Raw genomic sequence first — 72,089 nt, forward strand, 5'->3', positions numbered from 1 at the left:
ACATTTTAATGTTAGATACATTATACATATACTAAACCTAGCCACGTTTGGTTTACCTCCTTTTTTTGACTTTTTGTTATCAGTGAAAAACCTAGCCAATGGGGACATGACACGTTAATTACTGGGGGGGCATGACGGGGTAGGCTTCTGGATGCGTTTGGCGATTTTCCTACCGACCGCTTCATCGCTTTTATTTTTTGTTTTATCTCGCGTGCGTACAGTCAAGCGGTCGTGCTCTTTGGTCCACGTTTCTCTTCTTGATTCTCTAAGTCTCCAGGTCAATCCCAAGCCGCTGTTGCGCCGCCCTTCCACCGCCGAACGTTTCTATAAAAGGGAAGGGCTCGCTTCGACACTTCGGGCCGGCCCGTACCGCCCCATCCTAACACCGCGCCGCCGGAGCCCCCGTCCTGGAACCCTGCCGCCATGGCCATCTTCACGGCGCTGTCCCTGCAACTCTGCGCGTCGAGGTGCTATACGTCGACGATGACCTCTCCTTGGCGCTTGATGTCGGCCGGTCGACGGCTGTGGCGTGTTGCTGCCAATGCCTAGGTTTCCGGTGCGCGCCGGCCGCACCCCTCGCGTCTCTGCCTCTCTGCACCTCATGCGCACTTCTGGTTCAGGGTGTCATGTTGCTGCCATCCACCGTGCCCATCCCGCGGCAGCAACGCCATGGATGGTGACGGTAGACAAGCCAGTCCCGCCACGTGCCTGGGCGCATCCAGGCGATTGGCGGTGCGGAAGGAAACCAGTGGTGGCCGGCCTCATTCGGGGTCGTGGAAAAAAGAGAGAAGGGGATGGGGAAGAGCAAAGCGAGTCCCTGCGGTGCCGATGGCTGTTTCTCAAACAAAATCTGTGGTGTGTCTCGCGATCTGGCTCTACTCCCCTTCTTGCTTCCTCTCAATTTGTTTTGCGATCTTTCTCTCTCGAGCGGGCGAGAGGCCCTGCAGGCTTGCAGTGTCCGTGGTCACCAGCGAACAGTCGTTCCTCTTGCACGCAGAGGTACTAATCTATTGCTATCTTTCTCTCCCTGGCATATGTACTAAAAAGTGGAGCTCCCGCTGCTAATTTATCTCTCTTGCAATTCCCGGCCCTCTCTCCCCCTGACCATGCGTTGGCTGCTGCTTCTTCTCCCATGGCGCACCGGCTTCTCCCTATCACTGCGGTGGCTGCTGATGGCCCCTATCTCATGAGCTTCTCTCTCTCAGTATATGGTATAATGACTGACATGTATATTGGCCAATTTTCACGGATGGCTTGAATCAAAGAAGGCAGACTTCCGTACATCTACCCCTTCTAATTTGCTTCCTTTTTGTAATTCAGTTTTGAGAAGTTACAATGTGTGCTTGAGTGTGGCTTAGTGATACGCATACTTATAAATTCATGTCCTAATTACCTCTTTGATGTTTTAGTGCAATGGTAAAAGGTAAAGTGGGAGTGGGAGTGGCATTCAAATCTTTCCTTTTGTCTGTGAGATCAGGTTAGTACAAGGATGTAACAATGTTTACTATTATCATGCCCTCCATGTTCTTTTATGATTGTTCTGAGCATCAGTTTACCTGAAGCAACTTTGCCATATGCTACATTAAGAGGTGTTCAGCTTCTTGTAGAAATATTTTCTGTGTTATCATGGCGATTGCACCATGATTTACATATACTAGTGGCTGGGGCGCCACCTGGTGGCACCTCTTGAGGCGGAAATGTGCGCACTAATCAAGAGCGATAGCTTCATGTTGGTATTAGTTAACGTCCCTGTATGACATCTTTTTTCAGCGAGAAGACAAGCAATTGAAAAGAGCGATAGCTTCATGTTGGTATTAGTTAACGTCCCTGTATGACATCTTTTTTCAGCGAGAAGACAAGCAATTGAAAAGAGCGATAGCTTCATGTTGGTATTAGTTAACGTCCCTGTATGACATCTTTTTTCAGCGAGAAGACAAGCAATTGAAAAGAGCGATAGCTTCATGTTGGTATTAGTTAACGTCCCTGTATGACATCTTTTTTCAGCGAGAAGACAAGCAATTGAAAAGAGCGATAGCTTCATGTTGGTTGTAAAGAGCAAGAGTGTGCATTGATAAGCACGCGTAGCAGTAGTAGATTCAGCTGAGAACCGGAAAGAAATCAAAGAAAAAAGACAGAATCAGACGACTCAGCCCTGGAGCTTGCTTGTAGTGTTCTAGCATTTCCATTCTTGAGCATGGCCTCCAGGGAAGGAAACAGATCTATGCCACCAAAGGGGCAAAGGGTGGCAGCTCTTCATGCCTGAACATACTCTGAGGCATTAGCATCATGTAGAGGTGATACATCATAAGAATTACATAGGCATATATACAAGCTGACCAACCTGTCCAGCAGATCGACACAATTCACATGCCTCTTCTAATCTTCCAGCTCTTAAAGAGAGTCCAGATATCTTCTAAAAGCAATTCATCTTGCTTCTTCTTACACATAAAGGAAAGGTGAGTTCTGATTTTACTAAATGAAAATTCTAGTTAATTCACCAAAGATGATTAATGAGAAGAGATCTTTAACAGCTGAAAGAGATTTGTCTTCTTTATAATGTTGTTAGTCCAATAATTATTGCTTCAACATAAAGGATTAAATTTGAAGGTTAGGTACTGCATGCACAGTTGTCCAAGGCATCCTCTGTTAAAGTGAGATTATGAGGTGAAAGATGGTGTGTTATCACATAAAGAGTATGAAAAATAATTCTGGAAAGGCCAAGTGGAACCAATTATAATGCATACTTGTAGCATTTAGATATCATAATAAATTGTTAGCAGTTTTATGAAAGGATCTTTACACTGTATTTGAGATAGATACCAAATAGCCTACCTTGTATTCCCTCCGTCCCATAATGTAAGACGTTTTTTGACACTAATGAGGAAGAAGTTGGGCTACTTTAGAGTTGGAGCATCAACATCCACATGCTTCACTATATTAGAATCATTATTCCTTCTCTTTCGGTACCTTTGTGTACGATGCCAAACACCAAAACATGGTAGATATGAACCAACATGAGATCCTCTCACCTACAGAATAGAAATATAGCACCACAAAAAATGTGTGTACCTGTACCATCAATTTGATCATGAATAGTAAGTTAAAGCATCACCTACTTCTTAAATACTCAGTTACTCTAGAGCTCATTGTGTGGTTAAAATACAAAAGCAAGGTCACTCAAGGAAGAAAAATAACTACTGAAATTTAGACGATCAGGACAAATCTTCCACTTCATAGAATGGAATTGTCCTTCACCCTCACGCAGAACCTATAAGATCTCTCTTCATCAGACCAATTGAGCAGCTAAAGACGAACAATTGAAATAATGGCCGGTCAGTATGTCATATGTCAAATTGCATTAGCATGGCATATTAACAAGCCCTTTACCTGTACTAATGGAGTCCTAGCAGAATTTTGAATCACTTTCCCATCTACACAGGAAGGTTTTGTCTGAAACAGGTCAACTCCGATAGAAGAGGAATTTTCCCAGTGAGGGTTCACATACCTGAAATAAACAACATGGTCATGTGTTTGCTGACAATGAAATCCGACATGTTATTCGTTCGTATGTTTCTAACAGGTTTTCAAAGGTGCCAAATGTTTGTTAGGTTAAGAGAGGTGCAAACACAAGTAAAAAAAGGAAAATGGATTTAACAAAAAACTATATAGGACCTCTGCTGCTCCTGAAGCGTGCGTCCATCTCAACATCAATATTCTTCATGCCGTCGAAGACGAGGAGGAGAGTGGCGTCCGCTTGTCCAGCGAGCCAGCCGCCACAATTCAACCCTGCTAGATCCCATCAAAGTAACAAGAACATTGTAGCCACCCTCAACACCAAACCACTTGACATTTGAAATCCCAGGTGCACAATAAAAAAATGTAGGCCATCATCATAACAGCAAAAAATATCTTAAATTTATTGTCCAAGGAAAGCAAATGGACGGGTATTACTTCTGCCCTGCAGTACCATGTACAACTTTGACTCATATAGAAACTGAGGATGCTTCGCCTTCACATTTTCCTGGACAGAGCAAAAGCACAAGGCCTTATCAGTTCTTCTGCCTTATTGACTTCTCCTATCCTCTCTTTTATGTACTCTCTCTGACGTTTAATTCTTGGGAACTAAAATGAACTAATGCAAGATTGCAAATGCAGGAGACCTTACAAAGCTCAGTGCATATAAAAGCTACCATTAATCCTTGGCAGAAAATATTTTTCAGCAGATTGAAGTGATCAGTAAAGAAGTTTGGGAAACATAAGCCTGAAGAATATACTTTCGTTATTGTACTTCCCACAAGAGTGATATATAAAGATTGCCAGACTAATCTTTGGCCCATTTTTTTCTTCAGAAATCGGCAATTATCAAGTTAAATACCAAATAGAAATACTTGCACCCATATCAAAGAGGAAAATACTGGCAGTAAAAGCAATACTGCCACTGATTATAAACTCACAAGCTTAATCGCGACCTCCTCGTTGGTATGCACTTTAGTACCTGCACCGGCAACCCTGAGCAAGGAAAACACACTTAATCAGTAATGCCGTAGACACAGCACAAAGGCAAGAGCTTTAGCTGCTTCCTAAATTTATTAACAAATTATTTCAAGCAACAGACAATGAATGCATAATACCTTGCTCGAAACAAAAAAAACTTGCAACAGAGTTGCTGCAGATTCATTCACTTGGCGCCTTACAAGGGGGTCACCTTGAATCATGAACTGTTGTTGACTAATAAATCAGTAAATCACTAGAGAGGCAACTCAGTGTTCGGATCAGACTGGGCATTGAGGTGGTGTACATAGAACAGCCTTGCATGGTTAACGGCTGCAAAGTAGAGACATATGTGCTCCTCGAGGTCAGCGAGCTGGCATAGCAGGCTAGGATGGTTCTTCCGGAGCTGCCGCACCACCTCTTCGATGGAGTGGTGCTGCCCCCTCCCGCGCTCAAGCCCTAGCCTTACCAAGATCTTGTCACCCTTGACAGTGGCGTGGAGCCCCAGCCGTTCAATGGTGTCCACGTCATTGTTGAGCACATAGGCGCCCCTGGCCGCGGTGTCAAGCCGGTCCACGTGTTGCCGCAGGCGTTTCATCCAAGTGGGGGTTGAGCAGCAAGAACCACGCGACGCTGCACAGGCAGGAGCCGCTGCCAACAATGCGGTCATGGCATGGGTGGCGATGACGAGACCAGCGATCGCAGCTCCCGTCGTGCAGGCGATGAAGCGGATGCCAGACCCGCGCGTCACGCACCGCAACAGCCGGTTCTTCCGTTGGGCCTTGAGGAGGCGGAGGTCGAGATGGGTTTTGAGGCAAGCAAAGCTCCGATGCATGCCCTGGAAGCTGGCTTCGGGGGGCAGGAACGGGTTGGGTATTTTGTCGAACAGGAGGAAGGCGTCAAACGCGCAGTTACAGTGCGGCATGGCGAGAGGGATCAGCGCGAGAACATCCGTGATGCACCCTAGAGCACCCGTGCACGACGCGGCGCCCGACCGAGGAAGAGGCAGTGCAGCGACGCGTTGTGTGTGCTGCGGAGGTAGTCCGCGGCGAGGCGGGTGAGCTCCGTGTAGGGCGCGTCCCCGAGCGCGCGCTCCACCACTGCGTCCTCCGGACGGAGCATGCCGGCGAGGGTGCTCCTATCATCATCCTCCTCGTCTTGGTCGCGCCGTCAACCCGTTGGCCGTCTCCACCTCGAGCACGGTCACGCGAGCTCCGGGAGCCCTATGTCGCGGCCAGCTCAGAGCCGTGCTTCTGGACGACGAGCACGTGCCCATCGGCCGCGACGACGAGCTAGAGCCATCACGGCGCGGACCTGGGAGCGCCGCCGCCTGCTCTGCTCGATCTTGATGTGCCGGCCTCGTGGACAAGAGAAAAGGGCGGCGGCAGCGCTGAGCGCCGGATCTGATCGGGGATGCTGCTGCTGCTGCCGCGGTTGTGGTCTCTCATGCTCGTGGTTCTTCTCCGATGGCTCCCCCAGATCTGGCAACGCTGAGAGAAACGAGCACAGGAGGCGGCGGCTGTGTTGGCGTGCGTGGGGAGGCGACGAGGCTGATCTTTTTGTCTCGCTCTTTTCTGCCCACCCAATAGCTAACTTGTTTTTTATTTTTGTCTTCTTGTGATGACGTGGATGCAGCGAGGGGTCGCCCTTACCGCGACTGTTAATGGGTTCAATGGAGTGAAGCGATAACATAGACAACCGGAGGGCAAACAAGAATTTAGTCTACTGGAGTAACCGAGTAAGTGTTGCATATTATGACCGAAAATGCTACACCTAGGTAAAGCTACGTAACCAACCTACGTAACCTTCCTATTTAAACTCTCCACCCCCCCTGATTTCAACTGGATGGGGCCCCCTCCTCTAATCTGTCCAATAAATAAATGCCACCTAGTGATTACGTTAATCACGTAGAATTCAGTATGTAGATGTAGCATTGCTCTATTATGACAGTGCTAGATACATCTGTATCTTGACACTTCTGCAGAAAACTAAAGCTTGGAGACCATTGTTAGATAATAATGAGAATAAATGAGACACGAGAGGCACGGATTTTTACGTGGAAAACCTTGCGGGAGAAAACCACGGACGCACAAAGGCGCAATCACTATGAGGAGGAGTATTGCAAGCACGAGACGACAGGCCGTCTGAGGTGCGACTACATGGGATATATATGAGGGGCAACACATAGGAGTCCTTGTAGGACAAGTAAACGAGTTGTACTCGTACGCGTCGGTACCAACGCAAAAGGCCCACACCGTATGTACTACGTCTAGTCCAATACGGTACTAGAATTTGGATCACAATTTAACAATCTCCACCTTGAGCCAAATTCCCTCCAGTAGTCGAAGAAAGTGAATAACTCCATCCAAATCAGCTTAAACACTTTGTGCGTCAAAGTCCATAGGACTAGTGAGAAATACCAACTAAGCCTGAGCAAAGCTCAAACTTATTGGTCGGAACTGGCTTTGTCATCATATCAGCAGGATTATCATGAGTATTTATTTTGCATACCTTCAAATCACCTTCAGCAACAACATCTCGAATATAGTGATATCTGACATCAATGTGCTTTGTTCTCTCATGATACATTGGATTCTTTGTAAGATATATAGCACTTTGACTATCACTAAATACGGTAGGGCAAGATGAGTCTCCACAAAGCTCAGTGTACAAACCTCTCAACCAGATAGCTTCTTTGCATGCCTCAGAAATAGCCATATATTCGGCATCAGTAGTGGAACAAGCCACAATAGACTGCAAAGTTGCTCTCCAACTCACAGCACAACCACCAATGGTGAAAATATAACCTGTGAGTGATCTTCTCTTATCCAAATCACCAGCAAAATCAGAATCAACAAAACCAACAAGTCCATCTCTAGATTTCCCAAACTGTAAATAAGCATTAGAAGTACCACGCAGGTATCTGAAAATCCACTGAACTGCTCTCCAATGCTCTTTTCCAGGATTAGCCATGTATCTACTGACAACACTCAATGCATATGATAAATCCAGACGAGAACAAACCATGGCATACATAAGTGAACCAACTGCACTCGAATAGGGAACTCTAGACATGTACTCAATATCGGCATCTGACTTAGGACATAAAGCTGATGATAATTTGAAGTGTGCAGCTAACGGAGTACTCACCGGCTTGGCATTATGCATATTAAAACGACGAAGAACTTTATCAATATATCCCTTCTGACTGAGATACACTTTTCCAGATGGTCTATCTCTGGATATTTCCATGCCAAGTATTTTCTTTGCTGCACCCAAATCCTTCATCTCAAATTCATTACTCAATTGCTTCTTTAGTTCATCAATATCTGACATTCTCTTTGCAGCAATTAGCATATCATCAACATAAAGGAGCAAATAAATAGTTGAACCTTTGACAGTTTTCAAATAAACACAACTATCATAATTAGACCTTTTGAAACCTTGAGAGAGCATAAAGGTGTCAAATCTCTTGTACCACTGTCTAGGGGATTGCTTTAATCCATAAAGAGATTTCTTTAACTTACAGACAAGCTTTTCTTTTCCAGGAATAACAAAACCTTCAGGTTGTACCATATAAATATCCTCTTCTAATTCTCCATGTAAGAATGCAGTTTTAACATCCAATTGTTCAAGCTCAAGATCATGCATGGCAACAATACTGAGTAAAGTGCGAATAGAGCTATGCTTCACAACCGGAGAAAAGACTTCGTTATAGTCAATACCTGGAATCTGACTGTAACCTTTAGCAACTAACCTTGCTTTATATCTTGTCTCATCATTAGGAGAAACACCTTCTTTCCTCTTGAAAACCCACTTGCAACGAATAGGTTTCTTCTCTCTAGGTAATCTTACTAAATCCCAAGTGCCATTCTTTTCAAGTGATTCCATCTCATCATGCATAGCGGTCATCCACTTATTACTATCACTAGAAATAATAGCCTCGGAATATGAAGAAGGCTCAGCATTACCTTCAATTTCTTCTGCAATAGATAAAGCAAAAGAAACAATATTGTACTCTTCAATTAACCTGTCAGGTTTATTACTACCCCGCCTAACTCTGTCACGTGCAAGATTGCAACTGGGTGGAACAATAGGCTGATTTTGAGTGGGAGTGACATGATCATCATTAACGACGGGTTCATCATGTGCATCAACAATTTCATTACGAGATGTATCACCTGAATCAATAACATGCTCCACCTGAACAGTAGGCTGCTGAATAGGAGGCTGCTGTTCACTCTCAACAGGAACATTAGTAGATGAAACATCATGTAACATAGCAGATTCATTAAAGATAACATTTCTGCTAATAACAACCTTCTGGGTTTCAGGTTTGCATAATTTAAAACCTTTAACACCAGACATATAACCAAGAAAGATGCACTTAACAGCCCTAGGCTCCAATTTTCCATTATCAACATGAGCATAAGCAGTGCAACCAAAAACTCTCAACTGTGAATAATCAGCAGGTGAACCAGACCATACCTCAATTGGAGTTTTCTTATTAAGAGCAATAGATGGTGAACAATTAATGAGATAACAAGCAGTGGAAGCGGCCTCAGCCCAAAAACGCCTATGCAAACCTGCATTGGACAACATACAACGGGCTCTGGAAATAATGGTCCTGTTCATATGCTCAGCAACACGTTTTGTTGAGGAGTATAAGGAACGGTATAGTGTCTGACAATGCCTTCAGACTTGCAATAATTCTTAAATTGCTTAGAACAGAATTCCATACTATTATCAGTGCGAAGTATTTTAACCTTCCTTTCAGTTTGTCTTTCAATCATAATCTTCCACTCCTTAAATGCTGAGAATGCTTCATATTTATGCTTTAAGAAATAAGGCCAAACTTTTCTTGAATAATCATCAATAATAGTCAGCATGTAACTAGCACCACCTAATGACTTTCTGCGAGATGGTCCCCATAAATCAGAATGCACATAATCAAGAATACCTTCGGTTGTATGAGTCGAAGTGTTGAACTTCACCCTCTTGTGCTTGCCGAAGATACAATGCTCACAAAATTTTAATTTATCAGGTTCATATCCATCAAGAAGACCTCTCTTATTTAACTCTGCCAAACCAAGTTCACTCATATGTCCAAGACGCATATGCCAAAGGTTAGCAGCATCACAATCAGAATTCTTTGAAACAATTGGAGTAGCGTTACCTGAAACGGTAGAACCTCGAAGGTAATAAAGACCATTGGTCGAACTTAAGTCACCTTTCATCACAACAAGGGAGCCTTTGGTGACCTTCAAAACACTATCTCCACCTGAATACTTGTACCCCTTTGCATCAAGGGCACTAACAGAGATAAGATTTCTCTTCATCTTCGGAATATACCGAACATCTTTCATAGTTCTGATTATGCCATCAAACATCTTGATTCGAATAGGACCTATGCCTTCAATCTTGCATGGTGAATTATCAAAACCCAAAACGGAACCAACAGAAGTAATGGAATCAAAAGTAATAAACCAATCTCTATGCGGGCACATATGAAAAGTACATGCAGTATCAAGTACCCACTCATCATTGGTCTCAGCACATCCAGCAATAACGACAAGAGCATCATCGGAACTATCATCACGAGCAACGTTAGCAGAATTTTCACCTTGTTTGTTACCTTTCCTCTTTTCTTTATTCTGCAACTTGAAACACTCTGAGATGTCATGCCCATCTCTCTTACAATATCTGCAATATTTCTTGTCTTTGGATTGTGACCGGCCCCTGTAGCCGTTCTTACTTTTGCCTCTGTTTCCATTATTGGAGTTCTTCTCCTTTGTCCTGCCACGAACAGATAATCCCTCTGCTTGGGATGAACTTGAACCATCATGAGGTACCATTAATTTCATCTTCTCCTTAGAGTTCAAAGCTTCATAAACTTCATTAAGCGTGAGAGTATCACGACTGTATAATATTGTGTCTCTAAAATTGGTATAAGACTTGGCAGTGAACAAAGTAACATTAAAGCAGTATCTTCCTCTTCATACTTAACCTCCATTGCAGCTAGATTGGATATAATCTCCTTAAATTCTGAAATATGATTCAAAATATTACCTCCCTCGGGTAACCTGTGCAGGAATAATTTTTGCTTCAGATGCATCTTGCTGGTGAGATATTTAGTCATGCAAATCCCTTCCAGCTTTAACCATAGAGCGGCGGCAGTTTTCTCGCTCAAAACTTCCTGCAAAATATTATTATGCAAATGGAGTTGAATTTGTGACAAAGCCTTACAATCAATTCTTTTCTCCTCATCAGTCCAGTCCTAAATTCTGTTCTTTTCAAAACTATCCAGTGCTTCATCATAGTCGGACTGTGCCAACAACGCCCGCATCTTGACTTGCCCTAGGGTAAACCTTGTGTCACGGCCCAGCAGCGGAAGATCGTACTTCATGAATGCCATGAGTCGATAAAACTGTATACACAAAGTAGTACAAGCCGAACGAAAATTCTCGATAGAATTAATTTGTGGAGCGAATAAAAAATAATGATTAAATAGCACCTGATAGCCTCCGATGTACACGTAGAAAGTACTAATGACTAGTACTAGTTTCACGTAGCAACAGTAGCACTAGCAAATCAACAGGTACTGTGGCCACGTAATCTCACGTGAGTAAGTAGCAGCAGCAGCTTGGGTTCAAATTCCCGTGGACTTACAGCTGTCTTCACGTCAGTAGCAGCAAATGGCTTCCTCGGGACTTGGACGAAACCCACGCACTTCGGCTGCGAAAGTTGTAGCAGCGGCAGATTACGCACATGGGACGAGCGCACGATAGGCGAGGGCGGCGGGTAGCAGATCGCAAATCGCAGAAGTGGAAATTGATTTTGTGTCGGATTCGACGGATCGCCGTGACGCTGGCGACGGACATGCAACCCTAATCTCTCCGGTCTCAAATCTCGTATCTGAACCTATACCACTTGTTAGATAATAACGAGAATAAACGAGACACGGGAGACACGGATTTTTACGTGGAAACCCTTGCGGGAGAAAATCACGGACGCACAAAGGCGCAATCACTATTAGAAGGAGTATTACAAGCACGAGACGACAGGTCGTCTGAGGTGCGACTACATGGGATATATATGAGGGGCAACACATAGGAGTCCTTGTAGGACAAGTAAACGAGTTGTACTCGTACGCATCGGTATCAACGCAAAAGGCCCACACCGTATGTACTATGTCTAGTCCAATACGGTACTAGAATTTAGATCATAATTTAACAATCTACATTTTTACATATGTGATCACACAAATATATAGATGCTGGAGTGCTGATACGTACCAGAAATGTATGTCCACAGATATAGTTATACATGGGATTGTATTCTAATGTAAATTTAGCTTTCATATTCAGTTTTGGTCTCTCGAAGCAACGCGGCGCCGCTTCTCCGTCCAGTCCCGTGTCTTCGTCTTTGATCAGTTAGTACCGCTGAGCAAAATTTTCTCTTCTCTTCTTCATATTTTTCCTTGCGACTACTGTGGTTCCAAATCCCATGATCATTCTATGTTCTTTTCATCTTATTGACATGAATTTTGCCTTGGAAAAATCGTTCTGATGTACATGTTCTACTATCGAAGTTTTCTCAATATTGTGAATGAGAAGCACTGGTGCAGCAGCCCACTTGTGCTCATGCTTTAAAAGGTATGCAACTATCAAAGTTTCTTATTTTCAGAAATTGGCTTCTACTTGAAGTGAAGAACTTATGTGGACAGTCTGGCAGATTCAGTGGCAAGATTTTTTTGCACGCTCTCAGTGGAAGATTTCAGAAAATTGTTGATTTTTCTGCCAGAAAATTGCCCATTTGAACTGCTCTTATCTGGTTAGTTTAGTGATTTTGTTCTTTTCTGTTGAATGCACACCTCACTGCTTGACCACAACAACAATGAGAATAATAACATCATGGTGCTCCCCATAGTTGGTATGGGGGGAACTGGTAAGACTACTCTTGCCCAACTTGTGCACAATGATGAGACGGTGAAGCATCACTTTGAGTTGGTCATATGGGTTTGCGTCTCTGACAAGTTTGTCTTCGAAGAAATTATTCGATCTATAATCCAAGTGGTCACATTGAACAAGTGTGAATTGACTGAGATGGAAGCACTGCAGAAGAAACTTGGTGAAGTGTTGGGAAAGAAAATGTGCCTCCTAGTGCTGGATGATGTTTGGAATGAAGATAGACAAAAATGGGATGATATGAGATCTCTGCTATGCTCACATGTTGTCTCAAGCAGTGCTATAATTGTTACAAGCCGCAGCGATCAAGTTGCTTCTATCATGGGTACACATCCTCCACATCAGATATCACTTTTAAATGAGGATCAGTCGTGGGAGCTTTTCAACAGAAACGCATTTGGAAGGGGAGTAGAGAAGCAAGAGGAATTCATATCAATGGCCAAGAGTATTGTCCACAAGTGTAAGGGATTGCCTCTTGCCATCAAGACTATATCAGCTTTACTTCGTTCCAAGAATCACAGTCATTGGTTTTCTATTGTTGATAGTGATGTATGGAAGAGTGACATCCTCGCTACTGGGATTGCACCTGCACTACACCTGAGCTATGATCACTTGTCATCAGAAGAGAAAATATGTTTTTCATTATGTGCTATTTTCCCCAAGGATAGGCTGATGGATAAAGACATGTTAATCCAGCTATGGATGGCAAATGACTTAATTGCATCAGAAACAAGAGGCCAACAAATTTTCGATGTGCTAGTTTGGAGATGTTTCCTCCAAGATGTCGAGATTTAAAAGAACCGGCTCTTAATGATTGGAGACGAGTTCATCCACCAACCAACTACTTGCAAGATGCATGATCTTATGCATGATCTTGCTGGCTTTGTAAGCGAAAATGATTGCTCCATTCTGCAAGAATCTTCATCAAGTCAAGAAAGTCTGCAAGGATCCACATATGCCAGTTCATTAGAGCATGGGGTTCGATATTTGTCACTTGATCATGTCAGCAATGATACTATTGCAACCATGAAGGAAATGCTAGCTCCCCGACCCCGCACGATATTAGTCCACCCGAACTGGAATGATTTTGGGATGGACTATGGGACTCGGCTGAGTACGGCCAAGTCAAAATTCATGTCCTTGCGAGCATTGAGGACATGCTCAATCGAGACACATATGACAAGTATGAAGCATCTTCGCTATCTAGAGTGTTCTGATTCTGATATATCTGCATTGCCGAAGCCATTACCATGTTGTATAGCCTGCAAACATTGAAGCTCATTTGTTGTGACAAACTTAAGAAATTACCAGAAGGCATGAGATATATGCTCAGTCTTCGACACCCCTTCCTCATTGTGTGTTTCCATTCGGAGTGCATGCCACAAGGTATTGGTAAGCTGAATTCTCTGCAGACATTGACGACTTATGTCATTGATAGTGAAGAAGGCCGTGGAATTGATCAACTGAAAGATTTGAATCTAGGTGGGGGTCTTTCTTTGACAGAGCTGAGAAAAGTGCATAGTGCAGAAAGTGCTAAACAAGGCAATATATTCGCCAAGCATAATTTGAAAAGATTGGCACTCGATTGGGGTGGGCCTTTTATAAGAAGAGATGGAGATGAAGTGGGTACTGATGCAGAAGGAATATTAGAGGCCCTTCGTCCTCACAAAACGCTTGAAGGTTTACTGTTACGTAATTATAACGGTGCCAAATTCTCATCATGGATGCATGACTCTACACTGTTAGAACATCTCAGTGCACTTTGTCTAAGTCAGTGCAGGAACTGCAAGGATCTTCCACCATTGTGGCAGCTGCCCTCTCTCGTGTACTTGCATTTGTTTGGTTTGGATAGATTGACAAGTATATGCATCGGTAATTATGATTATGATACAAACAACGTGGAGTCATGTATTTCTCCACCACCCTTCTTTCCTAAATTGGAAACCTTGAAAGTTTTCTACTAGAGAGATGGCACCAGGAGGTGGCAGGACAAGTAGCGATTGCATCATTCCCTCGGCTCAAGACGCTATGGATTGTTGGATGCCCAAGGTTATGTCAGCGTGCCTCAACTATGTTGGATATGTCAGCGTGGTTCTGTCTGTCAACATGGAAAAATGCACGCTGTAGGAGCACTAATTAGTGACACATACACATAACTGATACCTGTATTGTAATGATTCTGTTGGAACTTCGCCACATGATCAATCACATCAATTCACGATGAACACGCGCACACAAAATTTTTGGCCAAGGGCACGTGTCGTGCCCCTTCTTTTTATTTCTTTTTTTGTTTTCTCTACACGGTTGATACAAAATCCACGACCTGACCTGAGTATATATGTTACCTAACCTACACCTAATGCGTCAACACGGACAACCTAGTGTTGCACGGATACAACACTAGCCTAGTTTATGACTCAGACTTTGACACGACTTGGACTAGTACCCGTACATGTACTAGCTACTAGGTAACGGCTAGCAGCCGGACTCATGCACGTAGCACTAATTGCATGTAGACTAGCTTTGCATCTAACTCAAACTCAAGATTATATCTAACAGATTCAAGCCAGAAGCTCACATTGAAAAACTGGTTAATACCTGTGGATGTGTGCCATCTCCTCGACGAAGACATCAAAGATGATCTTTGATTTTGTCATCCAGCTCGGTCTCTTGTGCATAGCACAGACATACCACCAGGGTATCTCGCTTGTATGGCTGCTTCCGTGTAGGGCTGCCAGATGACCCCAGTGTACGCATCGAACTGCTCGTTCAATGCTGTGTATGCCTTCCTGGTCTGATCACTAGCAAAGCGTCTCTGCAGAAAACAAAAGTTATCGAACTATCTCTTGTGCAGAAAAAAGTTGCATTAAACTACAAAACGGTGCATACCTCGCGACGTGTCCAACACAGACCGAAAGTAGGCATGTCGATGATGTCAACATCAAACATGGCGTCTATAGGCTCACGAACACGTATATCTGGTCGCCCTATAGAGAACCTCTCCCACGACCACAGCTGTAGGAATAGAGGGCATCCAAGAAGGGCTGGCTTTTTCGATGTAAGCTGGCAACCGTTGCACATACCTCGGTATGTAGCCGCCAAGACCGCCGAACCCCAACTCCTCTGTCTGATATGATCCGCCGTCTGAGCGCTCGCTATCTCGAGTGCCATAGGGATATAGAGCGTGCTAATAGTGGTGACATGGTTCTCTGTGAACATCACCTTGCCGAAAAGCCACATTAAGTAGGCCTCCATGCTCCGAGTGATCTGTTCCGTAGCCAACGGCGCCCGGAAGTTCTGGATCTGCATTAAGCAAAGAGAAAGTTTTAGTAAGCCGCAGTTATTTTCTGTAAAACCATATGCATGATAACTTGAAGATAAGAGGTAGGGGAAATTACCCGGAAATTGAGCAACCACTCATACTTAGGTCCGTGATGCTCCTATACCGGATCCGGAGCATCCGGAAAAACACCATGAAAACATTGCGTAAGAGCTCGCTCCTAATCAGCCGGTGCGTCCAACGGTCCTATGGCATGAACTGCCAACGGTAGTCCGAGCAAAAGTGACAAATCCTCCAGAGTAGGAGCCATCTCTCCCCATCGGAAGTGAAACATGTGGGTCTCTGGCCTCCAACGGTCCACTAAGCAGCTCAGCAAGGACGCGTCGATGGCGAGGAGTTTCTCACCCGGTATAGACTCAACCAGACACGCGAAAGGTAAAAGGCCGGCCCATTTCAACCTTCATCAGAGAACATTTCAATTAGTGTCTCCCATTAATATGCATGTCAGTGTGCAAGTTAATAAAGCACGTACTGCTGAAGCCATCCTGGGTGTATCATCCAGTTTTCCTTAGGAGTGCGAGTGACCAGAGGCTCAAGCTTGCGCTCATACCCTATCACAGCACGATGACCCCTATCAATGTCCCCATTCAGCAACCACATTCCCGATATTCCTGCACATAAAAAATTCAGAACATAGCACAAACTTAATACAAATTCATAACATAGTGTCACACTTAATAAAAATTCAGAACATAGCGCCACACTTAATACAAATTCATAACATAGTGTCACACTTAATAAAAATTCAGAACATAGTGTCACACTTAATACAAATTCAGAACATAGTGCCACACTCAATACAAATTCAGAACATAGTGCCACACTTAATACAAATTCAGAACATACTACTGCTAGCTTAGCTTCTTCCTCTCGCCCTTACTCCTCTACTGCCTCATCCACGCCCAGTGACGAAAATGCACTAGTAGAAAAAGGGTCAAATTTGAAGCACATTAGTGCCGGTTTGTAAAAAAACGGCACTAATGTGATCAATAGTACCGGTTTGTGGCGGCGATCAATAGTACCGGTTCGTGGCGAACCTTTAGTACTGGTTCATGCCACGAACCGGTACTAAAGAGGCTGTGGCAGCCTGCGATCAGGCTATGGCCCCACCATCACCATTTAGTGCCGGTTCGTACCACGAACCGGTACTAATGAGGTTATGGCAAGTTGTTTTTAGTCCCACCTCGCTCCCCTAACAAGGCTTTTACCACCTTAAATATGTTACTTCTCAAACTATCACAAGCACTTGGTCTTCATTGAACTCTATGTGTAGAATTTGTGGCCGCAATATGAGTCTTCACCGGTTTATAAATCGTTGAGGACTCATATTGACAATTCAGATTGTACACAAAAAGATCATTGATGATCAAAGTATTTTTGATGTATAAGATCATATTGAAAATTCAGACTGTAAAGAAATATAAGATCATGATCTAAATGCTCTTATATTTTTTGCATTCAGTATGCACCATTCAAAGCGACGCCATCAACTTTCAACTATTTCTGCCTTCATTTGCTATTTTTCATGCATTTAATGATTTGTTTTGAGAACTAAATGACCTGGAAATTGAAAAGCACTACAAATGAACTCTGAAAAAGTTGAAACTTGGCATGGTATCATCATTTCACCCACATAGCATGTTCAAAAAAGTAGAGAGGGTTACGGCAAAAACTGGATGCACTTCATTTACAAACTGGACAATCTCTTTCGAAGTATTCGGGTTTCTGACGAAATTAAACTCATCTGTTACAAAGGCATTTCATTTTTTTAAACTTATTACAACTCCAGACTTTTTGTGCGTTCAGTATGCACCATTCAAAGCGACGTCATCAACTTTCAACTATTTCTGCCTTCATTTGCTATTTTTCATGCATTTAATGATTTGTTTTGAGAACTAAATGACCTGGAAATTGAAAATCACTACAAATGAACTCTGAAAAAGTTGAAACTTGGCATGGTATCATCATTTCACCCACATAGCATGTTCGAAAAAGTAGAGAGGGTTACGGCAAAAACTGGATGCACTTCGTTCACAAATTGGACAATCTCTTTCGAAGTATTCGGGTTTCTGACGAAATTAAACTCATCTGTTACAAAGGCATTTCATTTTTTAAAACTTATTACAACTCCAGACTTTTTGTGCATTGAGTATGCACCATTCAAAGCAACGCCATCAACTTTCAACCATTTCTGCCTTCATTTGCTATTTTTCATGCATTTAATGATTTGTTTTGAGCTAAATGACCCTGAAATTGAAAAGCACTACAAAATGAGATACATTAGTCCCGGTTTGAATTTGAGCCAGCACTAATGTGTCCATCAGTGCCGGTTCCAACTGCTAGGCGGGAGGAGCTCTTTAGTACCGGTTTGTGGCGAACCTTTAGCACCAGTTCGTGCCACGAACTGGTACTAATGAGGTTGTGTCAGGTAAGGCTGGGGCCCCACCACGAGCACCTTTAGTACCGGTTCATGGCATGAACCAGTACTACTGTTTCTTAGTAAGCTGTTTTTTAGTCCCACCTTGCGAAGAGAGAGGGAGTAGGAGCGGTTTATAAGCCCTGAGTGCAGAGACGATGAAGAAGAGGCTCAATGCTCACGTTGCTTAGCTTCAAGCCTTGAGGAACATGGTAGACTGCACAGAGCTATGTGCAGTGCAGTTTACACTATTCCAAAAGGCTTGAAGCTAATTAACGAGCATTGCACCTCTTTTTTATTTTTAATAACTTATTACAACTCCGGACTTCTTCTGTTATGGCAAAAACTAGATGCACTTCGTGTACAAACTGGACAATCTCTTTCAAAGTATCAGGGCCGGTTTCAAACGAAAACTCATCTGTTACACCGGCATTTCTTTTTTTAAAACTTATTATAACTCCAGACTTTGAACCATCAAGTTTTAACCATCAACTTGGCATGGTATATAAAAATAAATGAATAGAAGAAAATAAATAAAGCAGAAAAGAAGAAATAGCAGAAAAGAAAAAAAACTATAGCAGGAAAGAAAAAAACTACTCAGAAATAAATAGAAGAAAAAATAAAGCAGGAAAGAAAAAAACTATATCAAAAAATTTGGGGCGCTGCCCTGTGGGCCTGCTAGACCACGGGCATGCAATTTCAGGCCCACAAGGCCCAGCACACTCACAGGGCAGCGCGCCGTAGTTAGGCCCAGAAGCCTGCTTTATAGAGGAGTTCGAAAGGGCAGCCGCGGCTGGGTTTATAAACCAGTGCGGCTGCCCTTCCCCCAGCGAGGTGGGAGTAAACTTTGTGCAGGCAGCGCACCACCTTTAGTACCGGTTGGTGGCTCCAACCGGTACTAAAGGGTGACCTTTAGTACCGGTTGGAGCCATCAACCGGTACTAAAGGAGCAGGCCTTTAGTACCGGTTGATGGCTCCAACCGGTACTAAAGGCCTCTCCTATATATACAACACTTACGAAAAATTTCAGTTAGTTCCTCTGTTCCGTCTTCGTCGCCGCGCGCCCCGTCCCCGTCGCCGTCGTTGCGCCCCGTCCCTGCCCCCGTCGTCGCGCGCGCCGCCCCGGCCGTCCCCGCCCCCGTTGCGCCGTCCCCGTCGTCGACCCGTCGCGCCGTCCCCGTCGTTGCCGTCTCGCGCCGCCGGCCGCTCGTACGCCGCCGTCCCCGCTCGTACGTACACACACACATACACACACACACACACACAATTTTTTACTTATTTTCCGTTTTCTGTTTTTTAGATTAATGCATGTCAAATTGTTAATTAGATGAATGTCAAATGTTAGATATGAATTAGATAGAAAAGTTAAATATTAATTAGGTATATGAGATTCGAACTAGCTAGTTGAATTAATATAACTAGTTTATTTTTAGTAAATGCTTAGTTGAATTAATTAATAGAACTTGTTGAATTAATAGAACTAGTTGGATTAGTTGAAATAATAGAACTAGTAATGTTTCACCTATATATATATAACTTAACTAGTTTATTTTTTCTGTTTTTTATTTTTTATATATATTTTTAGTTTATATAAATGTTAGATTAATGTCAAATGTTAGATGAATTAGATAGAAATATATGTTAGATATTAATGTCAAATGTTAGATGAATATTAGAATTAGTTAGATATTAATTAATATTAGATAGTAAGTGTTAGTACTCAAAAAGTGCGACCAATAGTGATCGTATTGAACTACGGTCACATCTATAATGGAAAGATGGTAAGATTTTTACTATTTGTCCTTAGTGCATCTTTCGCATACATTATTTTTGAAGCTAATCTTTCATTGCTAAGTATATTAATTATTATACGATGTTCTTCAATAGGGACTCCCGATGACAGTTGTGCCACAGTGGATCGAGACAAAAGGTCGCATGTCAATGGTTAGCTTACGACCAAGATATCATACATTGCACATGAGTGCATTCAGGATTTCTGAAAGCGATGAATGCTTAATAGTGAAAGATTGGAGCAAAATTGTTAACGATCGCAGAGAAGTACTAGGGGGCAGCAAGGAGAAGCGCAACCCATGATTAGGAGACAGATTCATCTGCATGCTCCAGTATGATGAATCAGGAGAGCTATACATGTTCTATGCTATTTTACCCGAGAGAGAGCAGCAGGAGTGATTTAGCTAGTTCATGCTCTTAGTACTTGTCCTCTCATGTCCGTATTCTCGTCCTGAACTTAATTAATCTCAAATAGTGATTTGCTTGTGAACGCTTATAATATCATGACCATGTTGAACTCGATGATATCTTTGCTTCTGTTACAAGTGAATGTTTCTTCTTTAAGCTAGTGTTGGTGGTGATTAGATAGCGGTAATGACTATGATGATTAAATAGTGGTAATGATGACTACGATGATTTTTAGCTAGCTAGTATATATATATATACTGTTGTTGGTGATGATATGATGCAAGAGTTTATTTATATATTAATATGTGATGATGATGATGAGTTATTATATATATCATTTATGAAAGAAACCGCAGATTAGTTTGAACTGGATGGATCCTAGCTAAGTGATCAAGTATATATATATGCCATATCCATATCCATATCAAGTATAACAACTCATTATAACGTAAAACAATCCTAAATTAAATTTATAACACAAATTTGAAGGAAAAATAAAAAATAAAACCAAAACCCACAAACATTTAGTACCGGTTGGTGTTACCAACCGGTACTAATGATCTACCGCACCCGTGGCCTGGCTCGTGCCACGTGGTGGCACTTTAGCGCCGGTTCGTGCCGAACCGGTACTAAAGGGGGGGGGGCTCTAGTGCCCACCCTTTAGTGCCGGTTATGGAACCGACACTAAAGGCCTTTACGAACCAGGACTAAAGCCCGGTTCTGCACTAGTGGTGGGACAATTAGTGTCCCGATGGCCAAATTCATTGCATAGAATGCATTACCTAGTCGGACCTCCTGCTTCAGATTCATCCATATCATTTCGGATGCGCTGACACTGCCGTCTGCCTCTACTTGTACGCATATGCTCTGGGTTTGGAATGTAATGCCTTCCAGCGGAGTTGACGGTGTTGAAATTACCCATTGATCGAAAACCCATCAGCTCACCGGTCCAGGTATTGAGGATAGACTCTTTCAGAAAAAATGGAGACACAAACGATATTGCGTCCATTCCAAGCTGCCCGCAAGCAGCAAGCACATGTGAGCAAGGTAGGTGAAGCAATTTCGGTTTGTTGCATGTGCACTCACATGTTGGCCAGGCTTCATTACCAATTTTCACCTCATGCATCCTCAACTCATTTGCACATCCAAATTTGTTGTTGGCTAAGCGGACCTCAAACCTTCTTTCTTGATTACCGATGGCGACTACAGTGTGTGACCTAGCTTTTTGCATCTTATTGTCCATGTACTTCGTGACTCTTTCACACTACCGTGTATTCGGGTTGTTGAAGATATGTTGCTCTGCTTTTTGACGTCTATCTCTGAAATACTTGACGGTGCCATAGAAAATACCCTCAATGATGGCTGTAAGTGGCAATGCCTGGTTTCCTCTGAGGACAAAGTTGTATGTTTCCGTGAGGTTCGTTGTCATGACACCGTACCTTGCTCCATGTGTGTCATGTAGCAAAGACCACCTCTCCAGAGGCTCATGCTCTATCCACTGCTCGAAGGTTTTAATCGACCTTCCAAGCCTTCTCCTAGTACCAGGTAGGTCAAAGTCTGGCAGGTCACATAGCCCAACAGGCTACTCCTCCACGGCCGTTGTTCCTGTTGCCAACTGTGCAGCTACTGCTTCAACATGTGCCCTCAGCGCTGCATCTCTTGCAGCTTTCCTGTCCCTCACGTGTCTCTGCGTGCACACATTAAGTCTGTCGCATATCAAATTGTACTTCCATAACTTGTTCTGCTTGCAGAGTTTTTTGAACAGATTCATCAGGTTCTTATTTCTAAACTGTGAGAAGAAATTAGCCCCCAGATGGCGCATGCACCAACGGCTCTGCAAGTCCTGCCATGGAACTTGTTCCTCAGGGCCTGGGTTTGTCAGTGTCCTTATCACACTAAGTATACCTGCATGCCTGTCATAAAGGATGCACACATTGGGCTTCTCCTTCACAACCGATATTTTCTACTGCCTGAAGAACCATGTCCAACTTTCAATGTTCTCACTCTCCACAAAAGCAAATGCGAGTGGGACGACTTGAATTTGGCCGTCTTGACCTATGGCTGTCAGGATATGACCCTTGTACTTGCCTGTGTGAAAAGTAGCGTCAACTCATATCACCGGTCGGCAATGCCTAAAAGCTTCGATGCATACATCGAAAGAGAAGAAGAGACGATGCAGTACCCTCATAGTTGGGAACTCTGGCATGAACATGTCTTGGATATCGATATAGGTGCCTGGATTCCGCTGCTGTAGGGTGTGGAGGAGCTGGACAATAGAGTCATATGCATCGAAATAAGAACCAAATCTCCTCTCAAGCGCTGCATGCTTAGCCCTCCAAGCCTTGCCATAAGAAATTCTGTACTTGAACCTGGCGAAGACTTTTGTCTGGACTGCCTTCACTTCCATAGCTTTGCCCTGCACTATCTCATCGTAAAACAACCGAGCAATAAGCGTGGATGAAAGGTTGGCATGATCTTGAGGGATGCAGGGAATAAGACAAGTGTGATTAACTAAGTCACTTATCACTCAACTTGTGCCATACTTAGGGAGAAAGCCGTGCAACCTGGCGGGACAATCTGCGTTCTTGCATACCATTGTCAGGAATTTCTGACTGGACACCTGAGCTGTGAAAACCCTTTGCGTGGACATTGCCCAATTAATTATTGCATCCTTCAGGGCTTGCTTGTTCGGATACATAGCACCCGTCGCAATATTGTTTTGGTGATATTGCCAGGCTGAATCATGTCCATCATTCACGATCATTGCAGATGAGAAGTCATGATTCCACGATGCAGGCACTACACCACAGCACTTGATTAGGGGCAGTTAATTAACTGCCGGGAGAAATACCAATATAAAGGCAAACAAACTGCCGGGGATCATTTAACCGCCGGCACAAGTCCTTCCAGGCAGAAAAACTACCGGTAGAAATTGAGCAACAAGGACATATTTACTGCCGGCGTTCATATCCACCATTTATGTCATTTTATCTGTCGGGAGAACTCAATCTGGGCCCATTATCTGCCGGGAACTGTTCATGGCGCGAAAACAAAATAATTGGGCCCAACAGCGCGCTACCACGAAAGCGCGCACCAGTAAGCCCAAAACGCCTTCTGCTGCGACCCTACTACCGTCGTCCCGACCAGATCTAGCCCAAATCCCTTGTGCTTTGACCCTAGCCGCCGCTGACCGCCCTCCGCTGCCCGACCCCAGCAGCCCTCGACCACCCATCGCACCAACCTTCCTCCCGGACCACCGCTGTCGCCGAGCAACCTCCTCCGCCGCCGTCAAGTACCATCGTTCGCAGATCTGATCCGCCCTCCGCCGCATCCCTAGCGCCGCCCAAATGTCGCCGCTCCCTCCATGCTTTCTCCCTGGGCTGCAACGTCTCCTTGCACCTCTCCCGAACTGCCGAGATGGGCGTGCAGCGAGATAGGTTTGGCGCCGCCGGCCCCTCCTGGTCGTCCTCCTCCTGTGCGTGCTCCTCCGCCCCTGGTCACGTCATGCTCTCCAGCCCGTCGTCCTTCATCCGTACTACCCCAGTTCGTGCTCCTCCGGCCTCCCCTTCTTGTACTTCGAGCCCGAGGTATGGTCCCTGGTGCTTCCTGTTCCATTGTATTTCTTTCTGTTCTTTTCTGTTAACGTAGCAATGACCCTTGACATACTTGTGAGAAACTTGTGCTTACATTTACTTATGTGTGTGCCTTGCAGAATCATGAGTTAATAGATGTTGGTGTCTCAGAATGACAGGTAATACCATTTAAAAATTTCAATGATTAATGACACCACATGGTCGAGCACATATGCCAAATCTTCTTCCTCTGCTTTGAAGAAAATAGCAGAGCACTCGGATGGAAGAATGTATCTGGAACGTCAGCCTTAGACAGTGCAGACCGCTCTAGCAACAGTTGCCGCTTTGTTTTACTTGTAAATATCTATTACAAAGTGCTATTTTCAGCTGTAAACATTCAGCCTATACGACTATGTACTGCATGTTTTACTAATAATTGTTGCCTGGTATCTTGTCTGACCTGAAACATATGGTCATTTTAGTAATAGCAACATCAAAGTAGAAATTAGGTTGGGCAGCGAAGTCTTCTGTTCGTTTTTAGGTTCTAGCCAACAACATAGTTCTTGTGTTGTTTTGGCCATGTTTGGGTTCCTTTTGCATTTGCTTCGCTTTTAATGCTTGTTTTGTCTGCTAAAGGAGATAGGAGACACTGCAGGTTGGCTGCGTCCGTGGTGCTGCTTTTGCCTAAGATGGATTCAATTAATTGAGGTATGCTCCAGATATAGTCATATAGATATGATTTTTTTTTCTTTTGAGCAGAAAGCTAGCTAGGAGTAAGCTAAGATATTTGTAAGTGCTTTCTTGCACCTTCGGTTGTTTTCTTATTCAACTTTGCTATAAATAAATACATGTTTGATCATTTTGGGTACAGAGCTAGCTAGAAAAAACAAGTGCTTCCTTCATGTGGATGTTTGGTTCTTATTCCAGTTTTTTGCTTACATATATTGATTTCATATGTAAAAATTCTTTCGAGAAAAATAAGGGCAACGTTTAGGTGTCAAAGTAATGATATACAGAGGAGATCAGAGGGTCTTCCTCCGCTTTGAGCAATACCATCTTAGGTACATGCAAAAGTATATACTTTGTTGCACATATCAGATGTCCTCACATACATGGACTGAACCTTATTTTTGTCGAGAACCTCACTGCCGAGAAAAAAGTCTTGAGCTTTCCGTGCGAGCTAAGCAGCATATGAATAGGAAGCACCTGTATATGTATGTAGTTCTGTTCATTTTTAACATCCCACTATACAGGTAATTATAGTGTGTAGATTGTATGCTATACTGACGTGCCTTTAGTCTGTCCTCGAAGAAAGGTTTTGATGTTGTTTGATGTATGTCGTTTATGATCCCTTGAACATACACAATTTTATTCTCATCTAATAGCTAAGAAATAAGATGCATGAGAACTATGGCTTATGTAATGTTCAGAGGTACATCGAGTTGCAATTGTGTTTTAAAAATTACTTTACTTTTGTAGCTGCTCCTTCGTTGCATCTGATTGTTACATTACACTCAGTTGTAGGAGTTGCATACTTTGTTTTGAATAATCGATCGTGATGTAATACCCCATCAGATGAAAGCATACAGCAGTGACTGAATCACCGAGAGGTGCTTCTTTCCTTTCTGCTCATATCTAATTATTAATAGGATTCTGAAAAGTATATAACAAGATTCATAGGAAGCATCGTTAGAAAGTTCACCATTTAATTGGAAATCCAGCAAATCTGATACAGTTTAGATATATTTGTGTGTTTACTTTTTTTAAGTTAATAATGTGCCGGTTATGGTCACATGGTCAACTTGATTTGGATAAAGGGACAAACATTAATGAAGAATCTCGGAAGGTGCCTTGTGTAGGCGGAGAACATGTTCTTAGAAGGGTACATTTAAATCTTGTTCATTGCCAAATTAATGGATATCACCGCTAAGCTTTTGCAACACCTTATAGTTTTGCATCACAGGCTAGCATGACGTGCCGCTAATTTTCAATGTCAGCAGGCTAGCATGCTATCTAACCGTGAATCTCGTACAATACAACTTCCTCTTGATACTAAAGTTGTCAATGATATATGTATCTTGCCTGGTGGCTCCGCTCTTTTTGCATCACAGGGCAAAAGGCTATCACTTTTTAGGGTTGTCTTGAACGTAGAGATGGTGGTTCCTTATATTTTACTTCTCATTAAAAGAAACACATATCCTTGTTTTTCATTTGATTCGTCCATCAACTAGCATCATGCTTCCAGATTTCTTCATGGTCTTGCATGATCTATCTTCCATAATTATATACACATTATGCATGAACCTGTGTTGTTTGTGCGGAAGGAAACATCTCTCGTAATGTTTATACATAGCTTGAATTGTAATGGAAAGTATCAATACTTGTGAATTCGTACTCAACTGCAATACGATTGGTACACATGGGAAGTTTGAAAACATGTCAGCTGCCATATGTAGTTGTAAGCTACTTTCTTTGAAAATGTCACTATGGTTTGGTTTTTTGTTTGCAAAATGATTATTATGGAAGTATGTATTTGTTGTCTGAGCCTATGTTCATTTTTATGTGCTACAATATAGCTCATTAACCAAAGTTATTAGCTCATAGCAGTTGTACTATCTTATCTATTCAGGTTGGCATCGTCACTGGAAGATGTTTCTACATGATAGTAGTTGTACCAGTCAACTTGGATGTCTACGTAATGGTTCTTTTTACAGTAATACCTTCAAAGCATTGCAAGCTCATGACTCTTCTGCTGGAGACATGTGGCCATCTTCGAATAATACAATTTCACAGGATGGTTGCAACCATGTGATGAGCTTAAACCATGTGTGTACCATAGTTTGAAGACTCGAAATCTTATCGGCTTATGTAAAGTTTGTTTACTGCTGTAGCTGGTTGCTACTGAACGCATGTATGGATGTTGAAGTATTGGTTTTTTTCAGTCTAAAAATATTTGTGAAGTTCAAGGTTTTGAATGAGGCCTATATGTAACTTCGATTGAAACTATATGTATAAGTTGTGATTTGTTTTGATTGCCTGATGCAGTGTGGATATTAAATTAGAGATATGTATACTAGTTTGCTAGTGAAAACAACATGATGGCATACTAACTTCCGGGAAGACTAGTTTGTGCCGGCAATTTCACTGCCAGCAATTATAGATCCTGTGCTATGACCAGTCTGCCAGGACAAAATGATCTGCCGGCAGATATATAGGCCGGGGCAGAGAAACTGCCGGGAATAGTTTATCTGCCGGGACAAGTAATCCCCGGCAGCCGTTCTAGTGGCGGTTCTATCTGCCGGTAGAAACACTCTGCCGGCAGTTTGTCTGCCCTCTTAATGGCTTTCTCCCGGCAGATTACCTGCCTTTGCATTAGTGTTATGGTGTAGTGAGGATTCGGGACCTCCTCTGCATTTTCTTCTTCATCTGACTCGTCAGAATCATCGACATGACCCCTTTCAACATCGGTGTCTTCTTCTTCCATCTGGTCCTGCATGTGCCCATCTACCTCGTCAGCGTCCACCTCTCCATTGTAATCACCATCGGCATTTCCTCCTTCTACCTGACTACTCTGCCCTGGTTCATAACCATAAGCATTTCCTCCTTCTACCTGACTGCTCTGTCCTTGTTCGTAACCATCATCTCCAGCATTTGACATAGATAACTGCCTCCCTACACTGCTATGACCAGGATCGTAGCCACCCTCGCATTATGGACACGGTCATGTACAATAATTTACTTTTATTTGAGGCCGATAGAGCAAACTCCGATTGGGTGTGGTGGTTACAAGGTTGTGAACGAAGGGGATGCAATCCTGTTGCTTTAGTGCTTCCCGTCATGAAGGAGGTCACTGCTCCGAAAATGCTTTTGAAAGTAGCATTTTCGGAGTATCGTTTTTTTGTCCTGCCTTCTGCAAATGCGATCTCACGATGAAAATTTCATCACTTAGAACGCAAAAAAAAAATCAAAATTTTATTAATTTTTTTTTTGATTTTACTGTTAATCCGAACTCACTGGAGCTCTACCTGAAATACCACAGGTCCCAACTAATGGTTTTATATATCGACAACAGATCTGGTAAAGGACTTCTTCTGCTGATAGAAACAACTTGTGCATTTCCAACGAACTAGTTGCTACCAAGTTCCAGGATGATGAGTGAAAGTTGGCATAATTCTGTATATTTAATTTGCAGTTCACAATGGTTGGCTGATAAGACCCTTCATGCCAACTACAAGTAGCTGCCAAATCTATGTAGATAAGTTATACTCCAACATCTCATTCACGTCTATATAGATCCTTCTCTAGGGGTCAGCTTTGGACATTATACTGCGACACTCCCCTCACGTCTATGCTCCTTTAAAATTTATGACGTGGGCAACGGAAGTCGGGGCAAGCTGCAATTATTTATTGTATTTATTAGTTTTTGAACCATGAACCTCTTGGTAACAAATTTATGCGCCTAACCAGTTCACCAATCGGTTCAGGGTTCAAAACCCAGTAAATGCAATAACTAATTGCAGCCTGACACTGCTTCCACTGCCCACGTCATAAACTTCAAAGGAGCATAGGCATGAGCAGGAGTGTTGGAGTATAATGTCTGACCATCTTCAATAATTTGAACTTTTGGATGAGTTGGTTGGAGCATGAATTTACCATGGTATCAAAGCAACGAGGTCTCGAGTTCAAGACCCGACTGGTGCAATTTAAAAATAAAAAATTGTAGCCCACTTTGGTCCATGTTTAGACCCGAGGGAGCCGCACAAGAGGGGTGGGGGGGGTGGGTGGGGCTTGTTCAAGTATAAATGCATAGCCCATCCTTTCTCATCAGCTTGATCTTCTGGAGCAACTGGGTAGAGCATGAATTCAATACTTCTAAACTGGCTTAGAAATGAACAAGTCATAGGTAGAGCTTATTGATGCAGAAACTCTAACAACTGAAAATGTAAGAAACTGAAGAATGTTGCTAGCAGACCCTAGTGCTATAGCCCATAATTAAGGAGTAATTAACATCTCATACGAGTTTCCCAACAAGAAACAATATCTCTTAGAGCCAACAAAGGCAAACATAGGTCAAGCTTGAAATTCCACCACCAGTACAATGCTTTCACAACTAAATGAATCGGACAGAGATGGTAATACTTAATTTGGCAAAATTGTGCTGCTGCTGTGCTGCATTATTTACATCTCGCCGAGTTGAGTGCAAGATTCAAGGACATGCTGCAGTTTATTTCCATGTCAAGCATCATTAGCATCGTCTTCATGCATGCAGTCCATTCACGAACAGAGAGGTATCCATTCCAACACCAGCCAGGACACTTAAAATTTATCATCTGTTACTGAAGCATATGGAGAGAATCACTGCAAATCATTGGTAACATCGAAAATTAATGGTGATATACATAGCAAACGAATATTGAACTGTAAAAGACTTTAAGAATCACAACATCCAAATCGCCGAGAAAATGACAATGGCTTACTTATGAAGTGTTTTGCCTAGCTGGGAACCTAGCATAACAGTTGCACAAAGTTTCCTTGATGTCTAGCTCTCGCCAAAGACAAGTTGTTTTTTGAGGGAGGGGAACGGTAACTATTGCTCAAGGAATAGTACTAGCTCGTTCACCATTTCTTTAATGGAAATGGTCTCTTTTTTCAGCTTTCCAGAGAACTTGGTGAAGGAAATGAACAACAATACATGACTAAATTAATTAAGGAGAACAAACAAGGGAAATTATCCTAAGTTGTACAGGACCAGGTGTTAACAAGACAAATTCTTAGCAATAAAAAGCTTATTTTTCATTGCTTATGCACTGAATGAGCCTAATTTTAGTCCATGTACTCTGCTTCTAAGCAAGTGTGATGATATGATTAGTAGTGCCATTACAAAGTCATAGCTTGTGAAGCGCATTAGGCGAAGTTCCTTTTCTTAAGGGGGAATTCGTCGGTCAATAAAAACTGAAGACGTACTGAAGATGCAAAGAGTCCAAACACACAAAGTTCACACCACAAGCCAAGAAAAAGTATGAAACAAGGGATAAAGCTACAACTTCTTGTAAAACCTGTTCAAATTTGAGATGATGTACCAGGTAAGCAGAAGCATCTAGCAGCAACTCTGATGTTCTTGGTTTCTACTTCCAAATTAATTGGGTAATATTGTCTTAGTCTCCTCAAGAGAGAGGTTGTAGTGATCCGATGCCTCATCTTCATGCAACTCATTAACGAATAGAGAAAACACATAAATAATAATCTGCTACTGAAGCATCTAGAGACTAGCACTGCAAAAAATAATAATTGATAACATCAAAATGTAGCAGCAATACAAATATAGCAAGCATGTATATAACTGTAAAAAATGAGAGAAGCGCATGAAGTGTAGATAGTGCGACAGTGGCACAAAGGCATTTCCTTGGTTGATGTCAACCTTGCCAAAGAACGTCTATGCTTGCAGAAGGAAATATTTAACTAAGAATGCATTTCTAATGGAGTGCAGACAGAAATGATATATATAGTTCTAGTAAAGTTGGGCAGGACCAAATAATTAACACACCACTTTTAGAAGAGAACTTCAAAATGTACCACTAGCCAATTCAAGGTATACACAATGTGTAGCAACAGCACAACTAGTTGGCCTGTCATCTTCCTCCCATCACCACAAGAAAAAGGCCCGTACGCGAATGCGGAAAGTTTGTGCAAGAACCTCACATGTGTACCACTAGTTTGTGGTCTATCTGAAGCGCGCATCAGTTATCTGGCGCTGGGAGCGACAACTACCAAAATTAAGACACATTTGAATACTTATCTTTGAGATGCAAGACAACATATGCATTTTTGGATGGCAACTTGGATGTTGTTACGGTAAGGCAAGGGACTGCAAATCCTTTATCCCCAGTTCAAATCTGGGTGTCGCCCGACCAACAAGTACTCATGACAATTCAATGCATATACTTGACCAGCAAGAGACTGCTGCTTAACCTAGAAATAAATTATACTACCAACTAAATAAGATAGTTATGCTGAGGCCGGGGTTAATCCTCCTTTTCTATAAAAAAAACTAAATAATATAGTACTACTAATGTATCGGTTCATGCATCATAAAAGGGAGAAGGATATATTAGCATGCTGATGATATACGCACCGGGTAAATATTTACAGGTCCAGCGGCAACTCCCCCTTTCCTGGGCCTTGGCTTGTTTAATCAAAGCTGGGCAGTCGGGAGAAAACTATACTGTTACCTTTCCAAAAGCCTAGACTAGGGTGGTTGGGATGTGTGCTTGCTGCTGTCTCCACGGCAGTTTCTACGGCTTCAACAATGCCATCGTTGCCATTTACAAAGCATTTGACAGTACGCAGGCAGGGGAGGTTCTCGATTCCAAAGCTCGGAGAGTCAGATTCATTTACGTGGCAAACAAGCTTGAGTTTTTCTAGCTTGGGCATGGATCCTGCGGCAAATATCAGAGCTACCGGGGAAACACCATTTCCATCATAAATAAAAATCCCCAATGACCGGAACCCAACTTCACCACTTATTCTGAGCTTATTCCTTGACTCTGTTCTCTGCGTGAGGTGCAGAATGAGCAGAGTGGGTAAGGCCCCAAGCATGCATAGGTCATCCTGCTTGACTCCATCCACTTGAAGGATTAACTGTTGGAGGTTTTTGAGGGAGCTCAGCCATTTCGGAATCTGCGGGATGGCTAAAGAGCAGTTGATAAGTTTCTCGAGGGTAGGCAGGCACAAAGGTTCCTGTAAGAGGCCGCTCAAATCCATAATAGTCAGAGAGCGAAGGTTCTGGGTGCCTAGCTTACACAGGGAAGAGATGACCTCCCCAATCACATTTGTATGCCCAGTGTCAGAATTAACATTGAACCTAATGTGAAGGACCAGATTCCTCAAATTTTTCAGCTGGCCAAGGCTCGACAGAAAGTCTAATGATTGTCTGGAGACACTGACCAATTTCAACGTCTCCAATGCTTGCATGTTCGCAACACCATCAGGAAATTTAACACCAACATCAACAAGTAGATGTGATAATTTTCTGAGATTAACAATAGATGCAGGTAATTCCATTACATCAGTTTCTCTTAGGTCCAGGATCTCTAAGCACCCTAAACGTCCAATTTGTTCTGGGAGCTTTCTTATTCCTATATGTCTGAAGCTCAGGTACCTTAGCTGGAACAGCCTCACTATATTTTCAAGATTTTGTTCTCCCAATCGTTGGTAATCGTGTAAGTTGAGAACACGCAGATGTCTAAACTTCTCCAAAGAAGGCATTTCCACAAAAGATCCAGAGACTGATCGGACATGGGACAGATCCAAACCTGTCGTTGGTATTGTTGAATTTCCTTCCTTGACGCCTTGCAAAAATAATCGACGAATGACTTTGCTTTCTGTCCCAGTTGTCGGAATGGGAGTACTAAGGAAAGTAATGAAGTTCTCTTCGGTGGACTTGGATATTATGAAATCAAGAATTATGTCATGAACTCGGCAGTCCTTCACTTTACCATATTCATTTGTCTCGACGGGTTGGATCAAACACCTATTGACGAGTTCGTTAAAACACCTTTCTCCTACCTCATGTGTTGTATATCCGTCTTCTTTTTGAATGAATCCTTCACCTATCCACCTCCTTATCAAATCATACTTCTCAATAAAAGAATCTTCCGAAAACATACTCACATATAAGAGACAATTCTTTAGATAAGGAGGCAGATCAAAATAACTAAATGATAATATCTTCATCATTCCTTCAATGTAAGGATTTGTTTCAAGTGCACGACAAATTGAATGTTTCATTTGGTTCCATCGGTCCTCTGTTCTTTCTATGTTAGCCAACAAACCAGAAACAGCGATGATTGCCAAAGGTAACCCAGCACATTTTTTCAAGATTTGATCACATACTTCTTCAAGGTATGGTGGGCAATTTTCTTGGGAGTCGAATAGTCTTCTGTGAAATAGCTGTTTTGAATGCACCACTGTAAGAGGCCTTACCCCATAAATATTGCCACTGAAATATGAACTGCATGATTCGGCAACATCATTTCTACGAGTAGTGGTGATTATGATACTGCGAGAACTAGTCTTGGGGAATGCAAGCTTAATAACATTCCATGCAGCCACATCCCATATATCATCAACGACAACAAAATACCTGCACATGGATTCAAAGATGATGTCAACAGGTTTTAATATAAAGAGTGTACAGCAAGATAGACAAAAAAAAAGAAACTTGAACACAGTGACATCATAAAAAATACTCCTATGTAAGAACGCTACAGGTGTTGAAAATCATTGTTAAAAAAGGCGTGCGCTTTGGTGAAATAGGTGGTAGGCAGAGGAAAAATTAGAAACTTATGCCAAACGGTTTTCAAACCATGGTTACAATTTAGGGGTGTGTCTAGCTCTCATCTAGATGAGACTTAACCAAGTCACATCTAACTCCTAAACCACTTGATTTTCATGAAGATTCGTGCGGGTTTATTTTTTTATTTTTTGTTTGATTACTCAAATGATTTATAGGAGTTAGATGAGACTTTGTTATTTCTCACCTAGATGAGATTTAGCAAACCCGTACAATTTATATGCTACAGATTTAATTCATGTGTGTACATTGATCCATGCTAATTAGTTATTTAGTTTGACAGATTACGGAGAACTGGGTGATAAGCAACAGTTTTAAACAAGGATCAAGACTGATCAGTAACATTGACAAGCAGACATAATTTCAAACAAGGGATGGATCGAAACATTATGATGAATAATCATATGTGCTTAATAGGTGTAGAAAGGAAGTCCATGAGGTGGTGGTGTGGGCGAACAAAGAATCTAACTAGGTGTGGATCCAAACAGCTTTTCAAGTAGAATCAAGAAGTTCATTCCCGATCTGAACTATTGGTTTGCCTCACTTCCGCTCTAAACGATTTATGGAGCCACTTAATATAACCCCTAAAATACATTTTTTCTGGTTTGAGTGGCTGGTAATGCAAACAGTCACAGGAGGTCGACAACTGCGGCTGAGGTCTCAGGGTCACATGGGATGAGAGAGAAGGAGATATGAGAGCACAACCATATGGATGCACAGAGGATCCGGTATGAAGAATTTTTTTTTGAAGAAAAGGACGATATATCCCCGGTCTCTGCATCTGGGCGATGCATGCATCCATTTTAATAATTATTCACAAAGACCTTACAAAATAATACATCAGTAAGGTTAAAGCCACCATCTTGGCAACACCTGTCGCTACTCCTATCCCCTTTATGAAGGGGTGCCGAATGTCCGAACCAAATACCAAACAGACATCGCACCAAAACCTAACATTTAAAAGCCGGATGCATCAACCAAGCCACAATGCCGGGACAGGGTCACACACCGGTCAGGCGCACTCTCAGACGTCGTCGCCGCCGTCTTCCATCGATTCATCTCCAGAGCAGGTACTGACGCACCAACCTTGCCAGGCCTGCCGTCGATGCCATCACGGCGCCAAATTACGCCACCGTCCTATGTGTATCCATCCACATGCGCCCGTCGTCAAAACTATGCAAGGCCATGCCGCCGGGATCCGCCGTCGGCCTTGTGGTAGATGTAACACCACTCCTCCTCTTGTCCCCTTCAGCCAACACTTACTCCAAAACGATGCCCCCATGAGGGAGAACGACACCGAAGGAGTCGTCATCCACTAGTAGAAAAAGGGTCAAACGTGAAGCATATTAGTGCCGGTTTGTATTTGAGCCGGCACTAATGTATACATTAGTGCCGGTTCCAACGGCTAGCCGGGCCGCTTTCATTAGTACCGGTTCGTGGTGAACCTTTAGCACCGGTTCGTGCCACGAACCGGTACTAATGAGAGTGGTGGCAGGATGTTGTCAGAATGGGGCCCCTCCAGCCCCTTTAGTACCGGTTCTTGGCACAAACCGGTACTAAAGGTCGTCCTACATAAACCCTTCGTCCACCCGAGCTCGCTCTGTTCTTCCCCTTTCCCCTCTCCTCTCTGTTCTTCCCCTCTTCCTCTCGAGCTCATCACACATTTTGTCCAAAATTTGTCAAGATTTGAAGGGCCCCATCCATTCAAATGATCACAAAGGTTAGCAACTTTGTCCTTTCATCTCTCATTGCTAGATTAGCTCTTGCAATGCTTTATATAGTGATTAATTTGTGAGTTTAGTAATTTGGGAGGATATATATATATATATATATATATATATATATATATATATGTGTGTGTGTGTGTGTGTGTGTGTGCTAGTATTTGATTTATATGCAATCTGAGGTCAAAACTAACACTTAGTTTGCATATGTAGGTGTGGTTTCCTTAGTGCCTTCTAAATCTCCATCGTAGCCACCGTCGATCGCTCCGTATATGGATGAACACAAGAATTTGCTACGCTGCAAACACCCGGATCGGTCTGATGACTGGATTACACGTGAACAAACCAGGAGTTTCGCCAGCTGGTTGCAAGCACGTACCATGCATGACACCTCTATTGAAGATGACCTGTACTTGCTGTCCCAGTTACCATCTTCGAATATAATGACTTTCAAAGGGTACGAGATAAATGGTAATACATTTTACACGATCGCCCAAGATAAGAAGAGCACCAACCAAAACAGTGGTGTCCGCTTTGATGCAGAAACCAAGACGGGAAAGGAAACATATTATGGTTATATACAGGACATATGGGAACTTGACTATCGACGCGGTTTGAAGGTCCCTTTGTTTCGGTGCAAATGGGTCAATATGACACGAGGCGGGGTAACGGAAGACCCGCAGTACGGAATGATAACAGTGAATCTCAACAATCTTGCGTATGCAGACGAACCATTCGTCCTAGCCAATGATGTGGCACAGGTTTTCTATGTGAAGGACATGTCTACCAAGCCAAGAAAAAGAAAAGATAAGGAAGCGAATGCATCGTACGATGAGCCAAAGCGGCACATAGTTCTTTCTGGGAAGAGAAACATCGTGGGAGTGGATGACAAGACAGACAAGTCAGAAGATTATGAAAAGTTTGATGAAATTGCTCCATTCACAGTGAATATTGACCCGAGCATCCCGTTAAATGATGAAGATTTTCCATGGCTACGACGCAAAGGGACACACGCGAAGAAAAAGTTTCACACCCAAAGATCTGGGATGTGATCGGCTTAACTATCATCACTTTCTTCTGTGTTTCACACCCAGGAGGGAATCTCTGTAATAGTTAGGGTAGCTAGTTATGTGTTTTGGCATTTGAAACGCGAAGAAATTTTATGTGCAAGCAAATTCTTTCATGCATTTACTGATTTTTTCAGCTAAATGACCCTGAAATTGAAAAGCATTTCAAATGAACTCAGAAAAGGATGAAAGTTGGCATGGTATCATAATTTCACCCACATAGCATGTGCAAAAAAGTAGAGAGGGTTACCGCAAAAACTGGATGCACTTCGTGTACAAAATGGACAATCTGTTTCGAAGTATCAGGGTTTCAGACGAAAACTCATCCGTTACAAAGGCATTTCATTTTTTAAATAACCTAAGCATTACCAAATTGAATATAATGATAAAACACACTAATATTAAACATAAGAAAAAGGAATCACTGAAAAATCTATTTTCAAAGTTAAGTTATTCACAAAAATAAATAAAGCAAAAAAATAAGAAAAAAAAGCCCACCTACTGGGCCACAGCGGCCTGCATACGACTAGAAACCCAAATTCAAGTTGGGCCAGGATGCAGGCCCGCTAGCCCAGTAGGCCCAACAGGGCATCGCAGAAGAGGTAGGCCCAGAAGGCCTGCTTAAGAGAGGAGCTCGAGACAGCAGCGACGGCGGGGCTTATAAGCAGGTGCGAGTGCCCCTCGGCTAACGAGGTGGGACTAAACTTTTGTGCCCCTCGCCTGGCAGCATACCCCCCTTTAGTACCGGTTGGTTCCACGAACCGGTACTAAAGGGGGGTGCTTCCCGCCGCTTGGCCTGGCCAAAACAGGCCTTTAGTACCGGTTAGTGGCTCCAACCGGTACTAAAGGTGCCTTCTATATATACAACACTTACGAAAATTTCATTCTCCCTCTGTTTCTTCCTCTGTTTCCCCATTGAAGCACTGCCCGCGCGCCCCGATCGATCGACGCCGTCGCCGTCGATGCCCCGTCGCCGTCGCCGTCGACGCCCCGTCGCCGTCGCCGCCCCCGTCCCCGTCGCCACCCTCGTCCCCGTCGCCGCCCCCGGCCGTCGCCGTCACCCCGCTGTGAGCTCTCCCCCTCTAACCCCTCTCCCTCGCCCCCGGCGGCCACCATGGGCGCCGCCCCTCCCCAAGCCCATACACACACACACAAGCATGATGAACACACACACACGCGTACATATGTATGAATTAATGCATGTATATATTAGTATATACGTATTTTGTATGTTTAATTAGTTTAGATTTTTTAGATTATTATTTTTTCACTAGTACATATGTATGAATGCATGTTAGATGGATATAATTAGTGTTTAATTAGTATGGAATTTTTTTTATATAATGTTGTTTTTCAGTTTTTTAATGGATGTATAAAAGTTGTGTTTTCTGTTTTTAGTGTTAGATGCTTAATTAGTATGAAATAGCATATAGAATTTTGACATATGCAATGATAGCATAATTAGTGTTATATAGAAATGTTAGAAATTTTAGTTATCAAAATCCAATCATTAAAAAAATGTTACTTCTTGCGGGCATATAGCTAGTATTTGTTGTCGACGATGCCCGGCCCGCATCATCGCCGTCGACACGTCCGCGACGACGTCCAGCTGACCCATGTCCGGGACTAGGCTCCGCCGGGCTGGCACTGGGAGGTGCTGCCTGGAGGGGCGCGCCGCTTGATGAGGAACCCGGCCCCGGGTTCCGTCGTCGACCCTGATCTTGTTTGGTGGCGTTCGCGTGGGCCAGTTTCGGTGCGGAGGGAGCCGGCCCCGCCGGAGGTGGTACATCATCGTGTCAGGGAGGAGGACAAGCACGTCCATCGCTACATGGTTGCGTTAGAGGGCGGCAGGTTCTCCAATACCTGGCAGTTTCTTCAGGGATCTCACTTCATCTATGATCCTGTGAGGGTTCCTTCTCTTTGGGTGTCCACCGCCTAGCCAGTGATGTACTATTCAATATTATATATTATTCGAGACGATGTATTCGAGATTAAATCTATTATTCGAGACGATGTATTCGAGATTAAATCTATTATTCGAGAGGATGTATTCAAGATTATATCTATTATTCGAGACGATGTATTCGAGATTATATCTACTATTCGAGATTATACTAAATTGTATTATTTTTCTTTTGGCATAGTTAAATAAAAGGTATGGCAGACAATACCGACAGAGAGAGAGAACAGACCATGTTGGGTATCATACGCGGGCCAGATGATGATCAGAATGAAGAAGATTTTGACGACTCCGAATTTCTAAACAACACCGGAGAGGGTGATATGATATTCGATCGCGACGACCGAGAAGATGAAGTCATGAACTATGACGAAGAACATGTTGATTCTGAAACAACAAACACCGGCGAGGTATATATATTTATATAAGCAGGAATCTGGTGATCATCGCATGTTTTAAATGAGTTGAAGATATATTAACGAATCGATCTTTCTTCTTTCAGCCATCCGGATCGAGCAAATCTTCAGGCAAAAGGACGAAACGAGGCCCGAACAAAAAGTTGAAGGAGGGCGTAAAGTACAATATCGAGGCATTCAAACCTAATGGCGAACCATTAGCGCCTAAGAAGATTGCGGACAAGTTCGTTCGTCAGTGCGGAGTTCTTGTGAAGGACCAACTCCCGATCTCCCTTCAAGAATGGAGAAAGCCAGCAAAGCCACGTCCAAATGTTACTTTTGTCGAAGAGAATAAAAAAACTGCTTTGGGATACTCTCATGGAACATTTCACCCTACCAGATCATTTCACAGAAGCAGATGTACGGAAAGTCAAGGACGCTGCTTTTAGGAAGATGGCGGTTGCATTCCAGAACCACAAGAGAACGATGTGGGAGAAGTACGTCAAGGGAGGAAGGAAGACTCCAGTATTCGAGGGGATACTAGAGAATCAAAGTGCTCATTGGGACGATTTCGTGAAATTCAAGGATTCAGAATTAGCTAAGGAACGGTCGAGAATAAACAAGAAGAATGCCGAAAAAAAGGATAAGTTCCATAAGCTGGGGCCAGGTGGCTACGCGGTGGCAATGCCTAAGTGGGATAAGTCTGAGAAAGAGATGGAGGATGCAAGTGTCACTCCGGTTACTAAGAGCTGGCCCCCCCAGGTGCAGGACTTGGTTGTATGCGCATGGGGGGAGTTGGACCCGAAGACAGGCAATGTTTCGACGAAGGCATGTCTGAACGGAGCCGATGATGCGCTACTTGTTGCAATAGAAGAGGCTCGATCGGGGGTGTTCCAGCCCAACAGAGAGAACGACGAGCTTACGCGTGCCCTGGGAAATCCTGAACACCCGGGAAGAACACGAGGCAAGGGCGCTCTTCCGTGGTATGAGGGGTTTTCGGACTGGAACGCCGACTACAGAACCCGTGCGAGAAAGAAGATTGCGGAGGAGAAGAAGAGAAAGTTGGAGGAGGAGCAGAGGAAGCAGGACTATGAATGCCTTCAAGGCCTAGAAGCAAGTCAAGCGGAATTGGCAGCTAAATTCCAGCGGCAGCAGGAGCAGATCGACTCACTTAGCCAGCAAAGGGGGTCTCAGCAGGTGCAGCAGCTAGCGGATGATCCAGCATTGGATACCACCGCCCCATCCATGCCGAGAAGCAGCGTGGGTTCCGCCCCGGGCGACGCAGTGCTGGATAGATGCCCCGTGGATGGCATCACGGAGAACACTAACTATGAGCTACACTTCAAAATGAAGAACATATCCATGAAGGTGGCGGATGCCGTTGCTTTTTCAAATTCCCCCGAGGCAACCTTCCATTGCAACCCAATTCCAGCGGGCTATGCTCGTGTCTTGGTTGATGAGGTGGTGGACCCATATTCGGAGCTACAGCTTGACATTCCTGGAGGTGACGACGAGCACACATTGGGAGAGGCCATGCATCATGTCATCCTATGGAGAAAGGATTGCATCATCTTTCGAAGGCCACCGACACCGCGTCGCCCGAATCCTCGTCGAAGTCCGCCACCGAGTCAGCAGACTCCCGCTCCTCCAAGTCCACCAACGCGTGAGGCCACTCCTCCTCCTCCAAGTCCGGCAAAGTGTCAGGCCACTCCTCCTCCAAGTCCGACACATCGTCAGACGTCCACTCCTCCTCCAAGTCCGGCACAACCTCAGACCATTGCAAGTCCGACACAGCTTCAGGCCACTCCTCCTCGTCCAACTCAGCCCCGTCAGCCGTCTCCGGCGCCTCAGCAATCGCAGAAGAGACACCCCGCAGCTATGGTGCGTAGCGGTACGAGTCGAGGTCATAGTACAGGAAGTACAGGCGGAGGCAAGCGATATAAATATGGTCCAAACCTCACTACTCCTCTTCCTGTGAGGACTTACGACAGGACCGAGGAGCAAACCAATGCCATAGTGCGGGCAGAACTCGACGCCCATTTTGGACCGAAACCGCCACCGCCGCCAAGGGAGAAAGTGCCTGTGGAAGTAGTTGACCACTTCATTCGTATGGCTCAATCACCAGCTCCTAAGCCTGTTGACACAGACTATGAGCGCCACATCAGGAAGTTACATCGACAATGTCTACAGAAGGAGGCGAGCTCGAGCTCGAGCAAACAACAAGCAGCTGTCAAAAAATGCGGGAAAACCGTTGCCCAGCTGGGAAAACAGGCGGCGCAATCGATCCCCCCGCTTGTTGTGCCGCCAACAACACATGACAGTACGCGTGCCCATTATTATTGTGGCCAAACAGTTTACGTTTCCGAGGTGGGCGATGTGGTAATAACCCAGGAGCATATCATGCAGGCTGAAGAACTCAAGATCACTGTTGGACAACTCCTCGAGATCGAGGACATGCCTGGGATTACAGAGGAGGAAATAAAACGAAAATATGTCCGGGGCCAACCTTTGGTCGAGCCAGAAGATGTCTACAAGCTCCCAAGGAGAATGTATAAATTGCATCAATGGTACATGGACATTACCAAGAGATCCGATCGAGAGTCCCTCATGGTGTATGTCAAGAAGGATGATTACTACCATGAGAAAGTTGTGGCCGTTGAGTATTCTGAACTGTTTCAGTTATACAATCAAGACACACTCGACAAATCTATCGTCAGTTGCTATTGTCTGTAAGTGATTTCTTTCTGTAATTTATGTCTCAAGCTAGCTGTAGCGATCCTTTTGATCAATCATTACCTGTAATTATCCTCACTATATTCTTTTCTGTGGTATTATGCAGGATGAAGATGTATGAAATGAGAAAAGGTGGACGCTATGGCATTGGGTTCATTGACCCAAACACCGTTAATGAATACACATGGAAAATAAACAAGCATCATGAAAAAGAGGTAGAGGACAGCATGCTAGAGTTCTTGAAGCGCCTCAAATACAATGAAGATATACTACTTCCTTACAACTTCCAGTGAGTCACACTTTCTTGTACTACAAATTCTCTGTTTTTGCCTACTAGTTAGCTACATGTTTTTGCTTACATATGCCCGCTTAATTAAGACATGCAAACATGTGTGCATGCAGATTTCACCGGATCTTGTGTATCATTAAAGTTGACGCCGGAACAGTTGAAATACTGGACTCGCTACTCAAAGAAAATAGTGACTAGCTATAACATCTTGTTTGGGATAGTCAACAGGTAATTTCAATCATTATTAACTATATATCTCGGCCTATTTAGTTCGTCATTTCATGATATGAACTATTTAATAACCCCTTTATTCATTTTCTTTGTCGGCGGGCAGGGCTTGGGCAAGGTTCATCAGCGTCACGGAAGGCGAATGGAAACCACAGCTGAAATGGTTTCGACCCAAGGTAAGTAATTAAGTAGTACTAGCTAGCTAGCTAGCTGCCATCTCTTTAATTATCATGCTTGATTAATTATTATCTGATCAAATTAAATTCCATTCTCGTAATAAAGGCCCTGAAGCAGGCGCAGGGGACTGATCTGTGTGCATTCTGCGTTTGCGAGAACATTCGCATGATGGCGTCCGAAAGGAGCAGATCTCAAAGACAGGAATGGGTACGCTTGTCAGAACACTATTCACAATTTTTACACCATTATCGATATCTAGTCACACAACTAATACACATGCATATTGATCTCCTTCTTAATAGTTCAAAGAGGTGCGGGACAAGCTCCTAGAAACGGAGCGCGTAGAAGCACTTCAAGAGGAAATAGCGGGATTTTTGCTCGACCAGGTCATAAATCCGAAGGGAGAATACTATTACCCGCTACCGCCCCCATCGAGCAGGTCATGAACCACTTCCAATTGTCATCGTGCTCCGAAGGCACCAATTAGGCTAATGCCACTGGCTCCGAAGGCAACATGCATATGTAGGAGAAATTGTATATAGCTATACATGTGTGTATGTGTGAATTAATATGGTTTGTGAGAAATTCTATATATATATATATATATATATATATATATGCATAACGTGTACAATGTGTAGTACCGTAAAATACCAGCAAACGAAAAAGAATTAAAATGGAAAACACAAAATTAAATGAAAAAGAAATCATAAAACCAAAAAACCCCCAAACATTTTAGTACCGGTTGGTGTTACCAACCGGTACTAAAGGGCTCCCGGCCCCCGGAGCTGGCTCCTGCCACGTGGTTGCCCTTTAGCACCGGTTCGTGATGAACCGGTACTAAAGGGGGGGGGGCCTTTAGTGCCGAAACTTTAGTGCCGGTTCCTAAACCGACACTAAAGGGCCTTACGAACCGGTGCTATTGCCCGGTTCTGCACTAGTGATCGTCTGATCCGGTAGACCCAGATCTAGGGTTTTCCCTGGACCATCCCGATCAAGTTGACGTGACCTGCAACAACGATGCCTCGAGAAGGAAACGACGTCAGAGACGCCGCCATTGTCCGTCAAGACCACTGCTAGGCATGGTTTTCACCGGAAGCCGCGTCATTTCGATCTTGGGGCTGGCTGGAACATCGCGGAGCTTCACCATGAAGACGTATGCTGCCACCGGTTCTCCGGCGGAGAACCTCCATCCCCTCACTAGAGCCCTCATCGCGCCACCGACCATCCACATTAAGAGTTGACAACGAATCTGGGTGGGATCCAGATCCGCGGCCGCCGCCATGCCCACCATCGCTGGAGACCTCAGATCCCACGGGTCATGGAGGGTAGTGTGTCCGCCGCATGACCAGGGGCGCCGCCCTGGACGCTGCGCGCAACTCCCTCCCGGCCACGCCCCATCCGCACCAGGAGATAGCCGCCGCATCCAGATCCCGATTCCTTTGGCGCCGGGCCCGCCGCCACCGCGGCCTACGCCGGCGGCAGCTGCGGATGGGGAAGCAGCAGCGCGAGGGTCTTTGGCGGCGCGAGAGTTCGCCCCTGGCGAAAGGACGCGAGGATCCGGTGTGAAGATGGAAGAGAGTTCTAGAAGGAGAAGGTGAAGGAAGAAGATGGTGACATCAGTAGAAGCCTTCGAGTGAACCTATTATCAATAGCATTGCCCAAAACTAGCCATAGCATATAACACTAAAAAAGGATTTAGGGCATCACCGGAGGTTGGGAGCCAAAAGAATTAGGAAAAAAAATCGAGCCAAGGGAGGAAAATGAACCTTTCCCACGTATATAAAATTCTGAGGGTGTGTTAGCAATAGGGGCTACTCGATGTACTCCTTACACAAGGTTATGTCATATACTCGATGGAGGTAGTAGAGATGTCTTGAAGATTCTACAACATCAAAAGAAAAAGAAAAAACACAGAAATCACAAAACATATGTTCATAGCATAGGTCGTTGTTGCTATTTTCCCCATTCCACTTCACTTGACATCGTCATGGTCTTCACTACAAACATTTAACCATTACTTTTTGTAACAATGGACGAGAAAATATGAAAAGAAATTACATGGAACTGTTTTCTTAGCAAGTTACTGGTAAACTTTTCATGTGAAACATCTAAATATCTTCCCTAATTATATATATATATATGTATATGTATATATATATATATATATATATATATATATATATATATATATATTCGAGGAGAACATGTACTCCTAAATTGATGATAGAAAGTTAGAATGACTTGTTGTATGCTTCCTGCTTCAGTGTCAGCAAAATGTAGACCACTAACTTGACTATGAATAATTCTCATGATATTCATCATGTCTGGATTTCGCGACACGGATAAGAAGGCCCGATATTTGAATTTTCTTTTGAGGTCTTGATACACTTGGTTTGCAAGAGTTGTCTTGCCGATTCCTGCAGATCCTACTATGGAGACCAGCTTCGGTTGCCGATTTATCGACACACCGTCAATCAACAGTTTGATTAGCTCAGCTTTGGGTTCATCAATTCCGACCAGCGTCGAGGCAAGATCAAAGATAGCAAGAGCTCTAGGGTCAACAGTCAAATTTCTGGCCTTGGATAAGGCGTGACGAGTTTGGTACCTTTGATTCCTCTCGGCCACCTCAGTGACTTGTTTCCTTAGATCTTGGAACACCTGATGGTGAGCCTTCCTCTTCCCCACCTTTCCCAGAATGTGCTTGATCTTTTTTATGATGCCATCTGGCTTAGCGTCTTTGTCGTCTTCGTCTTGCATGAAGTCATCAATGGAGTCCTCTATATCATAGGAGAGCTCTCGCACCTTGGACATCCATACCTTATCTTGCTGGTCAGGGTCCTCCTCCTCAGACATCTTCAGGAGAAAGTCGTTCATGGCTGTGAGCTCCCCAGTCAGAAATTTGATCTCGCCGCGCACCCCCGTGTGCAGCTTGTATTGGTCTACCAGCAGAGTGCCCAGCTTCTCCACGATGGAGTTGAGGGCCCCCGTCGCTGCACTCACAAGAATCCCCGCCATGGTCATGCTAGTTGAATCGCCGTCGGATCGAACCCTGGAAGAGAATGGATTCACGGGGGTAAGCCCCAGCGTTACTGCACCAAACCAGTAGCAAATCGACCTCGTGCCGGCGTAGGCAAATGGACGCCGACGGCGGCGGCGTCATGCAAGGAGATCGAAGCACGACAGGGGCAGGAGGGGGTGATGGGGCCGTACCTAGCCGGATGGATCTGCCGTGGAGGATCGCTAGCCGCGGAGTAGCCCAGGCGAGGAGAAGGAAACGGGGGAAGATCGGGCGCCGGCGGTGCGTGCACGGCGAAATGACGGCGAGCAGCGGGCACTAGCACGAGAGAGGTGTGAGGGATCTGGTCTGGGCTCTGGATTCATTTATTTAGCGAATATCCAACGCCAACCCTCAAATCATTCACATACATCCGGTCTGTACGTATTTTACCAACCAATGTGGTTGTGCATAGGTCCGTAAGTTGATCCGGACTCGCTTTTTCCAACAAATCAAAGATAAGTGGGGGGTTTTGCAGGCATCTAGACCGTTGCCACACCCGCTTCTTTGTTTTTGCGAGAAAACTTTCGATCTACTCATCTTCAATTATAGTTGTACAACGAACACTATAAATAATAAAAACTACATCCGGATTTATAGACCACGTAGCGACGACTACGAGCACTGAAGCGAGCCGAAGCCCCGTTCCGGAGTCGGGCACAACTTGTTATAGTAAACAGTCGGAAAGTCGTCGTACCCCCATAGGACCAACGCACCAGAACAACAACTGCCATCAATGAAGAATAACGTAGATCGATACGATCCAACCGGGAGGCACACGATCATAGACGAACAACGACGAGATCTGAGCAAATCCACCAAAAATAGATCCGCCGGAGACACACTTCCACAGGCCAACCAACTATGCTAGACGCATCGCCGGAACGGGTATTAGACAGGGAGACCTTTATTCCATCTTCAGGGAGCCGCCGCCGTCTCGCCTTCCTGAGCAGAACACAAACCCTAACAAAACTGAAAGAGACAACTAAAAACGAAGCCCTCCCGCCAACCCTTGCCAGGATCCACCGCACCCCATGGCCCTAGGGCCACTGGAGACGAGGCGGACCTGCGGCGGCACCGACGAGAGGCAGGAACCCTAGCTTTTCACGGTCTGTTTTACATAAGTTAATGTTGAATATGGTACGATAGATGTTTTAGTGCTCACACTGCATATATGTGGTCTGGTCTATATATTTAGCTACTTAAATCAGAGTATAAAAAGAGGAGCCATGTATCCAACGGTCAGTGCGAATTACAATACAGAATGAAGAGTACTTGATATTTAATCGCCCACAGTAAGGTAGAGGAAACTCATCTAGGGTCGTCGTTTGGTTTTATTTCCACATGGGCCTCCATTAAAGGTGAACAGATCAAATAGTGACTTCCCCGATGCATCTTTTTCCAATTGTTTGTTCACGCATTTACTCCAACACAACATGTGACCACCACCTCTTCTGCGGGGTCAAGCAATAAATCCAACATGGGAATGCATGATTGTGACTAGCTTCAAGAAGTATCAAAGAAGATCATGATTTTTTTTCAAAGGCTCTATCATTTTTTAGGTCAAGGTTTCAAACACAATTTGCTCGGATCTTCGAAAGAAAATGCAGCTTGGCTGGAGTGCATGTAGGAGTTTCAGCTTCCTGGTCTGAGTATTGTTTGGAGATCAACCAAGGCTAGAAGTCCCATAGGGACCGCAGTGGCTTATTATTGCATCTCCAAATTATTGAATTCATAGTCCAGCCAGTTGCTCCAAAAATCCAAAATAATGGAAAGGGGCGAGCAATATATTTCAACACAACTCTTATATTTATCCTCTCCCACCTGTCCGGCGAACACAAAGGAAATGCCACGTGCAATAGTCAGTACGTGTTAGTTCAAAACATTAACTAAAGATAGATAAATAGCATGTTCACGAAAACACCTAGGAGAAGGCCAATTTGGCTCCCGGGCTCAGCTGCACCCTCTCCGATGAAAAAAAAAATCAAAACATATACTAGAAAAATTCAAAAAATTCCAATGTTTTTGTGTGGTAGATAATTTGACGTGTGAGGTTTTCTGCAAATTTCAACTCGTTTGGACATTTGAGCAGCTTTCTGCAAAAAAGACAAAATCGGGGTCTGTAAAAAAGTTCATTGTTCACGAACTGTTTTGACCCAATTTGTCTTTTTTGCTGAGAGCTTCTGAGACATCCAAATGAGTTGAAATTTGGAGCGGACGTCACGCATCAAATTATCTACTACACAAAAAATTTGGATTTTTTTAAAAAAAATCTAGTATTTGTTTTGAATTTTTTTCTGAGCGGGTGCATCTGAGCCCGGGCTCAGATGCGGATTTTCGAACACCTAGCTACTTTACTATCAAACTAATACTACTACTATTCTAGAAACCATATGCATTCACTAATTATTTGTTTCACGGTCTGTTTTACATAAGTTAATGTTGAATATGGTACGACAGATGTTTTAGTGCTCATGCTGCATATATGTGGTCTGGTCTATATATTTAGCTACTTAAATCAGAGGATAAAAAGAAGAGCCAGGTATCCAACGGTCGGTGCGAATTACAATACAGTATGAAGAGTACTTGATATTTAATCGCCCACAGTAAGGTACAGGAAACTCATCTAGGGTCGTCGTTTCGTTTTATTTCCACATGGGCCTCCATTAAAGGTGAACAGATCAAATAGTGACTTCCCCGATGCATCTTTTTCCAATTGTTTGTTCACACATTTACTCCAACACAACATGTGACCACCACCTCTTCTGCGGGGTCAAGCAATAAATCCAACATGGGAATGCATGATTGTGACTAGCTTCAAGAAGTAGCAAACAAGATCATGATTTTTTTTTTCAAAGGCTCTATCATTTTTTAGGTCAAGATTTCAAACACAATTTGCTCGGATCTTCGAAAGAAAATGCAGCTTGGCTGGAGTGCGTGTAGGAGTTTTAGCTTCCTGGTCTGAGCATTGTTTGGAGATCAACCAAGGCTAGAAGTCCCATAGGGACCGCAGTGGCTTATTATTGCATCTCCAAATTATTGAATTCATAGTCCAGCCGGTTGCTCCAAAAGTCCGAAATAATGGAAAGGGGCGAGCAATATATTTCAACACAACTGTTACATTTATCCTCTCCCACCTGTCCGGCGAACACAAAGGAAATGCCACGTGCAATAGTCAGTACAGGTTAGTTCAAAACATTAACTAAAGATAGATAAATAGCATGTTCACCAAAACACCTAGGAGAAGGCCAATTTGGCTCCCGGGCTCAGCTGCACCCTCTCCGATGAAAGAAAATCAAAACATATACTAGAAAAATTAAAAAAAATTCCAATTTTTTGTGTGGTAGATAATTTGATGCGTGAGGTTTGCTGCAAATTTCAACTCGTTTGGACATTTGAGCAGCTCTCTGCCAAAAAGACAAAATCGGGGTCTGTAAAAAAGTTCATTGTTCACGAACTGTTTTGACCCAATTTATCTTTTTTGCCGAGAGATTCTGAGACATCCAAATGATTTGAAATTTGGAGCGGACGTCACGCATCAAATTATCTACTACACAAAAATATTGGATTTTTTTTTAAAAAATCTAGTATTTGTTTTGAATTTTTTTCTGAGCAGGTGCATCTGAGCCCGGGCTCAGATGCGGATTTTCGAACACCTAGCTACTTTACTATCAAATTAATACTACTATTATTCTAGAAACCATATACATTCACTAATTATTTGTTTCACGGTCTGTTTTACATATGTTAATGTTGAATATGGTACGTTAGATGTTTTAGTGCTCACGCTGCATATATGTGGCCTGGTCTATATATTTAGCTACTTAAATCAGAGGATAAAAAGAAGAGCCAGCTATCCAACGGTCAGTGCGAATTACAATACAGTATGAAGAGTACTTGATATTTAATCGCCCACAGTAAGGTAGAGGAAACTCATCTAGGGTCGTCGTTTCGTTTTATTTCCACATGGGCCTCCATTAAAGATGAACAGATCAAATAGTGACTTCCCCGATGAATCTTTTTGCAATTGTTTGTTCACACATTTACTCCAACACAACATGTGACCACCACCTCTTCTGCGGGGTCAAGCAATAAATCCAACATGGGAATGCATGATTGTGACAAGCTTCAAGAAGTAGCAAACAAGATCATGATTTTTTTTCAAAGGCTCTATCATTTTTTAGGACAAGATTTCAAACACAATTTGCTCGGATCTTTGAAAGAAAATACAGCTTGGCTGGAGTGCGTGTAGGAGTTTCAGCTTCCTGGTCTGAGCATTGTTTGGAGATCAACCAAGGCTAGAAGTCCCATAGGGACCGCAATGGCTTATTATTGCATCTCCAAATTATTGAATTCATAGTCCAGACAGTTGCTCCAAAAGTCCGAAATAATGGAAAGGGGCGAGCAATATATTTCAACACAACTGTTACATTTATCCTCTCCCACCTGTCCGGCGAACACAAAGGAAATGCCACGTGCAATAGTCAGTACAGGTTAGTTCAAAACATTAACTAAAGATAGATAAATAGCATGTTCACCAGAACACCTAGGAGAAGGCCAATTTGGCTCCCGGGCTGAGCTGCACCCTCTCCGATGAAAAAAATTCAAAAAAAATCCAAATTTTTTTGTGGTAGATAATTTGATGCGTGAGGTTTGCTGCAAATTTCAACTCGTTTGGACAGTTGAGCAGCTCTCTACAAAAAAGACAAAATCGGGGTCTGTAAAAAAGTTCATTGTTCACGAACTGTTTTGACCCAATTTGTCTTTTTTGCTGAGAGCTTCTGAGACATCCAAATGAGTTGAAATTTGGAGCGGACGTCACGCATCAAATTATCTACTACACAAAAAAATTCGATTTTTTAATAAAATTCTAGTATTTGTTTTGAATTTTTTTCTGAGCAGGTGCATCTGAGCCCGGGCTCAGATGCGGATTTTCGAACACCTAGCTACTTTACTATCAAATTAATACTACTATTATTCTAGAAACCATATGCATTCACTAATTATTTGTTTCACGGTCTGTTTTACATATGTTAATGTTGAATATGGTACGTTAGATGTTTTAGTGCTCACGCTGCATATATGTGGCCTGGTCTATATATTTAGCTACTTAAATCAGAGGATAAAAAGAAGAGCCAGGTATCCAACAGTCAGTGCGAATTACAATACAGAATGAAGAGCACTTGATATTTAATCGCCCACAGTAAGGTAGAGGAAACTCCTCTAGGGTCGTCGTTTGGTTTTATTTCCACATGGGCCTCCATTAAAGGTGAACAGATCAAATAGTGACTTCCCCGATGCATCTTTTTCCAATTGTTTGTTCACACATTTATTTTTCCCACATAACATGTGACCACCACCTCTTCTGTGGGGTCAAGAAATAAATCCAACATGGGAATGCATGATTGAGTTTGCTTCAAGAAGACGTAACAAAGAAAAATCAAAGGGTCGATAATTTTTAGGTCGGGGTTTGAAACACATTTTGCATGGATCTTCAGAAGAAAGTTCAGCTCGGCTGGAGTGCGTGTTTGGAGTTTTATCTTCCTAGTCTGAGCATTGTTTGGCAGCCGACCCAGCCTAAAAGTACCATAAAGACTGTGATGGCTTAGTATTGCATGTCCATATTATTGAATTCATGCTCCAACCTGTTGCTCCAAAAGTTCAAACTTTTGAAGAGAAGGGGATGATATATTTCAACACAAATTTTACATTAGTCCTTTCCCACCCGTCCGGCGAGAGCAAAGGGAATGCCGCGTGTAATACCAATACGTGCTAGTAAAGAAAAGTAACTAGGGATAGATTAGTAGCATGTTCACAATAACACCCAGCTCCTTTAATTACTATGAAATCAATACTATTCTAGAAACCCTATGCATTCAACATTTATTGGAAGGTCTGTTTGACATAAGGTAATGTATTGAGTATAGTACAGTCAGGGGCGGAGCTACAGGGTGGACAGGGTGGGCCGCGGCCCACCCTGGGATTTTGGACCAGGCTGTACTTCTAGGTATTAGAGATGGGCCAGAGAAAAATAAAAGCCCAATATGACCCATATCTGGCTAGCCCAAGAAGAAACAAACGCACGCAGCTGTTCGGGCCACTGCTCGTCCAGACATAGCTCGCTCCCTCGTTTCCTATTCTTCTGTCGTCACGCCACCGCTGACCTCGTCGAACGTCGTCCCCGCCTACCTCACCGTCCTAGGAGCGAGGAGATGATTTCTTCTCCGTCTGCCCCGCCCGACGCACAGAGCCTCCGCGCGTCCGCGGCTCCCACCGTCCTGCGTGGCTGTGCCCCAGCCCATGTGCGGCAAGCCAGTAACCGGCAATGCCCACTGTGTGGCGGGCGGTGGCTGGTACCCCTGCAAGCCAGCGCCAGCAGCCCAATCCGCACTTTCGCAGTCTGCTATTTTTCGATCTGAGGTACTAGCGTACTGCCCATTCCCAATTTTGATTGATGGCTTGTTAATTGATATCCATTCCAGTGAAGTACATATGTAGATGAACTGATGAACACATTCCAGTGCAGACACTTTGCCTCTTTTTTTATGCAAAACTGAGACTTCATTCAGAATTCTATTATGTTTGTAAGGCCATATTGATCAATTTATATGTAGTAAATAGTTATATAGTTCACATGTCATATTTGTTGTAAAAAATAATTTGGACCACCCTGGTTTCAAATCCTAGCTCCGCCACTGAGTACAGTAGATGTTTTAGTGCTCACATGCATATATGTGGCCTGGTCTATATTTAGCTACTTACTACCTCCTGCAAAAGCACTCAATTAATGTGCCCGTTTTCTTCACAAAATTATGTTTCCAATGCATTATATGCAATCACTAGTAGAAAAAGGCCCATTTGTCCCGGTTCATAAGGCCATTTGTCCCGGTTTCTAAACCGGGACTAAAGGGTCGGTACTAAAGCCCAGTACCTTTAGTCCCGGTTCTTATACAAATCGGGACAGATGGGGCTCCACGTGACCGCTGCGGCTTGCTCCAGGCAGGAGGGCCTTTTGTCCCGGTTGGTAGCACCAACCGGGACTAAAAGGCATCCACGCGTCAGCAGTTCAGGGGCTGAGATTTTTGTTTTTTCAAGGGGGGGGGGGGGGGGGGGGGTCGGCGGTTTTGGGGGTTTTAGAGGGTTACTTTAGGGGTTTCATATATTGTGTTAGCTAGCTAATAGAGAGAAGTGTCCTCTCTTATCTTCGTGCTTGGTCGACGCTACGTACTATACGGACAGAGAGGACTCGACACGCTAGCTAGTAAGCAAATGAAGGAGACCATTAAGTACACAAGATCGTCATGAACATATACAAAGAGAAGTGATTGACCTCTCTTTCTCCGAGAGATTGGTCGAACAACAAGTTTTCGTATATTTATCCGACGCTACTAGCTACATATATACAATATAAGATCTCTTACAATCCCCCTAACATCTGATGTCAAGTTCCACATGGTATTCTCCGTCTTTATCTATGACGTGGTTAAGAAAGAATCCCGCCAATTCCTCTTGAATTGCTTTTATGCGATCTTGTGGTAGGAGTTCATCCCGCAGCTGCCAAAGCTAATTTGAAGAAGGGGGTCAATATATATATATGAATGAAACTCAACACAAATGATGGTAATAAAATAAAATTGTGAATATTATGGTTTACGCACTTCATAATCTTCTTTAGAGTAGCCCCGCGGTGAAGACGGGGACGGGACGTGACGGACCACTAAACCTAGACAAATCTCGGGGAAAATGGAGCTTGGAGGTCAAGCTTCGAGAGGAGAGAGGTTAACTAGTGTCGCTCGGGCATTTCATCGAACACCTCATGTGCATAGAAGGTGAGCTAGAGCACCACAAAGCTCTCCCCTCGCCTGCCAGAAAAAACAGAGCAGTGTGGAGTGCTCTGCTGCAGCGATGGGGTATACTGTCCCGGTTCCAGCCACGAACTGGGACCAATGGCTATGGGCCAGGAGCGAGGACCATTGGTCCCGGTTCGTGCCTGGAACCGGGACAAATGGGTCCAGATGAACCAGGACAAATGCCCCACGAGGCCCGGCCCGCCCCCTGGGCGCAAGAACCGGGACGTACCCCCTCATGGGTCCCGGTTCGTAACTGAACAGGGACTAATGGGCTGGCCAGGACTGAACCAAAGCCCTATTTTCTACTAGTGAATGCATGCATGAATAAAGTACATGCATTGGTCAACTTTCTCTTAATCCTCACATGCAATGATTTAATGCACCTTGAAAACTGAACATGTGATGGGAAACAAATAAATTGAAACTTATAAAACGAGAAATCTAAAATTTTGAGATAAGCCCTATAAACCGGATAAGAGGAAGTATAAATCATAGGATAGAAAGAAGAGCAAGTTATCACGTGGTCAGTGTGGTCAACAAAACAGAATGGAGAGTATTAGACATTTAATTGCCTACAATAAGGTAGTGGAAACTCATCTGTGGTCGTCGATTGGTTTTATTTCCACATCGGCCTCAATTAATAAAGGTGAACATAACAAATAGCGACCTCTTATTTTTCCACCGCATTTATTTCTCCCACACAACATGTGACCACCACCTCTTTTGTGGGGTCAAGAAATAAATTCAACATGGGAATGCATGATTGAGGTTAGCTTCAAGAAGTCGCAAACAAAGATCGTGAAGTCCATCTTTTCAAAGGATCAATCATTTTTTAGGTTAGGATTTGAAACCCATTTTGCTCGGGTCTTTGGAAGTAAACGTAGCTTGGCTGGAGTGTGTGTAGGAGTTTCAGCTTCCTGGTCTGAGTATTGTTTGGCGATCGACCCATGCTAGAATTCCCATACGTACCGTGGTGGCTTAGTATTGCATCATCGAAGTATTGAATTCATACTCCAGCCAGTTACTTCAAAAGGCTGAATTGATGGAAAAAGGCGGGCAATATATTTCAACGCAAATCTTACATTGGTCCTCTCCCACCCGTCCAGTGAGAGCAGAGGGAATGCCGCTTGTAATACCCTTACGTGTTAGTTATAAAAAGTAACTAAAGATTATGTTCACATTAACACCTAGCTACTTTACTTTGAAATATGATATACCTTGGAGATTTATCGTCATTATCCTATTTATCCAACACGTAATATAAAAGCGTTTTTAACACTAGTGTAGTGTCAAAAACGTTTTTATATTATGGGACGGAGGGAGTAACATTTAGTGAAGAAACTACCTTTGATTCCTGAAAATAGTACCATGTATCATTGGTTCTTCAGCCCTCGAGCTAGCTGGGAAATTAGTGGCATGTGGCACTGGATGATGCTGAATGATTAGAAGATTCAGATGCTGCCATTGGAGAGCATTGCTCAGCTAAGTTACCTATCGAAGTTAATTTATTGCTGCCCTGCGTCTACTCCTGTGGAAGAATCAGGAGTCCAAATGTGTCCGACTCTCGAAATTATAACTTAACTTGAGTTATTTATCATATATAGCTGCATCGATCTGAATAATCTAGTTGCTCATTGTAGATATCGAAACCTGTATCTATCTAATTCTAAAGAATGTTTGTATTTTTTTTCCCAGGTATCTGTTATGACGTCCAAATTAATCGCACTGGTATATTGCAACAGTAAGGGGAAAGCCCTTTCCTGTACAAATCAAGTTCAGAGAAGTTTATACCTGCTAGTAGGCGAGTACACAAAGCCACATGCAAGCCTTGCCTGCTAAGGGCATCTCCAGCCGTTGGCCCCCCAGGGGGCGTCTAAAAGCGCCGCCTGGGGGTGAGCCGGCGCAAAAAATGGCCCTGGGGCCGTTGGCCCCCCAGGGGGCGTCTAAAAGTGCCGCCTGGGGGTGAGCCGGCGCAAAAAATGGCTCTGGGGGTGAGTCGGTCCCCAGCCGTCGGCCCCCAAGGCCGCCCCAGGCGCGTATTGAAAAACAAAAAAAAAGAAAGTTTGGTGAAGTTATGATAAAACTAGTTAAATTTCGGCCAAACATGGCAAATTTCGGCGAAATTCGTCGAAACATTACATTAAACTAATCTAGAAAAAAGAAAGGGGGAAGTCGTCGCCGCCATCGCCGCCATCGTCGTCGTCGGCCTTCTCCTCCTTGACGCGGGCGCCCCTGCTGGACCCCTGCCCGACGTCGCCATGGCGAACAGGCGGCGGCGCGTAGCCGTCGTCGTCGCTGTCGCACAAGACGACGACCCCGCCTTCCTCGCGGCCGCGTCGGCGCTCCTCGAAGCGGCGTAGGGCGGCGCGCTGGCGCTCCTTCTCCTTCTTGCGGCGCGCCTTCTCCATCGCAATGGAGTCCTGGCGCGCCCATTCGAGGGCGGCGTCGTCGTCGTCAGCGAACTCGGCCTTCACCGGCGCCAGACCCGGCTCCGTCTTCACCGGCGCCATACCCGGCTCCGTATTCACCGGCGCCAGCCCCGGCTCCGTCTTCGGCTTGACGAAGCGCGGAGGAGCCGACGAGGGGGCGCGCCGGCCGCCCTCGTTGATGACGATGCCGGCGCTGCGATTGCGCCGGCCGAGCGGCGTCTCCGCCGCGGGCTCGGCCTTGACGCCGAGCAGCGCCGGAGAGCCGGAGGAGTGGGAAGAAGAACGGGACGACGAGGAGGAAGAAGAGGATGTGCCGAACCTTCTTGGAGCCCATGGCCCGGCGCGTGGGTGCTGCGCCGGGGCGGCCACCCTCGCCGGGGGGTACACCAATGGCGAGTCGTTGCCGCCCTCGAGGTACGTGAGCACGCCCTCGAGTGTGCGGCCGGGGACGCCCCACCAGAGGTAGCGTCCCTCGCTGTTCTGCCGGCTGCCGACCACCGGCGCGCCGTTGGTGGACGCCAAGCGCTGCTGTTGGTGGCGCTCGAAATACGCCGCCCAGGCCGCGTGGTTGTCGGCGGCGTACTGGGGGAGGGAGAGCTCGGCGTCGGTGAGGGACGCGCGCATGATGTCGACCTCCTCGGCGAAGTACCTCGGGTCCGCCGCGGCGTCGGGCAATGGGGGAATGGGCACTCCCCCGGCGCTGAGTCTCCACCCCGTCGGCCCGGCGCGCATGTCCGGCGGCGCCGGGATGTTCGCCTGGAACAAGAGCCACGACTCCTGTTTGCGCAGCGAACGGCGGCCGAAGCCATTGGCCGCCGCCGTATCTCCGGGGAAGCGCTCTGCCATGGCGAAGGTTGGGCTGGGCGGGCTCGGAAGAGGTAGAGGGAGGGGCTGGGCGGCGGCGCTCGGGGAGAGAGGAAGGGCTGGACGGCGGCGAGGGGCGGGGCTGGTGTGGGCGCAGGTGAGCGGAGGCCGCCGGCTTTTATAGCCGGGCCGCGCCGTGTGTACGCGTGCGAGGGAGTGGAGGCGTCGGCGCGCCGTCCCGTGAACGCGCCGCCCGTGAGGAATCAATGGCAAGGCTGACCGGCGGCAGCCTTGCCATTGATTCCCAGCGGGAACCGAGGCCGTTGGGGGAATACGAGGCGCCGAGTCGCTGACGCGGCTGGCCCGCGTCTTTTTCGCGCCAAAACAGCTCGCCCCGGCGCCCCCGGGCGCCCCCCAGCGCGCCGGGTTCGGCCTGGGTCCGCCGGCGCTGTTTTCGGCCCAAGCCGGCGAAAATCGGGCTCCTGGGGACGCGACTGAGCTGTTTTTTCGGCGCCGGCGCGAAAAAATCGCCTGGGGAGGCCTTCCTGGAGGCGCGGCTGGAGATGCCCTAAGTAGGTACTACTTTTGAACCTGCAAAACTTGTACCTATTATGTTGTAAAGATTGGACCATGCTCATCTGCAACACAACTGTCAGCCTATGCCATCTACAGTATATATGTACTGAAATGAAGGAGTTCTTATGGGAGGATGAAGCTGTGGTATAAAATACTCTGGAAAAAAATGTATATAGTAAAAGTGTGTACCGCCCAAGTTTTTTTTAATACAGTAAAGACGCAAGCACTCATATATAGGCGCATACACTCATCCATATAAACGCACACACACACCCCGAGCTGGAAGCAGTGATCAGGCTCACTGTTGTTGTTTTCGCCCTTTTTTTTCTTTTTCTTTATGGACTGTAGTGCTCGACCAGGGAAGAAACAGAGCATGCAGAAACCCCGGTACAGCAAAAGCAGAGTAGGAGCTGCTCTGCTCTGTTTCAGGCAACCAATGCATGTTTTTCTTTTTTTCTTTTCACTGATGAAGGCTGGCCACTCAACACGATGGGGACACAGTTCAACCGTGCGCATGCATCAACGCAATAACATAGTAACAAGATTTAACTACTGGCAGTACAACCGGTTTACAGTATAATGCAAGGTATATCTGTTCAAGCCAAGAACTAAAAAGGAACATAAAATTTCTGGGCAGATACAATTAGTGATACTAGCTAGAGTGTTTTTGCCTTTTTGTTCATATTAGCGAACATTTTAGCACTGCACTGTAAAAGCAAGATGAGAAAAGTCTAGGAATTTTTATGTGCTTATGATGAAGCTGTGGTACAGTTATTGATGCAATATGGAAAGCTCATCTTCTCAGGCTTCTTCAAAGCCTCAGCGTTTGTCATTAACCTGTCCAGAAAATGCCGATTTGCACTCCAAACTGAGAGACAAGAAAAAGCTTATGTAGCTCTACTACTGACAGTGGCAGTCTCAACGACAACTGTCGTCATGGGCTCGATGATCACCGGCATGATCCTTTTTTTATCTGGTGGAAACAATGATATATGTTATTACCAACGAGTAAAAAAACGCTTTTCCAGTTTATTTTGTTACTGCAACTCTTTCATGCAGTAACAAAACAAACTCTAACAACCTGCCTGTCTAAGCCTCCTGGAATACTTGATCTCCACGCATGTATCATGTCCTGGTGGTCCTGGTGCACACGCATCATGTTTAACATCCTCCCTTAATCACAACTTCGTCAAGTTGAGATTACAACTTGTTTGTAACTATCATGTGGGCCTTGGTAAACCCGTTTGCAATTTGATCTGTAAAATGTATAAAGCGAATGTCCAACTGCTTGTTAGCAACTCTTTCTCTAACAAAATGAAAATCTATTTCAATATGTTTTGTTCTAGCATGAAAGATTGGGTTAGCAGACAGGTATGTTGCTCCAAGGTTGTCACACCACAAACACGGAGTTTGAGTGCGTTTTATACCAAGTTCCTTTAGCATGGAACGAACCCAGATAATTTCAGCTATAGCATTTGCCAAAGCCTTGTACTCCGCCTCTGCGCTTGACCTCGATACAGTGGCATGTTTCCTTGCACACCATGATATCAGGTTAGGTCCAAAGAACACTTCAAACCATGTTCCTATGACTATGAGATTATGCAACTCCCGAATACCGGAGGAACACTTCGTGTTCTATCAAACGTCACAACGTAACTGGGTGATTATAAAGATGCTCTACAGGTGTATCCGATGGTGTTTGTTGAGTTGGCATAGATCAAGATTAGGATTTTTCACTCCGATTGTCGGAGAGGTATCTCTGGGCCCTCTCGGTAATGCACATCACTATAAGCCTTGCAAGCAATATAACTAATGAGTTAGTTACGGCATGATACATTACGTGACGAGTAAAGAGACTTGCCGGTAACGAGATTGAACTAGGTATTGAGATACCGGCGATCGAATCTCGGGCAAGTAACATACCGATGACAAAGGGAACAACGTATGTTGTTATGCGGTTTGGCCGATAAAGATCTTCGAGGAATATGTGGGAGCCAATATGAGCATCCAGGTTCCGCTATTGGTTATTGACCGGACACATGTCTCGGTCATGTCTACATAGTTCTCGAACCCGTAGGGTCCGCACGCTTAACGTTCGATGACGATTGATATTATGAGTTATGTGATTTGATGTAGCGAAATTTGTTCAGAGTCCCGGATGAGATCATGGACATGACGAGGAGTCTCGAAATGGTCGAGAGGTAAAGATTCATATATTGGAAGGTTGCATTCGGACATCGGAATGGTTCCGAGTGATTCGGGCATTTTTCCGGAGTACCGGGAGGTTACCGGAACCCCCCGAGGGAAATCATGGGCCTTATGGGCCATGGGAGAGTAGAGGGGACAGCCCACAAGGGAGGGGCGCGCACCCCCCGCAAGTGGAGTCCGAATTGGAAGGTGAGGGAGCGCAGCCCCCCTTTCCCTCTTCCCCTCCTCTCCTTCCTTTCCCCCCCTCCGTAAAAGGAAAGGAGAGGGGAATCCTACTAGGACTAGGGAGTCCTAGTAGGACTCCCCACATGAGGCGCGCCCCCCTTTGGCCGGCCCTCTCCTCCTCCCACCCCCTTTATATACGTGGGAAGGGGGCACCCCAAAGACACACAAGTTGATCTTTTAGCCGTGTGCGGTCCCCCCTCCACAGTTACACACCTCGGTCATATCGTCGTAGTGCTTAGGCGAAGCCCTACGCCGGTAACTTCATCATCACCGTCACCACGCCGCCGTGCTGACGAAACACTCCCTCGGCCTCAACTGGATCAAGAGTACGAGGGACGTCACCGAGCTGAACGTGTGCAGATCGCGGAGGTGCTGTACTTTCGGTACAAGGATCGGTTGGATCGAGTCACTTGAAGCTTCCGCTTTCGGTCTATGAGGGTACGTAGACAACACTCTCCCTCTCGTTGCTATGCATCACATAGATCTTGCGTGTGCGTAGGAATTTTTTTGAAATTACTGCGTTCCCCAAACAGTGGCATCCGAGCCAGGTTTATACTGCTTACCAGCATGTCATACTTTGATTCGGCGGTATTGTTGGATGAAGCGGTCCGGACCGACATTACGCGTACACTTATGCGAGACTCGTTCTACCGACGTGCTTCGCACACAGGTGGCTGGTGGGTGTCAGTTTCTCCAACTTTAGTTGAATCGTGTGTGGCTACGCCCGGTCCTTGTTGAAGGTTAAAACAACACACTTGACGAAAAATCATTGTGGTTTTGATGCGTAGGTAAGAACGGTTCTTGCTCAGCCCGTAGCAGCCACGTAAAACTTGCAACAACAATGTAGAGGACGTCTAACTTGTTTTTGCAGGGCATGTTGTGATGTGATATGGTCAAGACATGATACTAAATTTTATTGTATGAGATGATCATGTTTTGTAATGGAGTTATCGGCAACTGGCAGGAGCCATATGGTTGTCGCTTTATTGTATGCAATGCAATCGCCCTGTAATTGTTTTTTATCACTAAGCGGTAGCGATAGTCGTAGAAACAATAGTTAGTGAGAGGACAACGATGCTACGATGGAGATTAATGTGTCGTGCCGGTGACGATGGTGATCATGACAGTGCTTTGGAGATGGAGATCAAAGGCACAAGATGATAATGGCCATAACATATCACTTATATTGATTGCATGTGATGTTTATCCTTTATGCATCTTATCTTGCTTAGTTCGGCGGTAGCATTATAAGATGATCTCTCACTAAATTTCAAGGTATAAGTGTTCTCCCTGAGTATGCACCGTTGCGACAGTTCGTCGTGCCGAGAAATCACGTGATGATTGGGTGTGATAAGCTCTACATTCACATAGAACGGGTGCAAGCCAGTTTTGCACACGCAGAATACTCAGGTTAAACTTGACGAGCCTAGCATATGCAGATATGGCCTCGGAACACTGGAGACCGAAAGGTCGAGTGTGAATCATATAGAAGATATGATCAACATAGTGATGTTCACCATTGAAAACTACTCCATCTCACGTGTGATCGGACATGGTTTAGTTGATATGGATCACGTGATCACTTAGATGATTAGAGGGATGCCTATCTAAGTGGGAGTTCTTAAGTAATATGATTAATTGAACTTTAATTTATCATGAACTTAGTCCTGGTAGTATTTGCATATCTATGGTGTAGATCAATAGCTCGTGTATAGCTCCCCTGTCTTATTTTTGATATGTTCCTAAAGAATACTAAGTTGAAAGATGATAGTAGCAATGATGCGGACTTGGTCCGTGATCTGAGAATTTTCCTCATTGCTGCACAGAAGAATTATGTCTTTGATGCACCGCTAGGTGACAGACCTATTGCAGGAGCAGATGCAGACGTTATGAACGTTTTGACAAAAGCTTGGTATGATGACTACTTGATAGTTTAGTGCACCATGCTTTACGGCTTAGAACCGGGACTTCAAAAATGTTTTTGAACGCCACGGAGCATATAATATGTTCCAAGAGTTGAAATTGGTTTTTCATACTTATGCCCGTATCTAGAGGTATGAGAGCTCTGACAGTACTTTGCCTACAAGATGGAGGAGAATAGCTCAACCAGTGAGCATGGACTCAGATTGTCTGGGTACTACAATTTGTTGAATCAAGTGGGAGTTAATCTTCCAGATAAGATAGTAATTGACAAAGTTCTCTAGTCACTATCTCCAAGTTACTAGAACTTCGTGATGAACTATAATACGCAAGGGATGACGAAAGTAATTCCCTATCTCTTCGCGATGCTGAAATAGAAGAAGGTAGAAATCAAGAAAGAGCATCAAATATTGATGGTTAACAAGACCACTAGTTTCAAGAAAAGGGCAAAAGGAATAAAAGGGGAACTTCAAGAAGAACGACAAGCAAGTTGTTGCTCAAGTGAAGAAGCCCAAGTCTAGACCTAAGCCTGAGACTGAGTGCTTCTACTGCAATAGAAATGGTCACTGGAAGTGGAACTACCCTAGATACTCGGCGGATAAGAAGGATGGATAAGTGAACAAAGGTATATTTGATATACATGTTATTGATGTGTACTTAACTAGTGTTTATAGAAACCCCTCGGTATTTGATACTGGTTCAGTTGCTAAGAGTACTAACTCGAAACGGGAGTTGCAGAATGAATAGAGACTAGTTAAGGGTGAAGTGACGATGTGTGTTGGAAGTGGTTCCAAGATTGATATGATCATCATCGCACACTCACTATACTTTCGGGATTAGTGTTGAACCTAAATAAATGTTATTTAGTGTTTGCGTTGAGCATGAATATGATTTGATCATGTTTATTACAATATGGTTATTCATTTAAGTCAGAGAATAATTGTTGTTCTGTTTACATGAATAAAACCTTTGATGAAAATAGTTTGTTGGATCTCGATCATAGTGATACACATATTCATAATAACGAAGCCAAAAGATGCAAAGTTAATAATGATAGTGCAACTTATTTGTGGCACTGCCGTTTAGGTCATATTGGTATAAAGCACATGTAGAAACTCCATGCTGATGGGTTTTTGGAATCACTTGATTATGAATCACTTGGTGCTTGCGAACCGTGCCTCATGGGCAAGATGACTAAAACTCCGTTCTCCGGAACAATGGAACGAGCTGCTGACTTATTGGAAATAATACATACCGATGTATGTGGTCCAATGAGTATTGAGGCTCGCGGAGGGTATCGTTATTTTCTGATCTTCACAGATGATTTGAGCAGATATGGGTATATCTACTTAATGAAACATAAGTCTGAAACATTTGAAAAGTTCAAAGCATTTCAGTGTGAAGTAGAAAATCATCGTAACAAGAAAAATAAAGTTTCTACAATCTGATCGTGGAGGAGAATATTTGAGTTACGAGTTTGGTCTTCATTTGAAACAATGTGGAATAGTTTCATAACTCATGCCACCTGGAACACCACATCATAAGGGTGTGTCCGAACGTCGTAACCGTACTTTATTAGATATGGTACGATCTATGATGTCTCTTACCGATTTACCATTATTGTTTTGGGGTTATGCACTAGAGACAACTGCATTCACGTTAAAAAGGGCACCATCTAAATTCGTTGAGACGACATCGTATGAACTGTGGTTTAGCATGAAAACTAAGCTGTCGTTTCTTAAAGTTTGGGGTTGCGATGCTTATGTGAAAAAGTTTCATCCTGATAAGCTCAAACCCAAATCGGAGAAGTGCATCTTCATAGGATACCCAAAAGTAACTGTTGGGTACACCTTCTATCACAGATCCGAAGGCAAGATATTCGTTGCTAAAAATGGATCCTTTCTAGAGAAGGAGTTTCTCTCGAAAGAAGTTAGTGGGACGAAAGTAGAACTTGATAAGGTAATTGTACCTTCACCCAAATTGAAAAGTAGTTCATCACAGAAATTAGTTCCAGTGATGCCTACGCCAATTAGTGAGGAAGCTAATGATAGTGATCATGAAACTTCAGATCAAGATACTACTGAACCTCGTAGGTCAACCAGAGTAAGATCCGCACCAGAGTGGTACGGTATCCTGTTCTGGAGGTCATGTTACTTGACCATGACGAACCTACGAACTATGAGGAAGCGATGATGAGCCTAGATTCCGTGAAATGGCTTGAGGCCACGAAATCTGAGATGAGATCCATGTATGAGAACAAAGTGTGGATGTATGAGAACAAAGTGTGGACTTTGGTTGACTTGCCCGTTGATCGGCAAGCCGTAGAGAATAAAATGGATTTTCAAGAGGAAGACGGACACTGATAGTAGTGTTACTATCTACAAAGCTCGAATTGTCGTAGAAATGTTTTCGACAAGTTCAAGGTGTTGACTACGATGAGATTTTCTCACTTGTAGCGATGCTTAAGTCTCTCCGAATCATGTTAGCAATTGCCGCATTTTATGAAATCTGGCAAATGGATAATAAAACTGCATTCCTTAATGGATTTATTAAAGAAGAGTTGTATAGGATGCAACCAGAAGGTTTTGTCAATCCTAAAGGTGCTAAAAAATGTGCAAGCTCTAGCGATCCATCTATGGACTAGTGCAAGCATCTCGGAGTTGGAATATACGCTTTGATAAGTTGATCAAAGCATATAGTTTTATACAGACTTGCGGAGAAGCCTGTATTTACAAGAAAGTGAGTGGGAGCACTACAGCCTTTCTGATAAGTATATGTGAATGACATATTGTCGATCAGAAATGATGTAGAATTTTCTGGAAAGCACAAAGGAGTGTTTGAAAGAAGTTTTTCAAAGAAAGACCTCGGTGAAGCTGCTTACATATTGAGCATCAAGATCTACAGAGATAGATCAAGTTTTTCAAAGACGTTTTTTCAATGAGTACATACCTTGACAAGTTTTTGAAGTAGTTCAAAATGGAACAGTCAAAGAAGAGTTCTTGCCTATGTTGCAATGTGTGAAGTTGAGTAAGACTCAAAGCCCGACCACAACAGAAGATAGATAGAGAATGAAAGTCATTCCCTATGCCTCAGCCATAGGTTTTATAAAGTATGCCATGCTATGTACCAGACCTATTGTATACCCTGCCCAGAGTTTGGCAAGGGAGTACAATAGTGATATAGGAGTAGATCACTGGACATTAGTCAAAATTATCCTTAGAGGACTAAGGAAATATTTCTCGATTATGGAGGTAATAAAGAGTTCGTCGTAAACAGTTACGTCGATGCAAGCTTTGACACCGATCTGGATGACTCTAAGTCTTGATCTAGATACATATTGAAAGTGGGAGCAATTAGCTAGAGTAGCCCCGTGCAGAGTATTGTAGACATAGAAATTTGCAAAATACATACGGATCTGAATGTTGCAGACCCGTAGACTAAAATTTTCTCTCACATGCAAAACATGATCATACCTTATTACTCTTAGGTGTTAATCACATTGCAATGTGAACTAGATTATTGACTCTAGTAAACCTTTTGAGTGTTGGTCACATGGCGATGTGAACTATGGGTGATAATCACATAAAGATGTGAACTATTGGTGTTAAATCACATGGCGATGTGAATTAGATTATTGACTCTAGTGCAAGTGGGAGACTGAAGGAAATATGCCCTAGAGGCAATAATAAAGTTGTTGTTTATATTTCCTTATATCATGATAAATGTTTATTATTCATGCTAGAATTGTATTAACCGGAAACTTAGTACATGTGTGAATACATAGACAAGCAGAGTGTCACTAGTGTGCCTCTACTTGACTAGCTCGTTAATCAAAGATGGTTAAATTTCCTAGCCATAGACAAGAGTTGTCATTTGATGAACGGGATCACATCATTAGAGAATGATGTGATTGACTTGACCCATTCCGTTAGCTTAGCACTTGACCGTTTAGTATGTTGCTATTGCTTTCTTCATGACTTATACATGTTCCTATGACTATGAGATTATGCAACTCCTGAATATCGTTGTTGTTTTTCCCAATTAACCGGGAAATGTTAGGATTTTTATCCTGTTTTCCTTATAAACTGGATCATCTCTATTCTTAATGAAATGTAGGAACCCCTGCCCTCGCATGAGGTTCCTAAAAAAAGATGTTGGAACTAAATAGTTCTGCTTTACTATTTCCAAATATATTGGAATGGTTAAAGTTTTCTGTAGTTTATGATGGCTTTTGTTAGACAAATATGTTTTGCTTAGTTCGTTCATGAGAAGATAATGCAACTCCTCACTGCTATATAAGTGCAGATATTTAGTTCCACTGGGCAATTTAATCAGTTTTATTTCGCCATGAGAGCCAACAATCATATATTCATTTCATATAGCAAGTGGTTTGCTTCTATTTGTGGCATCTTGTGCTTTAATTTTTTTCTTAACACATGGTGGTCAGATGTTTGCCAGAGAAGCTCATTCAATCGAAAAACATGTTTGACAGATAGAACTTATATGCAATACTATTTAACTAATTGATGTAAAAAATAGCAGTATCATCCTTCTGTCCTATGTTACAAATGTTTAGTGTTCTGTTGTAGTACCATACTTTTTTTTCCAAATAATAAGTGCCACACATCAAGTGCGTGGCACTCCAGCCCTAACGTTCTTTGATGGCAATTCCAGTCACGCAAGGATGGCAAATTTCAGTGACACACGGCAAGTTTATGTCAAAAATAAACTGGAGCACGAAAGTTTTCATCCTTGCGTCACTAAGCTTGCCATAAAAAACGTTCGGAATTGCCATGTGCTCGTACCACACGTCAGGCAAGTATTAGGTTCCTTTTTTTAAGAAGGTTGATATCGATATATCCATGATTTATATTCCCTAGCACCTGGCCTAACATTCCATAACATGAAACTGTTTTAACAGTGGTGTTCATATATTTTCTAGTAAAATTCAGTTTCTTATAAAGTTTGTCTTGTCCTGTCATTATCAGGCCATGGTTGTAGAACCTGCTGAAACTTGTGTGATTTCTGGCGACAACCAGGTAAATATAGTAGCACATAGCAATTGAGCGCATTTTACAGAAGAACATCTGAAATACACTTTCCTTAGTTTATATGTTTATGTCACAATAACAGGTTATATTGCAAGCATACGGGAAGGACTTCTGGAAAACGTTTGACCATCGCATGAGCACTGATGGCAGAAGTACGGCGTCGTGGCCACCTTCATGAGCATCTACTACATGTCCAAGAAGGGCAGTAAGACCTAGAAGGATGTTCAGGAGGCCGAGTGCGTCATCCTCGAGCCCTGCCTACGACGACGATGCGGCCTAGTCTCATGCTTATCGGCCCTCTGTCTCTCTGGTTTCAATTTCTTCAGGATGAGATATTCATCAGAACTTCTGTACTACCCTTTTTCTTATCTATTAGAACTTGATCGTGCAGCATTGATTTATGTCACACCTTACTATCATTGTTGTCGTTAGTATTTAATTTACCCCTATTATCTGCGGGATTGCTTAGAACTTAATGAGAAGATTCATGTGGCATTTGACTGGAATAGTCTGATGAATGCTTTGTTGTCATTTCTCTGCCCTTGTCAGGGCATGTGCGGCACCTCTCTGCTGGCTGGTATTATGACTATTGTAAGAAGTGGTACATAGAATTTTCCAAACGTGTTGTTGTTCATTAATTACACAATTTATGCCTCTGCCTGGCTTCAATGTGCTACAGGAAATTAACACAACATACTATTTTTTTTGTGTTCGTTCCGCATGAGAGAGTGCAGAGCGTGCTGTGGCGCTGCTTTGTCACAAGCGACATCCTAAGCGCCCATTTGGTTCATAGTACTCTCTCTGTATCTTAATATAAGATGTTTTCAACACTATACAGTATAAAAAAAGTCTTATATTGTGTTGCAGGAGGGAGTATTTTAGAAACATAGGAATAGGCAAATCATAAGATTAGGATGGCATGATTTGTTGAGTCCTATAGGAACTGAAAATACTGATAAATTGTTGTTGAAGTTGTTTTAGCACCATGCAGAAAAAGTACATGAAATTTGGTCTATGGTTTGTATTTGTACTTGAAATAACACAGTTATTCTTATCATGGAAGAACATAAACTATTACACACTACGGTTTTCTATATCTTTCGAAGTCCAATCGTGTGGGGTATTCTAATTTTCTATTCATGTTGTCGTGAAGGTTTTCCTATGTACGTGGACAGATTTGGCAGTAAGTACTAAACGAGAGTTTCGAGCTTTCAAAATTCTATAGTCTTACACCATGCCAGTCCGTTCTAGATGAATGGAGAACGCATGTGACGGGGTTGGCTGGGTCACGTTTGTATCAGAAGGAGACATGCAAAGAATGCGATTGAGGTTAACCAACCTGCAATTGAATGGTTAGAAGAATAGTGGTATCTTAGCCCATCAGAAGGAACAACATTTATGGAAGCGAGCGTCTTCACTTTACGACAGAGGAGTACAAGACACGGCAGCCCAGCCCAGTTAACTGTGTCTTGTGTTGGAGTACCGCGTGGTACTCTTGTACCACTTGGTTTTGCTGCTTCACATGATTCGTCGATACAAACCCCTATTAAAAAAGGCGAGGGCGGGTCTTTTCCCGCGCAGTAGGCAAGGGAATTTGCCATAGTAGGTCCGTCAAGATCTTCGTATGTTCCGCTATTGGTTATTGACCGGAGACGTGTCTCGGTCATGTCTACATAGTTCTCGAACCCGTAGGGTCCGCACGCTTAACATTCGATGACGATTGGTATTATGAGTTATGTGATTTGATGTACTGATGTTTGTTCGGAGTCCGAGATGAGATCACAGACATGACGAGGAGTCTCGAAATGTTCGAGAGGTAAAGATTCATATATTGGAAGGTTGCATTCGGACATCAGAATTGTTCCGAGTGATTCAGGCATTTTTCCGAAGTAGCGGGAGGTTACCGGAACCCCCCGGGGGAAATCATGGGCCTTATGGGCCATGAGAGAGAAGAGGGGACAGCCCAGAAGGGAGAGGCGCGCAACCCCCCCCCCCCAAGTGGAGTCCGAATTGGAAGGGGAGGGGGCGCAACCCCCTTTCCCTCCTCCCCTCCTCTCCTTCATTTTCCCCCCTCCATAAAAGGAAAGGAGAGGGGGAATCCTACTAGGACTAGGGAGTCCTAGTAGGACTCCCCACATGAGGCGCGCCCCTCTTTGGCCGGCCCTCTCCTCCTCCCCCCCCTTTATATACGTGGGAAGGCGGCACCCCAAAGACACATAAGTTGATCTTTTAGCCGTGTGCGGTGCCCCCCTCCACAGTTACACACCTCGGTCATATTCTCGTAGTGCTTAGGCGAAGCCTCCGCCGGTAACTTCATCATCACCGTCACCACGCTGTTGTGCTGACGAAACTCTCCCTCGGCCTCAACAGGATCAAGAGTACGAGGGACGTCACCGAGCTGAACGTGTGCAGATCGCGAAGGTGCCTTACTTTCGGTACTAGGATCGGTTGGATCGCGAAGATGTTCGACTACATCAACCGCGTCACTTGACGCTTCCGCTTTCGGTCTACGAGGGTATGTAGACAACACTCTCCCCTCTCGTTGCTATGCATCACATAGATCTTGCGTGTGCGTAGATTTTTTTTTTGAAATTACTGCGTTCCCTAAACAGCGCCAACTGTCGTGGGAGTAAGTCTGACAGTATAGAGAGGCAAGATCGTAGCTACGATGAGGGTGTGCACGCAAGGTTTACGAGTTCAGGCCCTTCGCGGAGGAAGTAACAGCCACTACAAGAAATATGTCAACTTGTGACCTTGACTATTGGTCACTGAAAGGTCATTATTTTTCATTTGCGACCTTTTTGTGACCAAAAACAGAAGGTCAAAAGCTGGCGGTCGTAAACTGAAATTAACGACCTTCTTTGGGATAAGGTCGTAGACGTTTACGACCAAAACAGAAGGTCGTTGAACCCACGACCTTTTGTTTTGGTCACTGCGTTGGATTTCCCCGAAGAGGAGAGGATTATGCAGCAAAGTAGCGTAAGTATTTCCCTCCGTTTTTGAGAACCAAGGTATCAATCCAGTAGGAGGCCACGCACAAGTCCCTCGTACCTACACAAAACAATAGCTCAACGCAACCAACGCGATTAGGGGTTGTCAATCCCTTCACGGTCACTTACGAGAGTGAGATCTGATAGAGATGATAGATAATATTTTTGGTATTTTTGATATAAAGATGCAAAGTCAAATAAAAGGCAAAAGTAAAAAGCAAAGAAATAATAAAGTGATGGAAGATTGATATGATGAGAATAGACCTGGGGGCCATAGGTTTCACTAGTGGCTTCTCTCAAGAGCATAAGTATTTCTACGGTGGGTGATCAAATTACTGTTGATCAATTGACAGAATTGAGCATAGTTATGAGAATATCTAGGTATGATCATGTATATAGGCATCACGTCCGAGACAAGTAGACCGACTCCTGCCTGCATCGACTACTATTACTCCACTCGTCGACCGCTATCCAGCATGCATCTAGAGTATTAAGTTAATGAAAACAGAGTAACGCCTTAAGCAAGATGACATGATGTAGAGGAATAAATTCATGCAATATGATAAATACCCCATCTTGTTATCCTCGATGGCAACAATACAATACGTGCCTTGCTGCCCCTTCTGTCACTGGGAAAGGACACTGCCGAAAGGCAACTATGAGCGCATGATTGGAAAGACATTTGTCAAAGCGGAGCGGTCGGGAAGTACTGTCAGTGATCAAAGGATAAAAGAACGACGAGCTGGGAAACAAATTGCCCAGCTCGGAGAACAAGCGAACGAATCGTGCCCCCCGCTCAAGGTGTCTAGCGACATCTTCGCTAATGATCCGAGGATGGTGCCCGGTTATAGCAATCTTGGAGATTACCTGCCCGACGATGTACATTATGATTTCTTGGAGGTGGAGGCGGTACACAGATACAAGTAAGGGAAGCCTCTCGTCAATGATGAAAGATCTCTCACAACGATGATGCGAAGATTGCATGATTGGTACATGAAAACCTGCAGAGAGTCTGGGGGGAGGAATACTTTGACGCTGAGAGTTAGAGAGGAGCATGACCTCGTTGGAATTGAACTGTTGGATGTTCCATTTGAGGAGTTCTTCCAGTTTTTCAATCAAATGGCCATCGATAAAGCAACGGTCACCTACTACTGTCTGTAAGTACTACTACTTCTGTCATTAAGTCTCTCTATATAGGTCAGCTCTTTCATTGCATGTATTTATAATTATCCTCACTATAGCATGCAGATTGAAGATCGCCGAATTGAAGAAAAGACAAGTCGGTGATATTGGGTTCATTAACACAAATGTCATAGATGCAACTGAGGTTAAATTTCATGCCGAAGATACCGAGGCCAACTTTCTACGATCGTTGGTAATAAATGAAAACAAAGATATAATACTCTTTCCTTACAACTTCAAGTGAGTGTTACTGTCTTGTGCATATTCGGTTTCCCTTATATATTAGTCCAGGTTATAGTAATGTAATTGATGAGTTATGCATGCGTGCACAGTTTCCACTATGTTCTCCTAGAGATTAAGCTTGAGCAAGGACTAGTAACCGTCTTAGACTCGAGACGAGAAGATCCCCAGGAGTATGCGGACATGACTCAAATCCTCGAGAAGTAAGTTAAATCGATCATTATCTACCATATCAGCAACTTTGTTCATTTCCTGATATCAAGTAATTGTTTTCTTTGTCTGGCAGGGTTTGGAGAAAATTCACCAAAAAAGCTCCGGGACTGCCGAAGAAGCTGCAATTTAGATACCCGAAAGTAAGTACTATCGTAGCATGTTCCGCGCGTCTCCTAGTGTTTCAAGCGCCAGTTTCATCAATACCATTTGGCATGTTTGCTTATCAGTTTGATTGACCTCTATTTCTTGTAAAGTGGTTGTGGCAGGATCAAGGGAATGATTTCTGCGGATACTACATTTGCGAGTCCATCCGCTACACGACCTGTGAACGGGGGTACACTGAAGAACAATATGAAGTGCGTAAGCAATAATATTCACAATTTTATTTTATTACCATCATTTGTGTTGAGTTTCATTTATTCATATATATATGTGTGTGTGTGTGTGTGTGTGTGTGTGTGTGTGTGTGTATTGACCCCCTTCTTCAAATTAGATCTTTCGGATGCGGGATGAACTCCTACCACCAGATCGTATCCGAGCAATTCAAGAGGAACTGGTGGCATTCTTCTTTGACCACGTGATCGCTAAAGATGGATAATACCATGTGGAGCTTGACTTCGTATATAATTAGGAGATTATATTGTAAGAGATAATTATTGTATATATGTAGCCGGTAGTGTCAGATAGATATACGAGAACTTATTGTTCGACCAATCTCTCGGAGAAGGAGAGGTGGTCGATATCACTTCTCTCTGTATGCATATATGTTCATGACGATCTTCTGTTTCCTTTGTTTGCTTACTAGCTAGCTAGCGTGTCTAGTCCTCTCTATACGTATGTATAGTACGTAGCGTCGACCAAGCATGGACATAAGAGAGGACACTTCTCTCTATTAATTAGCTAGCTAACACAATATACGAAACACCTAAATTAACCCCCCAAAACCCCCAACCCCCCCCCCCTTCAAAAAAAAAACAAAAACCCCAGCCCCTGAAATGCTGACGCGTGGATGCCTATTGGTCCCGGTTGGTGCCACCAACCGGGATCAAAGGCCCTCCTGCCTGGGCTCGGCGCACCGGCCACGTGGAGTCCCATCTGTCCCGGTTCTGGACTGAACCTGGACTAAAGGGCTAGGGCATTAGTAATGACCCTTTAGTCCCGGTTCAGAAACCGGGACAAAAGGCCCTTACCAATCGGGACTAATGGGGGTTTATCTACTAGTGGATTTTTCTGCTGATAGAAACAACTTGTGCATTTCCAACGAACTAGTTGCTACCAAGTTTCAGGATGATGAGTGAAAGTTGGTATAATTCTGTATATTTAATTTGCAGTTCACAATGGTTGGCTAATAAGACCCTTCATGCCAACTACAAGTAGCCGCCAAATCTATGTAGATAAGTTATACTCTAACATCTCCTTCACGTCTATATAGA

At 43.9% G+C, this 72,089-nt stretch overlaps 2 protein-coding genes and 2 pseudogenes across 2 annotated transcripts; 1 reads left to right on the forward strand and 3 right to left on the reverse strand.

Annotated features, from left to right (window-relative positions):
* Positions 1–4,747: 4,747 nt before the first annotated feature.
* LOC125546706 (UPF0496 protein At3g19330-like) lies at positions 4,748–5,939 on the reverse strand (annotated as a pseudogene).
* Positions 5,940–12,404: 6,465 nt separating this feature from the next.
* Positions 12,405–21,962, forward strand: LOC147956687 (putative disease resistance protein RGA3; annotated as a pseudogene).
* An 8,468-nt stretch (positions 21,963–30,430) lies between these two features.
* Positions 30,431–33,135, reverse strand: LOC147956688 (disease resistance protein RGA5-like). The gene has a single exon (XM_087537500.1). The coding sequence runs from the start codon at positions 33,133–33,135 to the stop codon at positions 31,174–31,176; it is 1,962 nt and encodes a 653-aa protein (XP_087393626.1). The 3' UTR covers positions 30,431–31,173.
* Positions 33,136–43,724: 10,589 nt separating this feature from the next.
* LOC147956689 (disease resistance protein Pik-2-like) lies at positions 43,725–45,256 on the reverse strand. The gene is made up of 3 exons (XM_087531418.1): positions 45,124–45,256; positions 44,124–44,962; positions 43,725–43,795 (listed from the first exon to the last, which is right to left on the reverse strand). Exons 2-3 carry the CDS (start codon positions 44,932–44,934, stop codon positions 43,725–43,727), a joined length of 882 nt encoding a protein of 293 aa, XP_087387544.1. The 5' UTR covers positions 44,935–44,962; positions 45,124–45,256.
* Positions 45,257–72,089: the final 26,833 nt, after the last annotated feature.

The sequence above is a fragment of the Triticum urartu genome, chromosome 7A, assembly GCF_056163025.1.
Source record: "Triticum urartu cultivar PI428250 chromosome 7A, HENAU_Tu73, whole genome shotgun sequence".
Classification (NCBI taxonomy): domain Eukaryota; kingdom Viridiplantae; phylum Streptophyta; class Magnoliopsida; order Poales; family Poaceae; genus Triticum; species Triticum urartu.

Coding starts and splice junctions, on each gene's coding strand:
- LOC147956689 (XM_087531418.1), bottom strand. CDS start 44,934: ATGACCATGGCGGGGATTCTTGTGAGTGCAGCGACGGGGGCCCTCAAC. Junction 43,796..44,123: donor TTTCTATCATCAATTTAGGA/GTACATGTTCTC, acceptor TTGATGTTGTAG/AATCTTCAAGACATCTCTAC.
- LOC147956688 (XM_087537500.1), bottom strand. CDS start 33,135: ATGTGCAGGTATTTTGTTGTCGTTGATGATATATGGGATGTGGCTGCA.